This window comes from Amphiprion ocellaris, chromosome 18 (assembly GCF_022539595.1).
Source record: "Amphiprion ocellaris isolate individual 3 ecotype Okinawa chromosome 18, ASM2253959v1, whole genome shotgun sequence".
Classification (NCBI taxonomy): domain Eukaryota; kingdom Metazoa; phylum Chordata; class Actinopteri; family Pomacentridae; genus Amphiprion; species Amphiprion ocellaris.
Window position 1 is genome coordinate 10,931,024 of NC_072783.1, and position 72,089 is coordinate 11,003,112.

The window sequence follows — 72,089 nt, forward strand, 5'->3', positions numbered from 1 at the left end:
GGCATGTTAAGGAGGAACACATCTGGAATCTCTTTTACTTCAGCTACATTGATCCTGCATCACTAAAGCCATGACACATGGGCAACATTTAAGGTAACTGTTGTTCCTTGTAACCCATTATTTTACCCATATTGATTTTGTCTTGACATTAAAATGCTTCTCATTTTTCTTGTCTGTCTCCAGGCTGTCGCCAGAAAAATACCTCTACCTATCTCTTTTTATTTCAGTCTTTTTGAATCCTTTTAACATGTGTCCATTTTATTTTGCTCTGCGTTTCTTTTATTTTTTGTCATATGTTAGTGAAATGTGCTATGAAAAGAAAAACATTTTTTCTTGTAAAGGGTTTCAAAGATACATAACCATAGATACTGAACTTTATTTTTTTAATGAATCACTGTCCAGTATTTCTTAGTCTTTTATTAGAAAATTTATACTATAGGTCCCCAAGGGTGAAAACCCATATTATTGCGTTTTGTGGTTGTTATAAGCTGGGAGGTGTTTAAAATAAAGAGGCTGATAAGCAGGCCCCTCTCAGTTTTTTAGCCTCCAGCTTTAAAAGCAAGTCAGAATTGGATACAGGTGTATGTAACACCTAACTAACCAATAGTCAACAAGCTCCAACAAACTGTCAATCACAGGCATCACAGCAGCAGCTCGTTAGTTTTCAGTCTATTTATTGTAATACAAGAAAAAATGACATCCAGGGTTATTCTCTGGCCTGGTTTATACCTGGGTGTACTTTGGCCTAATAATAATATTATAATACAAAAATAAGATTATTATAATGTTATACTGAAATCTGTTCTAGAGAAACAATTGAAAGTAACACCAGTCATGTGGATGTCCTTTGATAATGATTTTCTTACAGCATGAATTTTCTTGGCCTGATACACCAGTTCACATCATGTCCTCCCTGCTCACTCCTCTCTGATGTTTCTGTCTCCATCACCTCTCTAGTCTGCTGGAATAATTCCATCGCAAAGTCATTTACACCTTTTACCTGACAAATAACATGGTTAGAATATAATACCAGCACGAACATCCCCAGACCACCAAGAAAACTCCCAAATTTGCCAATAGCCAGTCCATAACTAATCTATGGTAATCTTCTCTTTTGAATTGACCACTCACCAAGGCTAGTCTGTATATACACTTATGTTGTGTGCATAAATTCATCAGAACAAGGAAATGAGTTGTATCTCATGTACACACAATAGCATTTTGAGTGTACAGAGTCTTAAAACATGGCCTTGATAAATATATTTCTTCTCCCTGTGACCACTTGGGGGCTCTGTGCAGGAGTACATATATAAAGCATACCAATAAATGAAACAGAAAAAGAAGAAAGTATTAGACAAAGAATATTGAAGAAATATGTCAAAACAGTGATAATAGCAATAGTAATAATATATTGTTTAATAATACCATGAGAGCCAGTTGTACTGCAGTGTGGGCAGAGTGGGGGTTACTAATGCCTCCATATTAACAGGCATCTGGGTTACACTGGCTGCTCACATGATCATATATGGCTAATGGCAGATATATCTCTGTGATCCCACTCAGAACTTCTCCCTACCTCTAAGGCAGGGGTGTCAAACATGCGGCCCGTGGGCCAAAACCGGCCATCCAGAGGGTCCAATCCGGCCCTCAGGACGACTTTGTAAAGTGTAAAAATTCTAGAGAAGACATTAACTGCAAATTGTAATTTTTTAAAATGATAAATTTGAAATAATTTCTAGACCATGAAAAGTTGTTTTGATCATAAAGTAAAATACTAGATTGCTCATTGTTCTTTTGTCATTTTGTATGTCATTTTTGTCATATTTTGTCTTGCTTTTTGTCTTTTTTGTCTGACTTTTGTCGTTTATCTCATGTTTTTGTTGTTTTGTGTCTCGTTTTTGTCATTTTGTGTTTCCTTTTTGTCCCGCTTGTTTTTGTCTTATTTTTGTCATTTTGTGTTTTACTTTATTCATTGTTTTGTGTGTCATTTTTCACGCTTTTGTCATTTTTTGTCACGTTTGTGTCATGTGTCATTTTTTTGTGTCGTTCGTCCATTTGTTTTGTTGCGTTGTAACTTTTTGTCAGATTTTTTTGAATTTTTTGTTTTGTTTCATGTCGTTTGTCTCATTTCTTGTCATTTTGTTTCTCACTTTTGTCATTTTGTGTTTCATTTTTTGCTGGCTTGCGTCATTTGCCTATTTTTTTGTCGCTTTGTTTTGTCATTTTATGTCTCGTTTTTGTAATATTTTGTCTTCTTTTCGGGGTTTTTTGGTCTTTTTTTGTCATTTTGATCATAAATAATTGTGCCCATATGGTTTTGTGTCTCGTTTTTGTAATATTTTGTCTTGTTTTTGTTGTCTTTTTGTCTGACTTATGTTGTTGTTTGTCATTGTTCAGTTCCAGATGACTAAATGTTTTGCGTCTTTGTAGACACTCTGTGATCTGTCAATTGTAATGTGTAAATGACAAATTGAGGCATAATGTTGTTGAGATTGAACTTCTTTTTCTTTTTCTTAAGAAATATCAGGTTGTTCATAATAGTTTGTATAAAAAAACAAACAAAAAAACACAACACAATTCATTACATGTGAACATTTCCATTGTAATTTTTGGAATAAAACAAAGGCAAACATTTGGAGATGTCATTATTCATGGATTATTTTGCTGTAATTTAACTAGCCCGGCCTATTTGAGATCAAATTGGGCTGAATGTGGCCCCTGAACTAAAAGGAGTTTGACACCCCTGATCTAAGGGGTGAGCCTCGCTCTCAAGGACAACACAGTGTCCTGTCACAACCGAGCCCTGTTGGGATGATGATTTGAAGTAGAGTCTGTGTTTAACTGAGTTATAGATCAACAACTCTATCGACCCAACACATCCGTACAATGAAATATCCCAGCTCCATACTGACCCACAAAAAACCTGACTTCATGTTCTATTTAATGCAAATAAACGGTGGTGTGAGTGAGTTAATGGTGGCTATCAGTGATGCTTAACCGCAGGAACAAAAACGCCAAAGTACAAAATTGCAGCATGAACATCTGAACTGCAAACAGCCCTCTTCAGCGCACACGCACACACATACACACACACATACACACACACATACACACAGACAGATGCACAGAGAGATGAAATGTAGAGCATAATGGTGTTTTGGAAGGTTTCTATGGATTATGACCTAATGCATCACACATAAAGAGGCTCTCCACTTCTTGTCGTGTTTCCGCTCTTTTTTCCTCTCCACTACTCTTTTTCTCATCCTTCATGACATATTTTCTCCTCCTCTCCTCTCCTCTCCTCTCTTCTCCTCTCTTCTCCCTTTCTTCTGCCTTTCAACTCTACCCCTCTCCCTTCATTTGCTCCCGTCCTCCTGTTTTTGTCTCCTTTTAAGATAGGGTTCAACTTTTTTCTCAGTGCCGTATCCCAGCTTGGAAGGAAGCTGAGGTCAGAATGCAGGGTCAGCCATGGCAAAGCTCCCTTCCCTGCAACAGAGAGGGGTTCCCAGTCTTGAAGGGTTTGGACATCCAGCCTTCTGATCAGGAGTCCATAGTGTTAACTGCAGAGCTACGTATGCTACCACTACTTGTGTGTCACCTTTTCTCTACTGTAGCGACCGGAGGGCAAACCTGAGACTCAGATGCAGGAAAAGACACAAGACTAGTCTAGTCAACTTTATAAGATCAAAAATAGAAAACAAGACGCAATCTGTGAGTAAATATGCAGACCAAGATGAACAATGCCACGTATCAAGTGTCAGCGCTCAGCTGCAGTTGAAAACCAGAGAGTACATATGTGTCTTCAGTAGGCACTTGAAGGTATCAAGAGACCGAGTGGTTCTAATCTGGACAGGTAAGCGGTTCCATAGACTGGGAGCAGCTACAGAAAAGGATCGATTGCCTCTGTTTCTGAGCCTGGATCCAAGAGCTTCAAGGACCATCTGATTGGCCAACCTCAGAGACAAAACTGGAGCATGGAGAGTTAAAAACTCTGATAAATAGGAAGGTTCCAACCCATTTAACACCTTAAAAACAGAAATAAAATCTTAAAAACTATTCTAAAATAGACAGGAAGCCAGTGGAGTGAGGCTAAAACTGGAGTGATGTGCTCCCGTGTCTTTGTCTCTGTTAGAAGCCAGGCAGCAGCATTTTGTTCCAGCTACAGCTGAGAAGAGACATCTGGTCCAGACCCATATACAGAGAGTTACAGTAGTCTAACCTAGATGTGATGAAGGCATGTATGACTCTCTCAGTGTCGCCGTGGAAGAGCTAGGGCTTAACACTGGCCAACAGCCTCAACTGAAAAAATCCAGTTTTGACAACAGAGCTAATTTGTTTGCCGAATTTAAAGCGCTGTCAAAAATCACACCCAGATTTTTTGAAGAGGGTCGATTATAGATTCCCAGAGGGCCAAGAGCTCTGATGCAGTCACCTAATTGATCTGGACGGCTAAAAACAACAATCTCTGTTTTGGTTTCATTGAGAGAAAGAAAATTAATGTCTAACTATGATTTTAGATCCTCAAGGCAGTTAAGTAATGGCTGTGATGAACCTGCAATTTTGGGACTAATTGGTAAGTAAATCTGGACATCATCTGCAAAACAGTGAAAGGAAATGCTTCTTAAAAATGGAGCCCAGGGGTAATATGTACAGAGGAAATAGTAAGGGGCCTAAAATAGACCCCTGGGGGACCCCGCAGGAGAGGGAGGCTGTCGAGGAGGAGTATCCACCGAGCTGAACAGAATAACTTCTGTCTGTGAGATTTATTGAACCATTTAAGGGCTGTGACTTTAATGTCCACACACTGTTCAAGACGGGATAGAAGAATAGTGTGGTTAACAGTATCAAAAACAGCAGTCAAATCTAAAAGCACTAAAACAGCTGAACGTCCTGGATCGAGGTTAAAAGAAGATCATGAAAAACTCTTAAAAGGTTGTTTCAGTACTGTGGCGGGGCTTAAAGCCAGACTGAAATTTTTCATAAACACTAAAATCAGCTAAAAATGACTAAGGTGTCATTTACAAACACACGGTCTTTAGTGGAAGTTCACACACTCATGCACAGATATAATCAGTCTGAATCAGGAAAACAATTTTAGGCAGGAAGTAGGCCAGATTTTGAAAAACAATTAAAGCTGAGTCAAGGACAGTCATGGACACTGGGACAAAGAAAATGCTGGAAAACAGCAAACAGACTACAGCAGAAAGCAGGAGGCAGGTGAATACTTCAAAATGATCATGAGTCATCTCCTGTCCTTCCTCTTTAAATTGTATCTCTTCATCTTCACCTGTCCTTTCTGACTTTTGCGTCTGAGCCTCTTTCTCTTCCAGTTTCATCTCCTCTTTCTCCATCCTCCTCTTTAATTCTCTCAACTCCTTTTCCAATTTCCTCTTCTGTCTCTCACCACATCCTCTCCTATTTTTGCATTTTCACCTCTCTTTCTGTCATTCTTAATTGCTCCCAACATGTCAGTTTTTCACTCTTCCCTTTCTTCTTGTCCTGTTGTTTTCTTGGCCTTCAGCCCTTCGCCTATATTCTTCCTCAACTCTCCTACTTTACTACCTTTTGTCTTCCTTTCATCTTTCCTCTTTTTGCACTTCTGGTCTTCCTTTCCTTGGTCTCATATCTTCTCCTCTCCTCACCCTCTCTCGTTTTTCTGTTTTCCTGTTCATTCCTCTCCTGTTTTTCTGCTCCTCCTTTCCATTTGTTTCTTTCATCCCCCATTAGATTATTTTGTCCTTTCTTATGTCTTGTTTCCTTCTTCTTCATCCAGATTTTTCTGCTTCTTTTCCCAATTTTTGTCTTCCCTCTTCTTTCATTCTTCCCCATTGTCTCTTCATACATCCTCTCTTACCTTTACATTTGACTTCTTTTCTTCTTTTTATTTCACATTTCATTTTTTTATCTCCCATCTTTCCTCTTTATTCCCTCCTTTTGTTCCTCACCCCACCCACTCTATGTGTCTGACACCTCACTGTGATAAATGTGTGGCCTCTGACCTCCAATCCTCCTGATGCCCAAGCCTCGAAAAAGTTCAATCTTTAATCACCAGTGCTGCGTTAATATGCAAATGATACACAGCCACATACACACACACAAATATACACAATCACACACAGAAAAAGTCAGAAAAGTTCACTTTTAATAACTGCTGCTGCGCTGAATGTAATATAGGCCTACCAACCCCCTGCCTAGCAGAGACACACAAACACACACATCTCCTTCATGAGTGATTACATTATGCCTGCTCACTAATGATGCTGGTGAGTCTCGTGTTTCTTCTTGGATAAAATTGATAGGAAACCGTACCTGCCCCAACACTTTAATGTTGTTAAAGCAGCGTAGGTGAAGCTCATCCACTCCTTGTTTTCATTTAGCTGGGGATGAGTTTTGGTGGGTGGGGGAGTGGAGGAGGTGGGGTAGACATCATAATCAGACATTATTATCAGATGGCCAATGTGCGTAGTTTAGATAATAGAGGAGCGGGTGGGTTGGGGGGTCTTAATGCTGTGACAACAGAGTAGGAGTGAATTAGATGGGGCCCTAACCTCCAGGCTGATAATAGTGCTCATAATTGAATGCCATTCAGTTGTACAGACACTAGTTAAACAAGCAGCCCAGTCAGAAGAGAAGAGAAGAGAAGAGAAGAGAAGAGAAGAGAAGAGAAGAGAAGAGAAGAGAAGAGGAGAAGAGAAGAGAAGAGAAGAGAATTTGTACATAAATATACATTTAAATCCATACATAGTGTTTCAGCCAACCTTCATTTTCAATCCTTTTCTACATCCCAGTATTTCTGACAACACCAAATATATAGGGCTGGAACTGGAGCATTGTTAGTGGGGACACAAAGCTGTAGAAAGAAATGGTAAAAATATGCTCTGCTGTGTTTGTGAATATGAAGATCATTAATTCAAATGACTGAGTTCATGACTGTACTAGGAAAAAGTACTGAAGTGGTTTTCCATTGCCTTCTTCAGCTGCAATGTCCATCCTGAAATTGTAACCATTGATCTATGGAGTCCTCTGCCCAGTGTTAAGATTATACAATATTCACTTTAAACGGAATCTGCTTATACAATCATCCATCCACCTGCAAGTCATGGTGTCACGTAACCCTGGCCGGGAGGCTAAGCAGGTGCTACACCATGCCCAAGGGTGACCTGTAGGCCATCGGAGGGAAGGAACGCCTTACACCTCCTTTTGCTGTATTAGTGCAGGGCAGTCGTACAGCACCAACACCAAAGAGGACGAGACAGATAGAGAATGAAAATGATAGACGGACTGACATCATGGCTTCACATGGAATGGGCAACAGTCACAATTCAAAGAGCAAAAGATCGGAGGAGCCAGAGAGAAACGATCGCCTACGCTGAATGGCATGGCACTTGATTGATTGAATTCAAATGCCTGAATTCCTTCTTTATATATTCCTGGCTTCTGTCCTTACATCACTGTTTCCTTGTTCAAACAGTGTTTGGTAATGAACAAACTGCACCCTAGCTTTCATGTGTCTTAGCTCTACTGTGTTACTTCCCCATGTCAAGCCTGAATAAACCGAAATGAAGCTCTGAACATCAGGCCATGAACACTTTGCTACATTCACTCATTGTTTACATGTTAAAGTGCACTAAAATCATATTGGGTTTACTTAGTCTTTTATGTGCTGAAGTGCCTTTGCACACTTGTGTTCATATACTGATGTACATGCTGAAAAGCCTATAAATGAACCAAATGATGGGAATCAGCAGTGAATACACAGGCCTAAATCTAAAAATACTATACCACATTTACAGAAATGCAGCATGCAATTCAGTATCTTTTACTTCCAGCTTCAGATTATGATGCCAAGGGATAGGCCTTTTGCTTTGAATGTGGTATTTTAGGTAAACATGTTCAATATTTGCATCTGGAAAGCCACAAAAGGCTGCTTTTGTTCATATATTAGCTGCTGCATCTTGAAACATCCACACATTAGTATCACATTATTGGCTTTTTCTATGTCAATTAAGCAACTTTTTTTTTTTGTCTCGTGTAAATCTTATCCTGCACGCCAAATCAAGAAAAACAAATCACCCTGCACCTGCGTCTTGTCATTAAGGAACCATGATTATAGCATTTATTAGATTTCAGTGCCACCGGAGGACGGATGCAAAACCACAACACTGGCATTAAGCAGAACTTGATCCAGCTGTCGGTATGCTCTTTAGCAGGTTTTAATTGGTGGGGACCAGGAGAGAGAAACGCAGCAAAAACATCATTACAGGCTTAAACTACCACAACAGGGTATTGCTGAGATTTAATTACACCTGACTATTGTTTAATTTGCCTCTCAATGCTTCAATTAAGAAAAAAGGGAATGTGAGGGTTCAGGTTTCAGGCTCATCTGGGCAGGAAAGGAGAGAGTTTCCCCAGTGAAGTTCATATAACATCATACAGCGGAGATCAAATGGATTTGTCATCGTTTGACTAATGACAGGAAAGAGGAATAAACCCTATTAGAAAATCATCAAGAATCCCTCTGTCTCTGCTGATTGTCTTTGTGTGTGCTGTGTTTCTGCTGTAGAGAGGCCTCCAAGCTGATGCTGATGCGTTTACTGCTATATTGAATGGTGAGGATGATGTGATCTGAGGTTGATGAGAGCCAAATATAGCTAAATCTCTCCCTGTCTTCAGAAGGAATGTACAGAAACTCCTAGAACCATTTCCCTTATTAGTTTTGTAGTTATTCAATCTGTATCCCCCTTTCTTGCAAATAATATCCTTAATCTGTATCCAAGGAAATGTTTAGGCTGTAAATTCACTGAGGGAGTAACAGAGAAACTTTTTCCTCAGCGATGTGGAAGTCAATCTCCGGGAGAAGACGGAGGGTGCAAGACTCCAGCTTTCATTTCCACTTCCAGATCCTCAGGTCACTTCACAGTTTTTCTAGTCAAATGTTTGTTCTACTCAGAGAGTGCTTTGTTTTGTCATTTTTTAGAGACTGACGAGCCAAAACATTGTGACCACTTTGGTCTAATATCTTGTGGGCATCTGTGCTTGCCACCAAAACAGCTCATTCAGACATGGGTTCTACAAGACCTCTTCATGTCCCCTGTGGTATCTGGTACCATTAGCAGCACTCCTCTAAGTGCTGTAGTTCAGAGACAAACTTGTACCAGCACACCCTCCAGGACCCTGTCACCAGTTCATGTTTCGTCAATGATTAAACCACTGCGAGTACAGGGTGGGCCATAAATTTCCATACATAGGAAAAATAAACATTTTATGTTGGGCAACTGTTGTTATTTATATAATGTGCTCTATATGACTACCATTGTTTTAAAAACACATTAACACATCTTCTAGGGTATCTGAAACATAAAAGCATATACATTATACATTTTCCTTTGTATGGAAACTTATGGCCCACCCTGTAGCTACTCACTACTGTTGGCACTGCCATCGCCACAAGCCTCGCATTCTGTAGATGTTCCGACTCATCAAAGTGGCTCCAGCCTACATCTGACAGTTCCCCCCATGTCCAATACACTGACTACAATAAACATGCAGTTTGTGTTTATGTAGAAGCTTTAAAGCAAGGCACCAAGCTTGCAGTACAATAGACACGGATGCCCACTTGACCTATTCGACAATCTGGCGCAACCCAACACACAATTAATTAGCCTGTAGATTAGGAGACATGAGCAGGAGTTTACAGTCTATGGGTTAGGTACTGAAAATTTAATGGAATTTATTGCATAATGTAAAGACAGCAGGAGTTTCGCTGGAGGGAGGTGATGTTGAGGTGAGGCAGGACCAGTATGACTGAAGTGCTGAGCGAACTGACAGATGAAGGCAGGGAGAGCTTGGTAGAGCAGAAAGCATAGCTGGCTGGTTGCTTTGTGCTGGTTGTGGTGTTGGGTAGAGGCCTGGACATGCTCACTGGGTAACAGAAGCTTCATTCCAGAATTGGAGGATATTTTACGTCCCACCCATCAAATTTCAAACAATCCATGTACTATATACTAAAACATGCAATTGTTGTGTAAATGTACTTGTCCTGAGACCAAATCTAAAAAAAAATGGAAGAAAAGAATGTTTCAAAATAGTCTGGAGTTCCCATTAAAATCTCATTTTTCTCTTGTCCCACCTCCCTGATGACCAAATTGAATCTAAAATAAAACAGTTCAAATTAAATTTAAAACTCCTTTTTTGGTGTTTTTTTTCATTGATGTCTCTTGTAATTGTGGGGACATTTTTTAATGAACAGAATATTCAATATAGTAATCATTACGCATGGAACATTATCTCCCACATGTTAGCATAACCTTTTCAGCTGGGTAGAGCAAAGCTATGTCCTCTCTTCTATTTTTTTAGATTTTCACAACATTGTCAGCCTTGATTGAATGTCTCACTTTACCTCACATTATCGGGATCAGACTAATTCTTTGGACTGTTTTCCATTAGTAAGTTTGTCCTCTTGGTCAGCAGTAACAGCTAGCTACATATCTAGCTTCTATTCCTGAGAAAAAGCTAGCATTATTTGGATGATGTTCATTTTGTCGTTGACTATCATAAGATAACGTTATTTCTTTTACACCGACAAATCAAAGATAAGATGGTTTTACCTTAGCTGACATGTTTCAACTGCAACTGCAGTCTTCTTCAGAGCGTCATCTGACGTGTGCTGACGTGTCCTTTTTAATCAGGTGACCGGTCTGACAGAGCTGTCAGAATCTGTCAGATAGGCCACGCCCCCCGCCGTCCTACCTACCGGGCGAGGCCATCGAGATCAGGAAGCGGGCGAGCTGCTCCATGAACCGGGATGAGGGGGACTACACCCTCTCGCACACCTGGGACTCCATCCTCCAGAGACCACCGGACGGCGGGGGGCGTGGCCTATCTGACAGATTCTGACAGATCTGTCAGACTGGTCACATGATAAAAAGGACACGTCAGCACACGTCAGATGACGCTCTGAAGAAGACTGCAGTTGAAGTTGAAACATGTCAGCAAGGTAAAACCATGTTATCTTTGATTTGTCGGTAAAATAAATAACGTTATCCTAAGCTAACATTAGCATGAATTAGCAACCCTGTGATTAGAGTAGGGTTAGCAAACAACAAATAAAACATGGAATAAAAATGATACCACTGATGTGTAAGCTGAGCCAATCAAGTCTTTGGTAGTTTATTACCTATTATCGATGAATATGGAGCAGAAAATTGTAAAAGAAAAAGTCTATTTTTCAAAAATTTTGAGGGCCAAATGTCCTCCAATTCTGGAATGACTCAGAAGAAGAGCTGAGCGAGGCTGGCAGGTTGCAGGCAGCAGGTTTGTGGCAGAAGAACAGCTCAAACAACAAGAGAAGACGTAACTGAGGTGGAGGTTGACTGCTGTGTTGGTACCATGTTGGTGAAATGAATGATATGGCAGAGAAAGGAGCAGACAGAGTATGGAGGCAGCAGGATTGGGACTGGTGGATGAGATTCAGGTGTACAGGAAACACTACAAACACTGTGCACTGCTGTCTGTGTTTACTATATGTCAATGAAACAGACCACATAATAGTTACATTTCTTTGAAAATGTTTGATTTACTCTAATGATATAAGATAGACATTCTCTGGAGGGATATCTGCACCTTCATGAGACTGTCTTTTCAGGGGACGTATGTCAATAGGCCCTTATAACCCTTAGTCACTTAACACGTCCAGATACAATCCATCAGTGACTTTCTGTTGTTCCAAATTGCTCTCTTATTAAGCTTCTATTATCTTCAGGCAGTGTGTTGACATCTTTATGACTGCAGCGACAACGTGAATGCATTAGATTAAAATTCACGTCCTCCTTGACACATCAAGCAAGGATGACAATACATTATCTCCTTGTAATTTAAGAAGTCGAGAGCAAGAATATATTCAGTTTTTCTATTGCTATTGTTGCCTCATCTCTTTTATGTTTCATTTATGCTGATGGAAAGTATGATGTTATCTAAGTGTTCTAAAATCAAAAAACACAAAATACTTTCAAGAATTTATTGCTATTAAAGACTGTTCATATGTTTTAGAAGCTAATGCTCACAAACTTGTGACTTCCAATGAATATTTCATGCTTTGTTAGTTTTTCTTTTTGTTGTTGTTTTTTATTTGAGCGGTTTTAGGGACAACATTTTGGCTTCTTTGTTCTGTCCTAAAATATTCATAGTCAGGGCTGCGGTGTGTCTGCTTGTCTCTCTGCTGTGGCTAAATGTCCTGCCAGATCAATACACTGTGCTCGTAACTTATCAGCAGTCAATATCTTGTGGCTTTGCAACAAAGCTTTTGTTAACCTTTATTTATACTTAGGAAAAATGTCATGTTATGTCTGTCATATATTTGACTCTTACACGCTCATAAACGGGTGAAAGCAACTAGACGGCCTAATGAGAGATGAGGATAAAAAAACAGTAAATCCCCTCACACTCGCTAATTAGCATGTTCTCTCATGTTTTTTTGAGCACGAGATCATCCAACTAACACATCTTAGGTGGTGTTTGCAGGTGTACTTTTATTTCTGCTAATATGCTGTCATACTATGATGACTACATATCTGAATCACACACATGAAACTGATAACTGATGACTCAGACAAAGCAGGCTAACAAGCACATTTTCTGTAATTCTGATTCTTCCTTCACCATTTTTTAACAGTTTCTTTTTGTTCAATTTGCAACTTTTTCCTCTTGCAAGCTCAGCATGATTTTGGTTGCCAGTAATTTCTGACTTTTTTGGGTCTGCCACCTTCATATTTCCTTTTTTCTGCAGTTTCCTACCTCAGTAGACTACAGAAAAAAAACTACAGACGTGGAGATTATGGTTGATGTGTTGTTGCCCATCCAAAAACCAAAGACGCCCACAGATGAGTGACTGCAGTGTATCCGAGAAGAGACACATACTACACTGTAAAAAATATTTGTAAATTTTACAGTGAAAAACTGTCAAACCTTGACAGTAAAAATCTGTAACCTCAAAAACAGTTTGATACTGTTTGTATAACACTGACTCACCATAAATAAGGTTAATAAATAAGGTTTTTCTCTTGAAAAAATACATTTCTCTACCCTTGCATAGTTATTTACAAGGAATTTGCAAATCAATACTGCAATTGATTTACAATTTGGAAAAATTACAGTTTGTATTGGTCAAAATGATGTACTTTTATGTTAATAACAGACATATGGTTTAATATTTATGACAGCTTTAACAGCTTTAATATACGACACTTATTATCTCTTATTATTCAAATCTTTGCTTTACTTTGTGAGGGGTTTAAAGAATTTAAGCTGTTTGATTCCAATTTCTTGAAAAATCACTGCTTTTCTGTTTTGTTTCTGAATTAAGATCCTCTGTTTGCTTTTGCAAGGCAGCAGCTATTCTTCTTGGAGGCTTCATCATTTAATTTATGACAACACCAAAATGCAGCAGGCACACATAATGCATACAAATCAGAATTACAGAGTACATAAACAATACATACAAGAATACACATATACAATACAAATGACATACATGTACACAACTCATGCTGAACCAAAAAGCATGAAACACACAGTACTCCCACACTGAATCATCATAAAAATAGATTTTGTTCTTCTTCAAAGATGCCATGACCCAACAATAATAATGATCAAAGAATGATCTACCCCTAAAACTAACCATGATATCAATCTTCTGAACAATGAAACACCAAACCTTGCATCCTTACTATTAATTACATTCACAATATATACAGTATAACTGGAATCTGTCTTGCTGTTGTAACATTGCAGCCACTACATTTAGTTTATGATTTATATTTATTTAATTATTGTATTTTACCAGCTTCTGCTCCCCAGAGCAACACATGGATATTAATAACTGAAATTTTGTGCTGCGTACTAATCTTTTAGTTTTATTTTAAAGTTTACTATGGTCCTCTGTTGAGTTACATAACTGGGGAGTGAATTCCATTCTTTCATTGCTCTGTATATTACTGTATATTGAGTAAATGACTTAGATTTAGATATGGCAAAACGATTTCCAGCAGCATGTCTATTTCTGTCCTAAAGGACATCTGCCATTTTTATTAAGTATAAAATAAGACTTTGTAGGTTCAAAGTGTCAAGTTAAGTCATTCAACAGGCTAAACATGAAGAAGCACTAGAATGATCCTGGTGGTTTAAACCTACACTGTCACACAGCAGAGCAGACAACGAGCTGCTCGATTAAAAAGTGCTTGAATGCTCAGCGCCATGCTTTGCGTCCACCTCCCTGCTTCCTGTGCTTCCGTCTCTGCCGGCTGCTGACTGTGTTCCTGCTGAAAACTCCAGAGCAGGCCGTTAGAGCTGACGCCTCGTCATCCCTGTCTTGTCGCGTCCAGACAAACAAAGACAGAGGATACTGTTGAACAGCTCAGTGGTGATGAGACGCTGGCAGTCCCCTGTCTGTCTCAGCAGGAGCTCAGGATGCAGCAGAGAGCGGGAGCTATATTCACTCCTATTCGCAGTGGCGGCCAGTTGATGGAGGGCCTGTTAATGTTCAACCACAAACAGGAACTGATGCAGTGCTTCTGCCAGGAAATAAACACCCCTCCATCCCTCATTTAATGTGTTTATTCATCGTCATTCACAAGATTTCAGCATGTACCAATATCCAAAGGAGCATTCAATCAATACTCTCCATTAAAATACACACATTTCATTATTAAGAGTGTTTTATATACAATGTCACTGTTAAAGCAGATACCTGTTTTATGTTTTCAAGTGCTAAGTGGAAAGATGAGCTAAACTAATTCAGGAATTATTTAACCAAAAATGAGAGTCATCTCTGTGGCAACTTAATGTTGACTGATGTATAAAACTGGTGGCAAAAAACATTTATCTATGTTGAGGAGGTCATAGATAAATGTTTGAAAAAGAGTTAAAATTCAAAAATGGCTCTAATGGTTTAGCTAAAAAAAAATTAGCTAAGAGTAGGGCATTTACTTGTTAAAAGTAATGAAAAGTCACTGAAAGTAAACAGCTGCAGTGTTAATTTCATCAGTGGAAGCTACAATAAAAATGTGTCGACAACCCATTTTACACCATGAAACTAAAACTAAATGAGAAATGGTATTGTCATGACAGGCACTATGATAAAATGTTTTACATTTTCTGTCAACAAATCAGAACTAAACAACAAATGAAAGCGGGGCGACAGGATTCATGAACCGATCACTTAGACCAGAGGTATCAAACTCATTCTAGTTCAGGGGACAGATTCAGCCCAATTTGATCTCCAGTGGGTCGGACCAGTTAAATCAGAGCATAACAGCCTATAAATAACAACAACTTCAAATCTTTCCTGTGTTCTAGGGCAAAAAGGTATGTTCTGAAAATGTTCAAATTTTAGGAATTATCTTTCTACAAAACATCATGAACAACCTGAAGTTTCTTAAGAAAAATAAATTCAATTTCAGCAACATCAGAGTTCAGTTTATCATTTAAACATTACAACTTACAGATCACAGTGTATGTACAAAAAGGCATAAAACTTTTATTCAGAGGTGTCTGAAACTGAACGATCTGGTATTTTACTTTATGATCAAAACAACAAAAAAGACCAAAAAAAATTACAAAAACTAGACACAAAACGACAAAAGAGAGAAACAAAATGATAAAAGATGAGCCGAACGACACGAAACAAAACAGGCAAAAAATTAGACAAAAAAGTTACAAAGCGACAAAAATAGACAAACGACAAAAACGAGACAAAAAAAATTCCACTGAGACAAAAAATGACAAAAGCGAGACATAAAAACGCAAAACAACAAAAACAGTACACAAAACAACGAATGAAGCAAACACAAAATGACAAAAATAGGACAAAAAACAAAAGCAAGACAAAAAGGAAGCACAAAATGACAAAAATGAGAAACAAAACGAGAAAAACATGAGACAAACGTCAAAAGTCAGACAAAAAAAGCCAAAAAAACACAACAAAAACAAGACAAAGTATTACAAAAACAGGACACAAAATGACAAAAGAACAATGAACAATCTAGTATTTTACTTTATGATCAAAACAACTTGTCAAGATCTAGAAATTATTTTAAATTTACCACTTTACAAATTTTTGCACTTAATGTCTTCTTTGTCATTTTTACACTTTATGAAGTCATCCTGCGGGCCAGACTGGACCTTCTGACGGGCTGGTTCTTTTTTACCAAACAGGCATAAACACAGACGTTCAATCACATGAAACAATGTTGTAGAAAATGCCTTGATGCATCCATATGTAATTAGTCAGTCGGGTTAAATGGGTGGTGAACAGGAAGCATGTCTCAATGAGAAAAGTTGTGATCAGTAAAATTCCTGTAAGTACTGTGGATGTATAAAAAGTACGTATGTCGTGCCTCATGTATAGAAGCTGAACTGACTGAGTGCACTTTCAGCACACCCCTGTACTCCCACTGCCCCATGCATGAGCCTGCTGGTGGAACAGAGAGACATCCATCTCCCAGCTGACAGTCAGTACTACTCTACCCAGCCTCCTCCCAGCTGGCAGCTCCACATGTTCTGTTACCCCTCACCGCTGTCCATCCAGCCCACTGACCTACACTTTGATCTACTGCCAGATTTCTCAAGACATCTGGATGCTCATAGCTCCTAGAGGATGCATTGTATGTTACGTTTCACCATCTAAATTTGTGTATTGGTGCATGATCATCCTCCCCAGAGGATAAAAATTGCTTGCTGTTAGCCTCACAGCAGGGCTGTGAATTTGGTAGCATTGACTTCTTCAGTCCACAATGAAGTATTTCAGCAATTGCTATGACATTTTCTTTAAATGTGTTATGAACCCATCGCCAGAGTCGGCTGGGTGTAACAAAAACTACCAGTTATCCTTGGTTTAGGTAAAGCAATTTATTGCACAGTAACAAATTAAACATAGAAAGCAAAGAAAAGCAAGGCTGGTGGATGTTCCAAAGCCAAAGAACGAAATAAAACCAAACAAAGGCTAACAGAGTTTGTGAACTAGCTAAACAAAAGCAAAACAACTAAACTCCTTAGCCAAACTTAAGCACAGTGGCAACACCCACCATAAACAACAGAAACTAATACGATATAAATATGCCAAGTGCGCAATTAACTAACTAAAATTGGTGCCTCAAAACACATATTTCTTAACAAGACACAACACGCGAAGACTCAAGTCAACTCAAGCAGCTTCTCACTAAATTAGCAGGCTGCTAACAGGAGCTGCTAGGAAAATTCTTCAGTGGATTCCTGACTTCTCCAAATTAACTCAGTCGTCTCTTAAGTCAAAGCAAAGTTTTACTTGCACAAGGAATTACTAGAACGGAACACGGTCTAAACGAGTGACTGACAATACAAAGAAACCGCCTTGCTTTATACAGGCACATAAGCAAGTCACAGTGCTATTATCAGGTTCTGAGCAGCCAGTTTCAACCGGCTGCTTGCAAGACCAACTTGTTATATTTTCATGGCTAAAGTTAAATCATGGAAGTTTACTTAGTACATCGGGTTATATGAGTTCACAGTCACACAGTTATACAGTAGTTTGAAATCATGAAGAGCATTTAAATATAACGTTATTATAATTTTATAACAGAAGCTATGTTCCAGATAGACACTCATCAGTGGCTACGGAACCTACAGAACCTACGGAACCTACGGAACACAAAGACTCAAGCGGCACCAGGGCGAACTGGTCCTATCGAATCCCAGCCGCCCTGACTGAAAGTTTGGTTGTAGATTTATCCTCTCCAGGTGTGCTGATGGCTGCGACCGGTTGGCTGAAGATAGAAGGAACTGGATGGTGGCCCAATCAGGAGGCGGGGAGAACAAAGGCCGGAGTGCAGGTCTTCAGCTCCAGGCTCGTTAGCTGAGATGACTGACAGCTGGGGTTCTGGAGAGGATCTCAAACCAACCACGGCTGGACCTACTCAGACCATCTCCCCATACAAAGGCCCAAAAAATCCACCCCAGATACAAGACAGCACACAATCACCTGTGGCTGTAACAGAATGTATTTACTTTACTGAAGTTGATTACAACAAAGTCAAACTTAATGCCCCCACACCCTCAGTTAGAGGTCTGCATCCTCTGAGTTTAGCTCACTTAATAGTACACAGGTTATCAAAAATGATGTGCCTGTAAATGTTTGTGAATGTGTAGACTGACTAAAATCCCAAAGCAGTGCCAGGAACAGTATGATGTACTCCTCATCCCTAAACGTAGAAAGATACTGTCAGTGTGGCATCATATCGTCCATCTCGCTGTGTCTTTGTGCCGTTGACAGGACAAGACAGGAATGACGACACAGCAGCAGTGAGGAAGTCATTCAGGCTGCTACAACAACCTCTGATTGTAAAGTCCTGAGAGAACAATGTTACGCTGTGTTGTAAAGACAATTTCTTGGCTGTAGTAATCTTTGTGTTTCGCTCAATAATGTTAAAACATAAAGCCTTGAAAATCTTAGATGAAGTGCCCTGAGATGACTTCTTGTTGTAAGTTGGTGCTCATTAGACTAAGCTGAATTTAAAATCGAATTGAATTGACAAAGATTAGACCCTGTCAGGTCAACATCACAAAGAACAATATAGACAGCAATTCAGTTACATCATAGCCTCATTCCAATCACAGTTCATAGCAAAACAGTTTATCAAATCAGTGCCTGAGAAAAGGCAGTATAAAATACTTCAATCAATTAAACTTAAGCTCAAACTGTCAAGAAAGGAAAAAAGGTGACAACTATATCTTATCAACTGTACAGCCAGATGACAGTTTTTAAAAGCATTGCAAATTTTCATTAATTCATTTAAAATCACTTAAATCTAAATAGTTTAATAACTGATGCTTCAAATGTTAATTTAAAAGTATTATTTGTTTTGGTGCCTTGAGTCAGGGGCTATAGGGGACCAGCTCAGAACAATTTTACAGTAAAAGCTTTGCACCAAATTAATCGACCAAGTTTTCAATTACTGGAAACAAAGATACATTTTCATTATCACTGTGTCTCAGAGAGCTGCATGTTAAAATAAGCAGCTGTGTGTCTTTTATTATAGTTGCATAAGGTTGATTACATGATGCATGTTTTCAGTTCAATTAGTTTATTCCTCTACTTTTTACTTTTTGATCTCACTGACTCTCTTGTCCTGCGCCTGACATATGTTCCAGGATGTTCCAGGAAGTCTTTTGTGCTCTCATTTACCCTGAAAGGAAAGTATGTGTTGAAACTAAGTGCCGTAGTTTCAGATTTTCAGGGGATTTGTTGCCAGTAAGGTATCTTACTGAAAGCAGGTCCAAATGTCAGCTGATGGGCTTCAGGTTAAGAATAACAACATTTCTTATCATACTTTCTCCTCGAAAGCAGGAAAAGAAGAGGGAAAATAAATGACCAGTCCTTGATACGATGCGGTCAACAACTGAATACCTCTAACAAGGAAATCCTCTTTGTGGAAAGTGGAATCCCTCCTGAGTGTGTGGGGAAGGTGTGTGGGAGTGATGTGTGGGCTTTTTCCATACAGAGGGACTCTAAAGAGCAGCCTACACACTCAGGATCCCACCTCTCTCCCAGCCATGACATCCAGCTGGAGTCCGTCAGCAAAACAGCCAGCAAGGCAGAAACCATAGAGGAAAAGCACAACAAGAAGATGTCAGGAAAACAAAGGCTGCGGGAGAGTGTGAAGAAAGGATATGTGTGAAAGAGAAAGCTTGAGGTGGACGAGGATACAGAAAATGTGTGTGAGTGTGACCATCCTGGTGTGCAGAATAGGCCCACTCCTACACTCACATTCCTCTGTATTAAATGGAAGTCTGCATGAATGACAGTATGGACACACACATTCCTGACAGCTGCACAGTGAACAGGAAGCACAGAGCTACCTGAAGATGTGTGTAGGAGGCGATGCTCTTTCCCGGGAAACCTCCAAAACGGCAGCTTGTTGGACAGATGTTTACCTCCTCTTTAACTCTACAAATTATATGACCTATATTCATGTACATGCACATTAAATGGAGTTAAAAGTGAGAAAAGTCTTGCAAACTGACTTTTGCCAGTGGTGATAAAGTACCTTGTATTTAACTTTTGTGCTGTTTGATGCTTTTTTAAATTAGATTTATTTCACTCAATTTTCTCTGCATTAATTTTAACAGCTTTAGTTACAAGTTTCTGTTATGATTGCGTTGATATATAATTTGCGGGACTTTTTGTAACATAGTTAATAGGTATCATAGTTGACATTTTTGCTGTTTTTGGCCTAAAATCAACATGGCTGCCTATAACCAAACACCACATGGTATTTTTAGGGAAAGATTCTTCTAAATATTGTATATACAACTGAGTAAAATTGAAATTGAAAGTTATTTCTAAAGATATTGTAGTAAACCTGCTGACGTGATAAATCCACACTTGACTCACACACTACTTTATATTATATAATTCAGAAAGTCTTGGAGTCTTGCCAGGCTTTTCTTCAGGAGGAAATGACATCATGTGGAGCAGGTCATGTGATCTGGAAGTGATTTCTCACACACAGATACAATTTGCTATTTTCCATATAAAATATGATATATCGCCAGAAAAGAAATATCTGTCATGATTATCTCAACTCAAACAATTTCTCAAAACAATTTTTGAATAAGCTCATTTTATTATTGTTCAGCTAATTAGAAGGTGGTTGTTATTAAATTCAGACAGTTATTTAGTTGACATTTTAGTGACATCCAGTCATTTTTTATTAATAAATGATTGTTTCCATAGTAAATAATTATGGAATTTGTAAAGACATGATCATAATGAACATTAAAAAAAATTACTTTTTTTTTAACTTTAAAAAAAAATGTATGCAAGATTTATCCCATGGACTAAAAAAGTCCCTCCATTATATATATTGACCCGATTAACATTTTCCTTCCCATTTTATTGAAATTGCAAAAACAGAAACCTACCTGGATCCAGTATGTACAATACTGTTCAAAAGTTCGGGGTCACCCAGACAATTTCATGTTTTCCATGAAAACTCACACTCTTATTCATGTGCTAACATATTTGCACAAGTGTTTGTAATCATCAATGAGCCTTTCAACACCATTAGCTAACACAATGTAGCATTAGAACACAGGAGTGATGGTTGCTGGAAATGTTCCTCTGTACCCCTATGGAGATATTCCATTAAAAATCAGCTGTTTCCAGCTAGAATAGTCCGTTACCACATTAACAATGTCTAGACTGGATTTATCATTCATTTAATGTTATTGTCATTGAAATAAAATTTTTCTTTTCAAAAATAAGGACATTTCTAAGTGACCCCAAACTTTTGAACTGTAGTGTTCAGTTGATACAGTACATTAGATTACTTAACAATAATTATGCTTGCATGAGTAGCAGAAAAAGCATCTATGAATAACGCATCACAACATCTATATTATTACAGCACACAAAATAAAGACACATTGATTTAACGTTAACACACGCCACCAGAATTAATTAAGAAATATGACTTGGAAAGTTAAATAGTCAGGAAAATATTAACCACCTCACAAATGAAGATATGCTAAGAACCAAGACAGACACATGTCCTGATGGATTATTTTGGGTTTAATAATACGGTTGACCAACTATGCAGACTAATTTAAAGACTTGTATTTTTAGTGAAACTTGCTACAACTGCTGGCTTAACAGGAAACCAGCCCCTGTGACTGAAACATTATAATATAAGATATTGTTGGAGTGTTTAAACTGATACACCTGTGCTTCATTTCACCGTTGGAGCTGCTCAAGGTGGCAGTACTTTTAAAACAACTGTTGAAAGCTTAAGGACATCTGAAAATGACAAGGAGCCTCTGCCAGACATAATGCTCATGTTCACAGGACAGAAAACAAACAGGTCTAGACAGATTCTGTTTAAAGGATGGAAGTAATCAAAGAAGAAGCTAATAACTGGGTAGAAAACATGAGTTTTGATCTTAGATTTCAAGATCTCAGCAGATGTTTTTCCAGAAGAAGTGTGATTAGTGAAGACCCTGTGGGTTTTGTGCTGCAAACAGGACATTATGCATGTGGGGTATGAGACAAAGACAAAAGAACGCAAAGAAAGTCTGCAAAAATGAACCTCACCTGGGCTCTTAACATCCTCATGCCTCCATCACATGACCTACAGAGATAAAACCATGAGTGTGGGGCGTCTTGAAAGCACTTTCTGAACATGTTAGAGAGAAATACGTCCTATTATCAGACAGTGTACAGTCAAATGCAGAATTCTGGGCATCACCACAGTCAGAAGAGTCCAAATCTCTCTATGCTCCTCCATCTATCCATTATCTATACACCGCTTAATCCTCATTAGAGTCTGTCCCAGCTGACTCAGGGTGAAGGCAGGGGACACCCTGGACAGGTCACCAGACTATCACAGGGCTACATATAGAGACAAACAATCACACTCACTTTCCCACCTATGGACAAGTTAGAGTTACCAGTTAACCTCAAGATGTTATTGGCCTTTGGGAGGAAGTTGGAGAACCTGGAGAGAACCCACGCATGCACAGGTAGAACATACAGACTCCATGTAGAAAGATCCTGGGAGGGCCAGGATGCGAACCGGGGATCTTCTAGCTGCAAGGCGAAAGTGCTAACCACCAAGCCTCACTGCTCCTCGCTTCTTTTATTTAATGGTTCCTTTGCCAAGAGTATCACAACAGTACAACAGGAAATGGACTCAATATGCACAACTTGGGAGGCTCACAAACAGTTCAGTGGCTTTATTATACAAAAAGGAGCCCAGTATTCAGGCAGAAGTATCAAAAATCTCTGGGCAGAGCTCAGTGGTCAGAAACAGCCAGAGTCAGAAAAACAGACAGGTAAAGGAGGATGATCACAAGGAGAAAAAAAGGAGGAAAAGGGTGAGTACATGGACACACAGATGGATCACATTAGGACAGGTGATCACAGACAGGAAAGTAAAGACGGGAGTATAAAGTCATCTACAATGAGACAAGAGTGAGCACAAAACACAACATGAAATGTCAAAATAAAACAGGAAGAAACCAGAACATGGGCTTAAAAGTGTGAGCTGGATGTGACAGAGGCCACGACAGCCCCATGACAATGACTCCACTGTGTTGTTAAGCTTTGTGCTGTATTATATTCATCTGTTCCCCCTTCATCTCCCTTTCCATCTGACCCCATTACCCCTCACACACTGCCTTCCTCCTCCCTTCTTGCTATAGATCCCCTCTTTCTTCCTCAAGCCCTCCTGTCTCTCTTTGCTCTTTCTCTCCATCTCTTTCCAGTTCTTTTATTCAACGAGCCATGACTCAATTCACATTTGTCTGTTGTTTTCATGGACGCCTACAGAGTTCCTCTTATAGGGAGAGTGAAAACAGAGTGATATGGGTTGAAGGCAGCGCTTCACAAGAACACAGGCCTGGCTGACATTTTCAAAGCTAACCACTAAAGTATCTGTGACGATTGTAATGATCAGTTGACGGTTCAGTGGATAAAATGTAGAGTGAAGCAATGAAATCAACACTGTGAAGGTGGAGCTGAAGTTAACACATTGTCAACATATAAACTGCTTTATTTTACTGTCCAATGAATACTGGTACATGTTCACATCTGAGAAGCTGCTACCAAAGAAATTTCGACAATTTTGCTCGAAATGACTTACAGAGTTAATGAAATATCAGTTATTGCCATGTGAGCTTTAGAGGTGGGGTTGGTGTGTGGTGGACTGAGAATATAATGACTAATCATGTAGCAGGGTAAGAGGGGCCACAATTATAAATTTCAATCCAGAGGTTAATCTGACCATGATCCACTTCAGCTGCATGGTCAAAATAAATAAACAACATTTTAGTGAGAACAGCTGATCCTGTTTGTGCAGTTAGAATAACATTTTTGAAAATCTAAATACCACTTGAATGACAGACCGTGTTCACCTGTAATTAAACTGTGCATAACTGGGTGCTGCAGTAGCTTAACTGGTTGAGTGGGCGACCCATGAACAGGGACTGTAGGGCCCGATGCAGCCTCCGTGGTTTGAGTCTGACCCACGGAAATTAGCTGCATGTCCTTCCCCCATTCTTCTCCCCATATTTCCTGTCTCTCTCTCTCCACTGTCCTCTACGAAAAAGGCCCAAAAAATAGCTATAAAAAAAAAACTGCAGATAATTGCCGTATACCTCTTAGATATGTTTGATCTGTGGTTACAGCGAAACTCAAACTAGCTGACATTGTTTACTGCTACACCGGTTACTCTAATCGAGATGCAGTCGTGAGTAAATATACAACGTTAATCAAGAAAATTGTAATTCATGGTCATGTATGTCTTCATTGGAGCGTATGAGCAGCAATGATGTGCTAACTGTGTTAACTGAGCTCCACCTAGTGGTGTGACAGAGGCCCAATGTGACAACCCACAACAGTAAAAGGCCTATGAACATCTGCAGTAACAGCAGTTTTCCTTGAGCTGGATGGACTCTACCAGTTTGTTCAGATATGGTGAGACATGTTATCCGCCATAATGGGACACTATGCCAAAGATCCTGTTGTCATGTCAGGAAAGTTTGGCTTTCTTAGGCTGGATAAAAGAAAGGATGAGCTATGAAGGTGTGGATGACCTACAATCTCCTTGTACAGTCTCTCCTCATGCAAAAACACTTGTTTAAGCTCTGATTGTCTCTTGGCACATGTGTAGAATAGGCCACAATTGAATTACAGGCCAATTCTAGCATTAAATTGGTCTTTAAAGCCTTAAGTTAAAGGCTAGAATACACCCCAGGGGAATTTAGCCTCTACAAGGACATTTTCTGTCATCCACAGCTTTATAATTCAGCATTAAAAGAGTTTTAATTAAAGTAGTCACTGCTGGACTTTGGAGGAACTCTGTGTGTACCACAGACTGTACAAAGGACAATTCATTGAGCAGATTGACTCCAACAGTATGTGTCTGCACTTCCACAGGCTGCACTTTCAGGACTGCACTGGTAGGGCCACACTTCTAGGGTTGCACGTCTAGACCCCTTCATTTCAAGATTAAATGACCGCTAAAATGCATGACTTCTGATTCTCAGGGCTGATTCCACCTGAACAGCTACTTAGAATGATTTATTCAAGAAATATTCTACACAAAGTACCACTTGATATCCGAGTACATCTGATTTTAAATGCTGGTATCACCCAAAATACTGCTTGCATTTTTTAACGGTTATTTCACCGAAAGAAATATTTTCTAATAGGTTATGGATTTTTTCAAAACAAGTCCACCTATACATTTTTATAATTTTGAAGGTTTATTCCACCCTAAATAGTAGTTTCTCACTAACAAGTTAAATCTGTATTTCACAAGGAAAGGGGAACTTGAGGTAAACTCTCTCTGGGCCAAAAAAGAATGTTTTTTGTGACAAATACCCCTTTTCCACCAAAAAGTGCCAGTTGCTAGTTCGGTGCTACTTCAGTGCTGGTGCTTAGTTGGTTCAAATCTTGTGTCTGGTTTGCTTTTCCATTGGCAAGGAGCCAAGGTAGAGCCACGTCATTGCATCACCGTAAAGCATCAGTACGTCACTGCATGTGTAGCCATTCAACTCCAACACAGCTGTGGTAGAGTTCAGAGCCTGAGTTGGAATCGTGGAATACCGCAGGTCAAAATGGAGATTCTTTTGGCCGACCACTGCCACTGTGTTCCAGCTGCTTTTTCTGGTCCTTCAAGTCCTTTTTGAATTTTCTAAGTTTGTTGAAGAGTCGGTCAAGGCTTGGCTCGTACCGGGCTGCAGCCATCTCCTGCTGGATTTTTTTTCCTGAGAGGCTCCCTGTAACTTCGACTGAATTTCATATGAAGACCACAGTGCTAGGAAGCATTGGGTCTGCTCCTCAGACCACTGCTGCTTGGATTTGACGTCCATATTTACCAGTTTTCAAAACACTAACACTAAACACTACTACTACTACTACTACTACTACTACTCACATGGCTGTTTAAAAATGGCAGTTCTGTGTTTCCGGCGTTGATCCTTGGTCGCCGTAACCCTGCCCCTAGCCCATGACGTACTTGGTCCTTAGCTCTGGCCCAGCAAAGAGTTGGTGCTTGCTAAGCACCAGTTTTTGGAGCCTGGAGCCACTGCTTCAACTCAACTCAACTTTATTATTTGTCCCTTGAAGGGTGATTTGTTTTGCAGCAGTTTACACCAGCATTCCAGTAAGCAAACAATAAAAACAAATTTTAAAAAAGGTAAAAACCTCATAAAACAGTAAAAACGTGGTAAAAAACTGTAAAAATTCAATAAAAACCACAAATAAAATAAATGAAAACAATAAATATCACACGAAACATAAGATTGACATGGACACCAGCAGCAATCTTGGTCATTCATGCAGTCAAGTATAATTCAGTGCCAACAGTTGGCAGCAGCAAGCCAGAATAAAGTCAAGTAAAACAGGATAAAGTGTATCGGAGGACATGATAAAGTACAGCACCAAAAAAAACCCACAGTTTATTACCTCCTCTTCTCGGCGTTTATAACTCGGATGGAGGTAAGAACAAAGGAGAACTGCTTAGTTTGTGGAAACACAAAGACTAGGTGCTAAGTTAAACTCTGGCTCTGAACTAGCACTGGAACCAGCCTGGTCGAAAAGGGGCCAAAGAGGCATGTTTGGGCACTTTTGTTTACCTATATCTGGTTTGAAAGAGGACCGAAGGAAGCAGGAACAGCCATGTCAGCCAGAGCTAAGATCTCTCCCCAGGAGGTTTCACCATCGGTAACATCTTGAGTCACTCCTGACATTACAGATTCACATCATTTGTTGTGTCAACTGGCAGCTCCACAACCGTTATTACTGTCGTTGCTGTTGAACTACTTGGTTTCACAACCATGTGAGCTGAAGTGACCAGAAACATCTGAAACTCTCCATCAGTCAGTTAGAACTGAAGCGGCTTCTTGGATGAAAGTGAAACGTCTTGAAGAACATCAAAAAGAAGTCCAGCTGCTTTCTACTGAAGCTCCTAGGATTACCATGACCTAGATGACAGAATCTACAGACACATTCATGTTATTTCTCATTGTGCTATTGATTCAGAATTGCCAATATCAGACATGTCCAGGCTGTGAAAAGTTTCCCCTGTTGCCATTTGTTTTTGCAGATTTCTCACACTTAAATGTTCCAGATCATCAAACTAATATTCATATTTAATATTACACAGAGATAACCCACAAAAAACAAAATGCAGTTTTGAAATTATGAATTATTGAAGAATTATTGAAACCCTGTATCACCTCTGTGAAAAAGTCATTGCCCCCCTGATCTTAATAACTGGTTGGTCCACTCTTGGCAGCAACAACTGCAGTTAATTGTTTGTTACAGCTTGTGATCAGTCTTTTCCATCACCATGGAGGAATGTTGGTCCACTCTTCTCTACAGAATAGTTTTAATTCAGCCACATTAGATGGTTTATGAGCACAAACTGCCCTTTAAAGGCCTTATCACAGAGTGGACAGGTTCTATTGAAGTGATGAGTAGATTCAACAAACCTGGCAATTCATGAGCGAGTGTGGCTTGTAAAACTGAACCCAATTCTCAAATGAAGGGGGGCAATTACTTTTTCTCATAGAACAAGGTGGGCTGGACAGCATTGTTCCTTCAATAAATGAAATCATCATGTAAAAACAGCATTTTGTGTTTTCTGGGGTAATATGTGTCTTATATTAAAATGTACTTGGTAATTTGAAACATTGAAGTGTGACAAATACGGAAAAACAGAAGATTTATGTGGGGGGGGCAATACTGTCTCACAGTAGCGTAGATCAAATTTTGTCTGCTTATCAAAATTCTGATGATGCAGAAGTCAGCTTGTGATATTTTCTGAACCATATGCATGTCACACTACGACAAAAAAAACCCCAAACATATAGACTATTTTTATTATGAAATATTTGGTCACAAAAATGAAAAAGGAAGTATTTTTCAACAAACTTCCATAACTGATCAAGCAGGTATAACAAGCTATACCACAAAAACAAAAATATTGCCAGGCAACATAATCCAATTACAACAGAGTTCTAATGTTGGAAAATGGCACTCAAAATGTAACCATCCATCCATCCATCCATCCATCCATCCATCCATCACAGGGCTACACATAGACACAAACAGTCACACTCACATTCACATCTACGGACAATTTAGAATCACCAATTAACCTCAGCATGTTTTTGGACTGTGGAAGTTGAGTCGTAGGGCAACACATTGAGCTGAATGTGTGATGAAAGTGACTGAAACAAAGTTATATGCTTCTATTGAAAGTATTTTCTTAGTGTAATTTGGAGACCCATTTTCAAATTCCAGAACTCTGTTCTATATGGATTGGGCACAAAAGAAACCCATTTCTCACAGTAGCATTTATCTTAAAACACAAGAATCATAGTGCAAGACAGTAATAATATTACTGAGAGTAAATATATACATCTGCTTTGTCAAAATCATTTTTCATAAAGAGTAATTCACATTCATAGAACATACAGTGTGCAAAACAATTCAGTTGTAGCCTTTTACATGTGTGTAATCATACACCAAAAGCTGAACCAGCAAAAAAGTAAAGAAAGGAAACACTTCTGCGCCAGAGAGGCTCTGATCTGTTCAAGTAGCCAACGAATGCTGGGAAACATACAATTGGCACACAAAAACAAAGAGACGATTAAAAAAGTGACCAGAACTAGTAGCAGAAATTTCCATTTGCTTGAAAAGAGTAACTTACAGATGTCCCGTTCAGTGATCCCAAAACATTTAACTGATGCTTAAAGTTGAATTCTGCTGAACATTAACACAGTTTAAAGCAGTACATGCTTCGCTAACAGAAACCCTGCCTCAAAAAGATTACATTTATCTACAACTAATTTGAAACTGTAGAGACAAAAACCTTTAAGAGATGGTCGTCAGAGGCTACATTAGATATGTTATTAGGAGGGCTTCACCATACTCTGTTTTGTTCCTTTCTGCATTACAGTATTGCAGATTATATTATAATCCATAGGAACATTTTGGTAGATTTTAAGTAAGTGGTAATGCGTATGATTGGCATAGTTTTTGCTTTTTCTATTCTTCAGTTAAAGCCTGACATAGCTCTATAGAAAATTCCCACCCAGACTGAAGGGGGTAAATTTCTGTGCCTGTTGAGCTCCAATTTCCGCCACATATAGAGCCCCAGTCTTCAGGTCCAGGTCCACTAGGTGGGGCTTCACCTCATCGGCCAGCTGAATCACGCTGACCACCCTGCACTGGCCGATCATACCCACTGGCGGTGCATCCAGCAGCGAAATCTGATTGGTGTTGAGCTGGACAACAACAAAGTACTTCTTGTCTGGGGTCAGGCGGACAGAGTAGGGTGCGTCCTCGGTGAAGCAGCTCCCCCATGTCCCCAGCCAGTCCCCGGTGATGGAGTTAAACACCTGGATCCTCTTGTTGCCCCGGTCAGCCACCCACACTCTCTGAGCACTGTCCACGGTCACACTGTGGGGGATATAGAACTGAGCCATGCCGTGTCCCTTCTCCCCATGCACCCACAACACCTCCTGGTCTTTGGACAGCTTGATGAGCCGGTTGTTCATCCCACCATCACCATCCACGACGTACATCTCCCCAGAGTCGTGAACAAAGATTTCAGCTGGCTGGTCGAATTGCAGAGGGTCCAGCCCGGAGCCTGCTTTCCCAGGTGTACCAAGCACCTGACACACACGAGAACATATTCAACAACAAGCAACACGCTGTTTTCAAATCCTAGGTATCACACTAAATGTGTCAATGGAATCCTAGCTTGTAGAACCCACCACTGCTACCAAATCTAATCCCAGATGAAGCACTCACCTGCAGAAGTTTCCCTGACGGTGAGTACTGTTTGATGCAGTGGCCGTTGGGGCCGTTTCCCACATCTGTGATCCACACAGTGGGGTTTAATGAGGCCGCATCTGCTAAAAATATCCCATGAGGCATCTCCAGGGTGGTTGTGTTCCAAGGCATAAGGAAATCTCCATCTGTGGTGAACAGCAGGACCTTGGGCACATTGTCACCTGGCAAGCAAAGGCAGGCACTGATAAAATACACTATTATATAACACAAATGACACGTGGAGATATGAGTCAACATCAGGCAACACACCCTAGAACTATTTTATTTTCAGTTGTTGAAAGTAATGTAACTCTTAATATATCTGATACAGTGAGGTATAAATAAGAGGATATTAAAAGAAAGCAGAATTTAGCCCACAAAAGAAAAAAAATACCAAAAGGAGTTTCTTGACAAATAGCTTCTGGCCTGTTGTAATCTCCTTTCAAATTCTGGATATTTTTGGCTCACTATGTAAATGTTTGGAACACCAAACATTTGTACAGTTTCTCAGAGTGGCTGGAGCATCAATATGCACCACAAAAAAACATGATGGAGACTGGATACATATTCAACATGACGTAAAGGATGCAGACAAACCTGACATGCTGTTCACTTTTCTGAGTTCATTAGAGATCTAATTGGTGACTTCGCTGCTGTCACTTAATTCATAGCAAAGAGACAAAAGATACATAAAATATATATGTGTCTCTAAACACATACAGAAATGTATGTTCTATATGTTCTGTCCTGTTTTAATGAAGCATTTAACAGCACATTTTTGCATATCTTCCACCTGTACCTTCCACCTGCTCTTTTTCTTTTCTTGCACTATTTCTTGTATTCACTGCTGCAACATCGAAAATTTCCCCACTGCGGGATCAATAAAGGTATAATCTATCTATCTATCTATCTATCTATCTATCTATCTATCTATCTATCTATCTATCTATCTATCTATCTATCTATCTATCTAGCTAGCTATAATAATGGCCTAAGTCATTTTTTTGACAAAAGTTATTGTTTTGCCTAAATCATCTCCTCATGATGCTGGCCATGTCTGGTAAAATCACTTTCATCCTCAGTTGAACAGATCATGCGATTCCACCCCTGTAGTATAACGGCCTAGATCAAGGTTCAGTGTGGTGTGGTTCAGTTTATTGAAAAAACTGAAAAAATGATTTAGGTCAATATTTTAACCCTGTAAGACTCAAATTTAGAAAAAAATGAGTAAAAGAATATATATATATATATATATATATATATATATATATATATATATATATATATATATATATATATATATATATATATATCCAAATATAGAAAACAATGTTAAAAAAATAAACAAAAAAATGCATATATATATATATATATATATATATATATATATATATATATATATATATATATATATATATATATATATATATAAAAAACCCAAATATAGAAAAAAAATTGCAAAACAATATATATAAAAAATAAAACTGATGGATTTTTGCAACAGTGGGTTTTACAGGGTTGAGCGGGTATCGATATGCAAGAAGAACTTCTCCCACAATAAAGCTGTTATGAATGTGAATATATTCTGTACCAGTCTTTATAACAACAGGTGCATAGAGGCTTAAGAATTTTCAACATAAAAATAATAGAATTCCACTAATTTGCACAGAAGCGGATGTTTCAAGGACCTGTAAAGAGCTGTGCCCTCAACGCATGCGCATTTACCAGGAACTACAAAACAATTATGACACGAACGAAACAAAGCGTAAATGCAGATTTGCCCCAGGTCGAGGTCATGTATTTACCTCTCTGAGCCACATAGACCACACCAGCGTACTGGTTGACAGCTACTCCGAACACCAGTCCGCTGAACAGCTCCGGGTTCTTGGGCCAGCTCAGGTCCAGCTTGTACAGCGGTCTGCCCAGCAGCTGGTAGTCATGTCTGATGCTGGAGCTGCCCGGCTGCTGGCTGCCGATGGTGCCGTACAGCAGCATCATGAGCACGGCTAGAGACACCATGCTGGAAGCTATCAACCACGTATGTCCTCTCTTTTTCAGGAGCATCAGTGTTCAGGTTCCTGCTGCGCGTTCTCTGCTGGTTCACTGACGTCAGAGTGTTTCTACCGCCGAGGACGGACGGAAGTCATGTACCGTCTGTAGCACAGCCAGCTAACGAACAGACAGGTTTATATGCTGTCTTTAGAGCTGTAGTGAGGTGAAAAGCCCGTGATTATAATATGCAATTGAAAGCCATTGGATACATACAATTCCAAGTCACTTCCTCTTCCTGGACGAAAACCAAATAATGCAGCAAGTTGGAGAGAACGTAAACGCGCAGCATTTCCGTTAAAATATGGCAATAAAACAATGACTAAAACAAAGTCCACATATCTGACGCGTACATATTGTTTAATGAAAACTTTGTGCAGCAAAACTTTTAATGCTGTTATTTTTTTTGTTAAATATAGTTTTTAGTTAAGCAATAGAGCAGGGGTGTCAAACATGCGGCCCGCGGGCCAAAACCGGCCCTGGAAGACTTTGTAAAGTGTAAAAATTACAGAGGATTATGTGCAAATTGTAAATTTATATAACTATGAATGTAAAATAATTTCTAGACCATGGCAAGTTGTTTTGATCATAAAGTAAAACACTAGACTGCTCATTGCTCTTTTGTAATTTTGTGTCTCATTTTTGTAATAATTTGTTGTGTTTTTGTTGTTGACTTTTTCTGTCTGACTTGTCATTTGTCGCATGTTTTTGTTGTTTTGTATTTATTTTTTGTCACACTTATGCTTTTGTCTATTTTTTGTCATTTTCTTCCTTTTTTAAATCATTTTTTGTCTCGTTTCTTGTCTGTTGTCGCTTTGTAATTTTCTTGTCAAAATTTTTGTCTCTTCTTTTGTTTTCTTTCATGTCGTTTGTCTCATTTTTGTCATTTTGTGTCTCATTTTTAAAATATTTTGTCTTGTTTTTGTTGTTTGTTGTCTTTTTTTGTCTTACTTTTGTCATTTTTCGCATGTTTTTTTGTTTTGTGTTTATTTTTTGTCTCACCTGTGTTTTTGTTTATTTTTTGTCATTTTGTTCCTTTTTTAATTTTTGTTTCATTTTTTTGTCCATTTGTTGTCGCTTTGTAACTTTCTTGTCTAACTTTTTGTTTCTTCTTTTGTTTTGTTTCATGTCGTTTGTCTCATTTTTGTCATTTTGTGTCTCATTTTTTTAATATTTTGTCTTGTTTTTGTTGTTTGTTGTCTTTTTTTGTTTTGTGTTTATTTTTTGTCTCACTTGTGTTTTTGTTTATTTTTTGTCATTTTGTTCTTTTTTAATTTTTGTCTCATTTTTTGTCCATTTGTTGTCGCTTTGTAACTTTCTTGTCTAACTTTTTGTTTCTTCTTTTGTTTTGTTTCATGTCGTTTGTCTCATTTTTGTCATTTTGTGTCTCATTTTTAAAATATTTTGTGTTGTTTTTGTTGTCTTTTTTGTCTGTCTTGTCGTTTGTTTTTCTTGTTTTGTGTTTTCTTTTTGTCTCACGTGTTTTTGTCTGTTTTTTGTTGTTTTGTTCCTTTTTTGTCATTTTTTTGTCTCGTTTCTGTCCATTTGTTGTCACTTTGTAACTTTCTTGTCCGATTTTTTGTCTCTTCTTTTGTTTTGTTTCATGTCGTTTGGCTCATGTTTGTCATTTTGTCTCATTTATGTAATATTTTGGTCTTGTTTTTGTTGTTTTTTTGGTCTTTTTTGTTTTGATCAGAAAGTAAAATAGTATATTGTTTAGTTCCAGATACCTGTGACTAAAAGTTTGGTGCCTTTGTAGATATACTGTGATCTGTAAGTTGGAATGTCTAAATGATAAAGTGAGACATTTTAATTCAGGGACAACATTCAGCCCATTTTGATCTGAAGTGGGCCAAACCAGGTAAATTGTAACATAATAACCTATAAATAACTACAACTCCAAATTTTTCCTTTTGTGTTAGTGCAAAAAAGTACATTCTTAAAATATGAACTATCCTTTTTACAAAACATTATGAACAACCTGAATTTTTAAAAGAAAAATCCGTGCAATTTCAACAATATTATGAGTTGGACACCCCTGCTGTAGGTAAGTGGCAGCTGGATATATGGATGTAGAAATTTCTACTTCCGGTTACTTGACGCTCCAAGAGCGGACTCCAGAGCGGCTGTGACGTCACGACGTGTTGACGCCGCTTTGGCCGTGTAGTCGAGGCGTCGGTAATTTTCTTGTAAATATATTTGTCAAGATATTTTTTCCTCACAGTGCGAATGACAGTCCGCGAGGGACAGCGACACATTTCATGTAGTGTAAGTCATCGAAGAATCCACTCCATGGAGGTCGTAGACAGCCCGCTCAACCTCGTAAGTTTGCTTCTTGGTGTTGCAATAGCAAGCTAACGTTACTGTAGCTAGGAGGCTGCATAGGTGAGCTACATTAGCTAGCCTCCTCTGGGAGTTAGCCTCTAACCGCTGTGTTTGCTCTGGTAGCCTGGCACGCTACACAACTGTTTGGTTGTGTCCTCGACAGAATGTACATGAAGACGTTTTGTTATGCTGTTTTAACTATTGTTAAGACAGATAGTAAACAGTGAAGGTGAATGTGTTAACGTTACGAGTTGGGTTGGCTCAGAAGCCACATAATAAGCTGTCAGCAGATTATTGTAAAATGCCTTTAGCGACCCTTCTCCCTGCCTGGCTCACACAGGCTAACAATGGCACAAAATGCCACCTCTGTATTATTTAACCTCAGTGTGTCGTTAAGGACAACAGTGACATTCTCCCTTAATGAACTACTCTTTTGAAGTACAGGAAATGAATCTGCAACCTAACAAACTCCCAATTTAGTTGTAACGAGATTTTTACACAGAAACTGTAACCAATGAAAACCAACAGAAAGTGCTTCACTTAGCTAACAGCTTCAGTGCTCATTGTTTTGTTCTCAAAGTGAGTGGAACTGTACTACACGAGGGCAGATTTTAGTATTGTTCTATTAGATTTGGCTTTTTCATAATGGTGGTAGGTTCCCTAATAAAACTGTTAAACTTCATTTGCAGAGCACTTTTTAAATCGCACATTACTAAGTGCTTTGCATAGGGCATCTCACTGATACAGACAAATCTTTAGTTTGCCAAATGGACAAAAGAATCTAGAAAACACTTAAGTAAAATCAGGAAAGGCCCTTAAAATAAAGTAGATTTGCTAAAAAGATTTAAAAGAAGTCAGTGACCAAATTGATTTTCTCAGGCTATTTATTCCAACTTTTGTGTGATTGAAGAAGTCAGAAATATGGGGAGAAATGGCACTCAGAGACTCGCAAGTAATTAAAAGTAATTAATAATTAATAAGGTCTTAAAATCAATTGTAAAACTACTGGGAGTCAGTGTAAAGATCTGAAAACAGGAGTCAATGGATTCTAGTTAAAAGCCTGGTGGTTGAGGCCTGTGCTATCTGGAGACAATCAATAGGTTTTTAGTTTAGACTTGTAAAATAACTGTTGTAACAAGCATGATGTATTAAGATTAAGGCGTGTAAAATTGTCTCTGTGTCTTTGAAAGCTAAACCAGATAGAAAGATGTTAAAAGGACAAGTTCACGGTGTGTTGCCTAAAACTGAAAGCCAACCAGCATGATTCCTTGCAACAGGCTCATGGTAATATGTTTCAATCGAAAGCATACGGAACCAAAAACTCAGAGCAAGGGTGTCAAACTCATTTTAATTCAGGAGCCACATTCAGCGCAATTTAATCTCAAGTGGGCCAGACCAGTTAAATTACAGAGTAATAACCTATGAATAACGACAACTCCAAATTTTTTCCCTTTCTTTTAGTGCAAAAACCTTTTTTTTTTACCAGACCAAAAGTAAGAAAAACAAGACAAAATATTCCACAAATGAGACACAAAACGACAAAAGCAATAGAAAATAACTAAGCGAAGCTAAGCGATAAAAAAATAAGACAGACAACGCAAGCAAGACAAAAAAGAAACATAAAACGACAAAAATGAGAAACAAAGCAACAAAAGCATGACACAAGCAACAAAAGTCAGACAAAAAAGACAATAAACAACAAAAACAAGACAAAATATTCCAAAAATGAGACACAAAATGACAAAAGGACAATGATGCATGATCAAAATGACAAAAAAACAACCAAAAAGAAGACAAAATATTCCAAAAATGAGACACAAAATGACAAAAGAACAATGATGCATGATCAAAATGACAAAAAACAACCAAAAAGAAAAAATATTACAAGAATGAGACACAAAATGACAAAAGAACAATGATGTATGATCAAAATAACAAAAAACAACAAAAACAAGACAAAGTATGACAAAAATGAGACACAAAACGACAAAAGAACAATGTTTTATGATCAAAATAACAAAAAGCAACCAAAAAGACAAAATATTACAAGAATGAGACACAAAATGACAAAAGAACAATGATGTATGATCAAAATAACAAAAAACAACAAAAACAAGACGAAGTATGACAAAAATGAGACACAAAACGACAAAAGAACAATGTTTTATGATCAAAATGACAAAAAGCAACCAAAAACAAGACAAAATATTACAAAAATGAGACACAAAACGACAAAGCAACAATAAAATAGACAAATGACACAAGCAAGGCAAGAAAGAAACACAAAACGACAAAAATGAGAAACAAAGCAACAAAAGCATGAGACAAGCAACAAAAATCAGACAAAAAGACAATAAACAACAAAAACAAGACAAAATGTTCCAAAAATGAGACACAAAATGACAAAAGGACAATGATGCATGATCAAAATGACAAAAAACTATCAAAAACAAGACAAAATATGACAAAAATGAGACACAAAATGACAAAAGAACAATGAACAATTTTACTTTATGATCAAAACAACTTGTCATGGTCCAGATTTTTTTTTAAAATTTATGGTTTTACAAATTTGCAATTTGCTTCTCTATAATTTTTGCACTTTACAAAGTCGTCCTGTGGACCGGATTGAACCCTCTGAAGGGGCGGTTTTGGCCTGCGGGCCACATGTTTGATACCCCTGCTCTAGAGCATTGAGACGTCCCCAAAGATTCGTCCTTATATAAACCAGAGGATTGGAAGGATACATCTTGACAGGTTACCAATATGAGGTGAACAAGCAGATGGAGCAAAAGACAGGATGGAAAGAGAAATGCTGAGGTTCTCCTTTACCTAACCCAGCAGTGTCAAACTCATTTTAGTTCAGGGGCCACATTCAGCCCAATTTAATCTTAAGTGGGCCAAACCAGGTAAATTGTAACATAATAATCTATAAATAACAGCAACTGCAAAGTTGTCCCTTTGTTTTAGTGCAAAAAAGTATATTCTGAAAATGTGAACTATCAATTTTACAAAACATTATGAACAACCTGAATTTTTTTTCAAGAAAAATCCGTGCAGTTTCAACAGTATTATGCCTCAGTTTATCATTTACACATCACAACTTACAGATCACAGTTTATCTACGAAGGCACCAAACTTTTAGTCACAGGTATCTGTAACTGAATGATGTAGTATTTTACTTTCAAAACGACAAAAGTCAGACAAAAAAAGGCAACGAACAACAAAAACAAGACAAAATATTCCAAAAATGAGACAATTGACACGAAACAACAAAACAAGAGACAAAAAAAAGTTACAAAGTGACAACAAATGGACAGAAAAGAGACAAAAAATGACAAAAAAAAGGAACAAAACTACAAAAAATTCACAGAAACGCGTGAGGCAGAAAGGAAACAAAAGAACAAAAACATGAGACCATCGACAAAAGTCAGACAAAAAACAAATAGAGCAAACAACAAAACAAGACAAAATATTTCAAAAATGAGACAGAAAATTACAAAAGAGCAATGAGCAATCCAGTATTTTACTTTATGATCAAAACAACTTGTCATGGTCTAGAAATTATTTTAGATTTATAGTTGTATAAACTTACAATTTGCAGTTCATGTCTTCACTGTAATTTTTACACTTTACAAAGTCTTCCAGGACCGGATTGGACCCTCTGGAGGGCCGGTTTGTCCCGCAGGCTGCATGTTTCACACCCCTGATCTAACCTTTTACACACAAACACACTCTCTCCACATTTCTACCTCTTTTCAGGCTCACCAGCAGTGCAGGAAGGCGGACCGTTTGGTAGCCGCTGGGAAGTATAAAGAGGCCATCTCCTGCCATGGAAAAGCAGCAGGTAGCCTGTGTGACACTACTGCTACACTCACCCCATGTTTGGCCATCTAGCGTATGATGGGGATTTATTCATCACAAATACATGTACACCTGCTTATTCAAGCAATTGCTTAATGAAATAATAAGGTTGCAGTAATGTAGTGCCTAACATCTGGCAGATATAGGCAGTAATTCCAGTTACGTTTTCAACAAGTGATCTCAGTAACTTTGAACATGGAATGATTGTTGCTGGCGTCCAAGCTGTTTTTGATGTACTGGCTGACTGGTTGTAGCTGACAAAAAGACTACACTAACTCAGAGAACCACTCTGAGTGCTGACTGCTGTGTTGAACAGAAATACCAGCCAAACTGACAACACTTCCAATGGAGAATGAGATACAACCACCCTGGGTTCCACTCCTGTCAGACAGGAACAGAAATGTGAGGCTGCAGAGGGCATATAAAGTGTAGCCTGCTCTGATTAGTCTCCATGTATGCTCAGACTGCAGATGGTAGGCTCACAGTTTGGCATCAACAGCATGAATCCATGGATCCAACCTGCTATGTGTCACCAGTCCAGACTGCTGCTAGTACGATGGTGTGGCGAGTCCTTCAGTATCAATCTGCCAGTGTTGCAATACCCCACCCTGTCTGACAATGTGCATCCCTTTGTGGTCACAGATTACTAAATGCTGCTTTTAGAAGGATAATGCACCATGTCAGCAAGAAAAAGTTGTTTCACACTAATTTCATGAAGTTGACCATGAGTTCAGAGGCTTCCCCTGTCAGCCGATGGGAATCCAGAAGAACGACTTTTGGGACGTGGTAGAATGAGACTCTGGCAGTGTGAATGTGATGCTGACAAATCTGCAGAAATGGTGCAATGCAAATACGTCAACATGGAGACAAATCTACAACAAATGCTTTAACCCTTTCAAGGGCACTCATTGAAATACTTTAAAAATTCAAAATTTGTTGGAGGATATAAGACTTCTTTACTTTTGTGACATTCTTCAAAATTTTTAATTTGCATGTTGGAATTCAACGTCAATGAAGTTACCATATATGGTTCCTTGCCCATTAGAAAAAAAAAACATTCCAAGAAATGTATATATCATTTAGCACAACTACTCAACCATAAAATGTGCGAGTTTTGTCAACTATCTGTGGTTAGTTTTGACATTTCAACAAAAAATATGGAAGAGAACTGAGCCGCAAGTCCGTCTTTTTCAATCTTCGGAGAAAAGAGAAAGTTTGATACGTTCCAAGCATCTGCTGATTGGTCAAATGCCACGATGTCGTGTTCTGTAATGTAGAGTGATCTTCGAGAATTGTCTGGGTGAAAACCACATGCTTCTCGCCCTCACTGAGAGGCAGATATTTAATGTGTGTGGAAGTTACCAAATATGATCACTTTCCCCATAAAGAGTTAAACAATTAGTGAAGGTTTGCAGGACTGAATGTTTGACTCCACATGTTCATCAAATTTCAGCTGCTAGCCAAAGATCATATGTAGGTTTTTACCAAAAAATGTTTATTTATAGTTAAGGGGCCAAGATTTTGAAGATGCTATTAGAGACTTGATATTGATTGAAGGCTGAACTTCAGTTTGACTGCTGTTGTTTGAAGGAAATTCTAAGCATCTGGTTAATAGTATCAGCCAGACATTTGTGCATAGTCTTTAATTTGAGAGGTATAGTTGTGTTTCATCAGCATAGCAATGATGAAACACACCAAAATTTCAATTAAAAGAGAATCATAATCATTACTTTTAAAGACTACAGACTATTCTAAAAGAATTCCAGTAAATGGCACCATTGTCTACTCATGTCATTCATAACCGAGAAGACAGCCGAGCGCTGTGTCTGACAAAAGTCTGATTAGTATACATCGAATGTCTGTTTCTTCAACCAGTCCCAGAAGTTGTGGACATTTTTCCATATCGTACCTTGTTTAAGGTAACTGGGATCTCAGTAGTTTATTGGTACACTTTAGAATAGGTTGAACTGAGGCCACTTTACATTATAATGACAAGTAGAGATGATCTAATATGCTAAAGGATTCTTCTCTATTTTGAGAGGTACAATGTCAAGGGGACACATGAAAGAACAAGTGTAGGGAATAGCATCAGTGAAATCACAGAGAGATGGCAAACGGGATCTAGTTTACTGGACAGATGTGTGGAAGAAAGCATGTGTTCTACAGCTGTTATCACCTCTCCTTCTGCTGTCCTTTTCCCAGAGCTTCTGACCGATGCAATGAAGACAACAGACTGTGAGCAGGTGAGACATAAATAGAAATGGAACAAACATTTTTGTTGTTTAAGTTCACCTATATGTCTGTTCATCCATTCAGTCATCAACCAAAATTTTGCTTATTGTGTCAAATATTGCTATTTGGCAAAATTGCGATTAATTACAAAGCCTGTAATTACTTAGAGTCATTTTTTTAATTGCGTCCCACCACTAATTATAATGTAATAAAAAAATGAATTTATTCTAAGAGCAGCCGATCAAAAAGTCCATTTACCCAAACATGACAGCTTATTTCTGACTCAACCTGAGGATGGCTGAGATGTCACAAAATATGTAGCCACAGCTGATAAAATGTAAGCTCACCTGTCTGAGGTGAACAGAAGTGCACGGTGCAGGCATGCGTATACGCACGGAGCAACAACAGTAACTTCATTAAGTAGGTATTAATTAGGGCTGGGCACGTTAACGCGTTATTGTCGCGTTTATGTATAAATTCATTAACGTCGACAATCATTTTATCGTGCGTTAACGCAGTTTTTTTAAATTATTATTGTAACGGACTGATGTTGTTGTTGATGTTGAGGTTTCAATGTTTATTGTTCAGTTCCAGATTTGCCTAATGTCAGTGAACATGCCATGTTTAGTTAGCTCACCTGTGATTGGCTGAGAGTCAGCAGTAGTGTGTGTGTTACTCCATGCCGGTGTGTGTGTCGAGCGACAGAGAGCTGGGAACGGCGGCTAATTCTGGAGCTAAGTTATGGGGTTTTTCTAGTTATTCTGGCGTTGGCTACGGCCCACAGTAGCCTGTGTGAAGGTTCAATAAACCAGCAGAGAACCAGATAAAGTGTCACTCATTCATCACAGAGGGACGTCATCACGTCTCACCCAAACTAACAGTGGAGGGAGGCTTCGGCAGACTGACTGCATTCAGCGTATGGGAGAAATAGAGATAAACTAAAACAAGACAAGCTAACAGCCGCAGAGAAGTAGTTAGCTATAGACTGCATTCTGATTAGTATTGTTGAAGATGTCGGTCGGAGAACCACCGAATTTGAATTCTGGAAGGCTTTCTGTGTGATGACATAAACCAGGATGAGAGTCCCCGATGCAGAGTTCGAGTCCAACCCACGGCCATTTGAGCTTCTTCCCATGATTCCTGTCACTGTCCTATATAATAAAGCCTAAAAAGGCCAAAAAAAGAAGTCCAAACATGGATTTCACAGACAGAAACCTTCTGCAGTCAGTCCCAGCTGTGGACTTTTTCACCTCACTAACAGGACAGTTGCTACTGAACATAGACTGTTTCTGCTGCTCCCTGATGAAAGAAAAATGTTTCTGCTGGTACCAGAGAAAAAATAAGAATACAGATGTATAAATGTTAACTTGCTGTTGCTGGGAAGGTTCCTGTTATAATGTTATGATCTTGGCTCTGGACTCTGAGGGTAACTTGTTTTTCTATTATATATAACAAACCAGATAAAACGTTGATGCCACTGCAGTGACAAATAGCTCTGGCCTGATTTAATTACATTAATGTTTAAGATGAGATTTACAAGAAATGTTTTAACTGTTGCTGTATGAAGGGAATACTGCTGTTAAAAAGCACTTTATTTGTTTAAAGTGTTTGCAAACCAAATGTTACAGTATTTTTGTTTATATAACAATACTTTAAAAAATAAACACGCAGAATACACTACTTTTGAACTCATTATTTAATTGTATGCATAACAGTGCATTAATCACAATTAATTGCAGAATTTTTAAAAAAATATTTTAATCGTTGCCCAGCACTAGTAATAATTAAATGATCCTGACATAGAGAAAGGTCCAATCAGAATCTGACAATAGGTCTCACTGAACTTGTTCTCACCTCAGACAGGTGACATTTGAACAATTTGATCAGCTGCTATTAATTTAGTTTTAGTCTGTTATTACATTATTATGTTTTATACATCACTTGGTGTGTTGTCTAGTCTCATGTGAGTGACAAATATCATGTGTGTACAGGCTCTCCAGGATTGTGGTTGCTATGATGCTAGCAGTGTCTGATGTGTGACGGGGCTTCTGTGAGTGTTGTAGTTTAGAGTGATAGCTGCAGTTGATGCTCTGTCTGTAGGCTCGTCTGTCCATGGAGCTGCAGAGGGACAGTCATATCAAACAGCAGCAGCTGATCCAAGAGCGCTGGAAGAGGGAAGCTCGACGTGAGGCAACAAAGGCCCGATCTGCTGCGATGCAGCCCCCCGCTGTCCCGGGGCTCCTGGTCCCAACTCAGTCCACCGGCCACCCGGGCCTCTCAGCTGCAGAGTGTGGAGGCATCAGGGAGAGAGAGTACGACACCTTACTCTACCAGCTTCAGACTCGGCAGACTGGAGGCTGCCAGCCTTTGACTCCCCAGTACCCTGGATCAAAGACCACCAAAGATGACAAAACTCGCTTGGAAGAGCAACAGACCACCATCGAGGACCTGCGGCGCCTGGTCGATCACCTGATGAACGAAAATCAGCAGCTGGTAGCCGAGAACGAGCGGCTACGGTCGGAAAATGCCAGGCTGCACTCCGAGGCGGCGGACTTTGTGGAGCGCTCGGAGCTCTGGGTGCTCCCGCAGGCGGGTGCTGCCATGGCAACGGGGGGTGGGCAGGAGAGGAAGAGCACAGGGAAGGGGAAGGAGATCGCAATCCCTCAGCTGCCACCACTGGAAATGCCAGCTCAGGAAGATCTGTGTCTAGATGACCTGCCTCCTCTGGAGCTGCCAGAGGACATCCAGAATGAACTACAGGAGCTACTGGACAGGGATAAACTGTGATTAGACAGATAGTACCACACGCACACACACACACACACACACACACACACACACACACACACACACACACACACACACACACACACACACACACACACACACACGCACACACACACACACACACACGCACACACAAAATAATAATATGGCTTTTGAGTTGAGCTGCCATGACTGATGAGACTTCAGCTCAGGTTGTAGGTGGACAGACCTATCACCCCCAAACTCTGTGCACTAGTTAGAATCAGTCCACCAGACAGTTCTGCTTCAAATGGTGCAATAAACTGACAGGAGGGAGAGAAGAGATCTGATCAGGCAGATTACCACTAATGCAAGACAGTCGAGGAATAGTTCATTCAGAAATGATGTCAGTTGAGACATCAGTGAAGTCAGATGTTAGCAGTGCTTACAGTGAGCTCTGTATCAGCTGTCAGGAACGTGTTCCTCTTTCAAAGTCCACTTATCTGGGTTTTCAGGAGCTTTTAACCACGTCTTATGGTCTTCCGTGGTATTTCCAAATCGCCGAAATACCCTGTTTGGCTCTTTTATGTCCACAAAAACTGAGCAGAAACCACCAGGTCCAGTTCATGACTAGTAGGTGGATGTTGAAGTTTGCCTTTTGTGTGTTTGTATTTTACTGTTTGGACACAGATAACTGTGTCCAGATGTAAGCGAATAACTCTAGCAGCATCATTTCAGTGTTCTGAAGCTCGATAATAGTGCGTTTGTGTCTTTGTCAACACAGTAGTAGACAAAAGTAAATGTGATGTATGACACAGAAAGATAGCATCATGTGGCGGTCAGCCAGTACGGGGAAAAAAAATCACTTTTCTCTGTTCAATTTATGAGAAATTATGTCCCATTATCTTTATGTAAATCATCAGATTTTTGATCATTTGTGTTATTCTAAAAGGGATTTTGTGCTATGTCTTGTACTGGAACAGTGCCTGGAAATTCAGAGCATTTCTGAATGAAATCCACTGAAGATGCCTCTTGTGGTAGTAGGTTGGAATAATCATGGACTTTTAGTCGACTAGTTCAGCTTCAAAACACTCGATATGCTGCATGAGCTGTTCACAAATCAATTCAAGTTATCTCCTGTGAGTTGTGCCTGATTTGGTGCTCTGCTAGAACATGTTCCCCGTGTCCCCTGCTTCCCCAGAGAACGCATAAATGTAACCGACCTGTTGTTCCACTGATGTATAGACCGAAGCGATGCTTGACTGTGGCTGGTTCATGACTGAATGCTGACTTTTTGGATGAACTGCTCCTTTAAAGTCTGCATCAACTAGACCATGTCCCAGTAGTGATGGAGGTACTGGTCTAACACTACCACCCACACACACACACACACACACACACACACACACACACACACACACACACAGATCTGGATCATGTCAGTGGAATTCAGTCACACGAGAGCATATTGCTGTTGTTGAGGAAAAACTACATTGCTGCATTTTTTTTATTTTCTCATAGCTGACTTAAATTAAAGGCTTTAATGATCATTTGTGCGTGTAGTAAATTTTTAGGAGCAGTTCTTTGAAAGGTATCTAGAAGGACCAATTCACAGTTTACTGGACTATACACTAGGGCTGGACCCCAATATCCGAATCTCCGAATATTCGGTCGTTACGGTGGTATCCGAATATTTATTTTGAGATCCCCCCCCCTGCCTGCCCGTTGGACAATGTCGCACAATCGGTATTCGACTCATCAGTTCGTCTCTTCCCCCCGTTGGGCTTTACGAACCGATCCAAATATTCGGATATTCGTCATTAATCGGGGCCGAATATCCAGAGCCCAGAAATTGCTATTCCGGCCAGCCCTAGTATTCAGTATACTAGAAGAAACTACTGGCGACTAGGAGTGTGTTTTGGTGTGAGTTAGCCTGTGATAGACAGAGGGGTTCATCCAATCACCTGCCAAGTATCTTTTGAAAGTGCCTGCCCCTTTTCCAAACAGTTTCCAAGGACAACGTCCCCCATGTTCTTGCAGGTTGGTGTTTTTATCCAGCAACAGCAATATCCAGTTCCACACACGCTTCCACACAGAACAGGAAGTGAAACGAATAAGAGTGAGGCTGATGGAGCCACGCAGATACATCCAGCCACTGCTTGTTCACGCTGCAACCAACTAGTTGAATAAGTTGACGTATCTCAATGGCTTGCACCAGTCGTGGGAGGTGTCCACATGGTGTCTTTCTCTCCAGAGATGATGTAGATACGATGGTAATGGAGCACTGATTTTCCTTTGCTCGCTGTTTTAAAAGTCAAGTCTAATCTTCTACAGATGCTGTAGAGACTCCAAACTTTCTTGTAGAACTGAAGCAATCTGTCAGTTAAACTATGGTGGGAGTTTAGCAACCATTTTGGACAACAGTTACAGTCACCATGGTGACATATCAAGCATTTTCATTGTCACATGTTCTGGTAGTGAATGGAAGAAGCAACAGCACAATGAGATCTCCAGATCACTGATGTTTGAAGCTGGTGGTGGTCTTAAAATATTGATCTAGATCAGGGGTGTCAAACATGAGGCCTGCGGGCCAAAACCGTCCCGCCAGGGGGTCCAATCTGGCCCACTGGATGACTTTGTAAAGTGTAAAAACTACAGAGAAGACATTAATTGCAAGTGAAAAAATTGGAAGACTGTAAATTTAAAACAATTTCTAGACAATGAAAAGTTGATTTGATGATAAAGTAATGTAAATACTAGATTGCTCATTGTTCTTTTGTCGTTTTGTGTCTCATTTTTGTAATATTTTGTCTTGTTTTTGTTGTTTTTTGTCTGACTTGTCGTTTCTCATGTTTTTGTCGTTTTGTGTTTCTCTTTTGTCTCGCTTGTGTTTTTTGTCTTAATTTTGTAATTTTGCGTTTTGCTTTATTAGTTGTTTTGTGTATCGTTTTTGTCATTTTGCGTTTTTTTTGTCTCGCTTGTGTTGTTAGTCCATTTTTTTGGTCGTTTTCTTTCTCGCTTTTGTCATTTTTTTGTCTCATTTTTGTCATTTGTGTAGTTCTTTGTCTTGTTTTTGTCGTTTGACCATTTTTTTGTCAATTTGTAACCATTTTGTCGATTTTTTTTGTCTCTTTTCTGTTTTGTGTCTTGTCGTGTGTCTCATTCTTTGTCATTTTGTGTCTTTTGACATTTTTTGTCTCGTTTTTTAATTCCTGAAATGTGAACATTTTCACAACGTACTCTTTTTGCACTAAAACAAAGGAAAACATTTGGAGTTTTCGTAATTTATCGATTATTATGCTGTGATTTGCTGGTCACTTGAGATCAAATAGGGCTGAATGTGGCCCCTGAACTAGAACGAGTTTGACACCCCAGATCTAGATCTTCTAAAGCTGCATTCATCGCTTTCATTCCTTTTCAGTCAGTCGGACAGAAAAGGCCTGGAATAGTGACCAATTTATTAAGCTGTTGCAATAGAATGCAACTCTGCTAGCTCTTGGCTCACCTCCTCAGAAAAATGAGTTTGATGATGATTTTCTGTAGGGTTGTCTTAACTTTTGCAGCGTTTCCTGAACTGAGCAACCGTCTGTAGCATTCTGGAACTGTGAAACTAGCACCTATGAAGACGTGATTAGCTATTGAAGGACATGAGGCAACTTATTTCCTGTGTTGCTTGCAGTCTTGGCATGTGTGGCATGTGCATGTGTTGGACTTCCAACAGTCTGTTTCCTGATTGGAACAGTAATGATGAGCAGAAGTGGCTGCTGACAGGACGGGTATGCTGTGTTCACGACCTATGCAAACATGAGAAATCCACAAGAAAATACTCCTACCATGTTTACCTTTAGCTTCTAGGTGTTCTCTGATTGACACAAAGACTGTATAAAACAATGTTTTCTTAATGAATAAAGCTGAGTTTATGATTTCTATCATAATATCGCACTTTGTGATCAAAGCTCTTGGAATCTTTGGCGTGACGTCATGTCTTGCTGCATGTTTGTTTTATTGTTGACATGATGTCTGATTTGCTCTGGAATATTTAACATAGTTACAGAAAGGAAAATGAGGAGTCACTGATGGTTACATTCATGGACTGTTGACCAGACATCAGGTTGGTTTTAGTGTGACTCACATAGGGCGTGAATGCAGCATTACCATACAGACACACTTCACACTGCTAAAGGAGTCACTTCTCACCTGACAAAATAAAGCTGAATCTAGTGACTGGCCAGCTATCGTAAAGCACAGCAACTAAAGCAGCTTCTAGAACCCTCCAATAATCTACCTACACCGTGCCTTGGACAGCATTCTGCACTGTGGTGGCAGTCTCAGCTCCGGATCTTCAGATGGACAGAAGCAGTCGTCTGCCAACTCCTGTCTGACAGGACGCTTATGAACACTCACCTACTGAAAACAACAGCTCTAAAATCATCTCAGGTCTTCAGAGTGCTGCTCCCCTCTGGCTCCTGTGACAAACCTTCTGTCAGGAGAAGCATCTAATGCCGTTTCACCCGCCATAGTTTGCTCCGTGATCATCCGCCGTGGCCTCGCAGCTGCTTTGCCATCCTGCTTTGTAGCAGAAGTGACCAGGCCAACCTGTGACGGTTTCTCCCCTCAAATCAAAGCTGTGTGTTGTGTTTTAACAGATATCAAGCTCGCTGTTTACAGATTGCTTCACTGAGATGCTTTATGTGAAGATTAGGAGGAGAAATTCTTCAGTTGGTGCCGTTTACCTGCAGCAGAAGAAGACATGGTGTCATTAAAGAGCTGCAGCTGAAGCTCGAGCAAAAACTAGAAAAGAGTTTGTCACCTCTCCAGGTGGACGTCGCCATTTTTCTGCTCAGTCTTTTCCCAGTGCTCTCTGTCACAGTTTGTTTTTTTATTTATATGTTTTGTACTATTTTGTGATTTTTTTTTTGGACATTTCACTTTGCCTGTATTCACACATACAGACTAATCACTGGCAGTGCAACAGAGTATCACTGATTGTGGATGAAACCTCCACATAGCGTCAACTATGATTTAAGACTGAGAAGAAAATCCCATCATCCCAGTCAGCAGGTTTCCACTGCTTCACTAGCGCCTCTTTATTCATTGCTTTTATATTAGAGCACCGCTGTCCCTAAAAAACTGGACAGGAGTCGCTACAATTCCGGTTATTCTGAGCCAACAGTCTGACATGTTTCTGGTTGATGTTACGGTAATCTGACTCATCTAGTGCAGGTTACAGAAACTCATTTCAGCTGGGATTCTTCCCCTCTTCCACTATCTGTGTGCTACTGTGCTTTTTGGGAACACTGAAGCTTCGATTGGTTTAAAGTAGGGCTGGCCCGAATAGCAGTTTCTGGGCTCCAGATATTTGGCCCCGATTAATGACGAATAGGATCGTAATGTCCGACGGGGACGCCGACTATTCGGATCTCAGAATAAATATTCGGATACCACCGCAGTGACCGAATATTTGGATATTCGGGTCCAGCCCTAGTTTAAAGACATGCATACAAGCCAGAATGTTTTTCCTCCTATAGCATGATGACAGTGAAGTCCAGCAAAGCAAGACTAATGTAACAGAGTCTCTCTCATAGCATTTCTTGAGTCAAACACACTGAACAAAGTGTCTTTGTCAGTGACACAGCAAAACTGCATGAGGCGTTCATGGACACCAGGATACTGCAGTTTGTTTAATGGCGGCAGCACTCAAGTTCAGCATTCACTTTGCTCTCGGAGCTCAGATGGTTTTAGACCTTCCCTCCCCTACCTGTTCCTGTTCTCTCTCTTCTCAGATAAAGGCTTGTTTGATGACTTTATGATTTTATGTGATTTGAAGTAATCATTTGGAGACTGGTGTGTTTTTATTCCACCGCCTGGAAGACGGAATACTGTGCTGTGTTCTCTGTGTATTACTGAACATGTGTGTTGTATGAGTGAGAAGTGACAGGGGTTTGACTGATACGGCGTTAAAAAGGCCAGTTCAGGTACCGTTACCTGCCTCCTGTAACTCATATTTACCTACTGTATGTTTTAGATCACTTAATGCTACCATTCATTGGTATCTTATGGAATAATAAAACGTGATGGCCTCAAAATCACAAGCAGTTTGTGTTTTTAATCAAGATCTTAAATCGGCAGGGTTGGGTAAGCTCTTACATTTTTTTTTTTGTTCAGTCCACTCACCCGTTTATCTACAGCAGGGATGTCAAACATGTGGCCCACGGGCCAAATCCGACCCTCCAAGGGTCCAATCCGGCCCACAGGATGACTTTGTAAAGTGTAAAAATTACAGAGAAGACATGAACTGCAAATTTAAAATAATTTCTAGACCATGACAAGTTGTTTTGATGATATGGTAAAATAGTGTGTTGCTCATTGCTCTTTTGAGTCTCATTTTTGTAATATTTTGTCTTGTTTTTTTGTTTCTTTTTGTCTCTTATGATACAACCTCTAGGGTTGGCTGGATGCAACATAAAAACCAGATGTTATTGGTTCAGGTTAATTAATTTGTTGCTCAGTAGCTAATTTAACAGAAAAGTGATCACACAAAGAACACAAGACTGCTGGATGCTGCCAAATCAAAGAACAGAATATAACAAAAGAAGGCTAACAGAGTTCGTAACTAAGCTAAACACAAAGAAAACAACTAAACTCCCAAGCCAAACTTACATACAGGAACAACACCCACCACTAGTAACAGAAATGAATACAAGCGTGCACAAAAACGAACTAAACACAACTGCTGCCTCTGAACATACACACATTGTACACACAGTACACGACAACTTGGGACTCCACACCAAATCAGCAGCCACCAACAGAAGCTCTAAATTTGTCTGTAGCACCCACCACAAGCACTTCTGGACCGAAGGACCACACAGGAATACAAACAATACACAGAGGCATCGGGGTGGACGGGTCACAAATACCAGCCACCCTGGCTGGGAGTTTGGCTGCAGTATTTAAGCTCTTCAGGTGTGGCTTGTGGGAGGAGGCATCATGGTGGCAGACCAATCTGATGGGGCGGGAGGCGTGGAGCTCCAGGCTTAATCAGTCCTGTTGAATCCCAGGTGGAAACTGGAGCTCAGTCGTCAACCAGCTGTAATCAGTAAGGTGCCCACATGCCATCCACACATGCAGAGGCTGTATAAAGTCCATCACCAACCACCAATAGCACAGGACGTAACAGTCTCACTTGTGTTTTTGTCTATTTTTTCCGCTTTGTTCCTTTGTTGGTCATTTATGTCTGGTTTCTGTCCATTTGTTGTCGCTTTGTAACTTTTTTTGTCTCTTGTTTAGTGTTGTTTGTCTTATTTTTGTCATTTTGTGTCTCATTTTTGTAATATTTTGTCCTGTTTTTGTTGGAGTTTTTTTTGTCTGACTTGTCATTTTGATTAGAAAGTAAAATACTATATCATTCAGTTCTAGATGCCTGTGACTAAATGTTTTGTTCCTTTGTAGACACTCTGCGATCTGGAAGTTGTAATGTGTAAACGATAAACTGAGGCATAATGTTGCTGAAATTGAACTTACTTAAGAAATTTCAGGTTTCTCATAATGTTTTGTAAAAACATTCATTCAATTAAATGTGAACATTTTCAAAATTTGCTTTTTTTTGCACTAAAACAAAGGGAAAACTTGGAATTGTGGTTATTTATAGGTTACTGTGCTATGATTTTACTAGTCCGGACCACTTCAGATCAAATTGGGCTGAATGTGGAACCTGAACTAAAATGAGTTGACACCTGTGATCTACAGCTTTCAGCCACATCACAGACTCCAGCAGCACACAGATTTCTATTTAAAAAAAACTAACCAACACTGGTAAGTGATAAATATTGACAAAACACAGCTGTGTAAAACAGGCTACATTTTCCTACTTTCAGTAAAGAACAGTGTGATCAGAGATGAAGTGAACAGTTTTACAAGTCATATCAGATGTCAAGTGTCAAAGTTCTGCTTTGGACTTGATGTTATGAGGTGTTAGACCAACAGCCCGATGTCAGAGAGCAGACATTTAAGTTTATTTGAAACATTTATAAAAGTTTTGCTGATGAAATTTTCTACTAGAATCCATTTCTAAAGCCAGCAGTCTTCTTCAGGAACACAGAAAAGCGTTGGCCTCATATCAGCCTTATCTTTCTACACTCTTGTCTTTTCCACACTTATTCCCCTGATGGAAAAATACAACTTGCTGAATGTGGTGAAGACCTGATCTCTTCCTCATGAACTTGTCTGTCGCAGATGCAGATTTGAATGTGTGTAGCAGGCAGATTGTCACCCAAACCGATCTGAACTGGTTTGTGTTATCTACTATCCTCCAGCCATAGGATGTCCCCTACTTCCCTGTATCTATAAAGGAGCAGTATGCTGAGAGAAGCTGCTACTCTCTAATAGCCTTTGTTGCTGTGAGGACACCTCCTTTCTGTGTTTTCCTCTCATTTTCCTGTCAGACTGGGATGGGGTTTTATTTTGTTAATTTGAATGAAAATACACATTAGATGTATTTGTTTGTTCCACAATATTATTTGTTATCAGTTTACAGAAAACTGGGTTGTTAATAATATGGACATCTTTTGCCTTATAGAGGAGGAAGCTGAGACATAAGCTTGAATATTCTCATTGGTTCTATTGTCCACAGCTGGATTTAGTCGTCGTACACATCATCTGCAAGTCCAGAGGTCACTTCTTCCATTTGATCATGTTGCAGCTTAGAACATACATGATGTAGTAATATGAGATGTCTTTGGGTCTGAAACACTTCTAGAGGGACAGAAGAAGTTTTATTATCACAGGTTCTGTCTGAAAACAGGTGGCATCATTTTAAACAGTGAAATCAATCTAACAAAATGTAATGACCAACCAGTGAGCAATACTGGATTCTGCAAAAACATAAACTACTTTTTAAAAAATCTAAATCTTATCTTAACACAGTTAATGTATTCACTTATTTTTGTGTGTATGCATGTATTTATTGATTTATTTAGTACTGTTAACATATCAGAGTTCTGAGTGAATTTTTCTTAAGATAGGCAAAGGCCATTTATTGATTACATATAGGCTGTTAAATGTTTATTAAAAACTGAAAAGCATTAAAAAAAAACAACTTAGGCATTTATTGAGTCACTAAAATAGTGTAGAGTACAGACCACATCAGCATGATTATAAGCATCCTCTGGTAAATGAACAACCAGATACTGATGTCTCTCACCATATGGACTTCAGGAGATGACTGGGGGATGATAAACTGTGACCTACTGGTTGGGTTCTCTCTGTTCTCATGTTTCTTACATGTTTGTCCCCTGACAGCCAGGTCATAATGTTTTTTGAGCAACACACCATACTATGACGTTTTTACAATGATGGTTCTACTATGGAACCAGTTTGACATGTTCAGGCGTTCTTTGTGTGAAAACTCAGAGATTTCAGGGATCAGAAGGTGGTTTTCAACTTTCTTTGTTAACTTTCTGCTTCAACTTTAAACTAAATTTCCTTCACTAAGCCAGCCCTCTGGACTTCCAGTAAGCTGTGTTCCTATTGGCTGTCCAGGTGGCTGCTTGGTGTTATCAGGAACACCTGAGCAGCTCAGTGTCTTCCTGCTTTATTTAGCTGCAGACAAACATTTCCTCTGTTTCTCTTCACCACTGAACCGGGTTTGGCTTCATTGCTTTAGTTTGTTCTTTAGGCGTTGGCTTGCAGCTTCCAGCAGTAAAATCGTCTTTAATGTGTTTCTTGGTGTGTTTTAGGGCTTTGTACTGGATAGTTGTCTTGGTAAATGAGGTTCTTTAGCCACAGTTAGCACATGGTGCTAATGTGTGTAGTGATTAGTGGATTTGGTGCAGCTGAGTTGTGTCTTTATCTTGGCTGTAGTGAGTCTTTAGAGGTTTTTGGTCAGACACATTCTGTATTCTTGTTTGTGAACCAACGTTGGTTGTCCAGAAGGTAAGAGTTCCTGTCCTGATTCTCTGTTCTCAGAGGTTCTCTGGTAGGCTGCAGGAGACTTTAGTGTTTGGGTTGTGCTAGTTTGGTTTTTGTACGGTTTCATTTGGACGACTATCTTGAGGCCCCTCCATGTGGTTTAGTGAGGTTTTCTGCAACAGTTCTACAAAGCAACCTGCAGCAGAAGAGACTTTGAGAGTTTTTAGGAAGTCTGGAGACCAGACTTTAGAGCAGCAGAAACATTTGTCAGCAGTTTGAGCAGGAGAAGGTGAGCTTCAGAGTAGAAATGAGACAGAAACCTTCTTGACCCGTGTGGTGAGGTCCTGTACCAAGAGTTTGAGCAGGTTGTGAAGAGTCTGTAGTTCTTTGGTCTGAAACACAAGGAGAGTCGACTCATTAAAGGAGAAAACAGGAGATATTGTTGCTTCTTCTGTCGCTCTGCAGTTTCCTTAGACTGAATATCAAGTTTATATTTTAAATGATTTCCCATGTGAGCCCAAGAAGACTTCAATAAACTCCCTCCATCCCCTGGACACAGCGCATTTTATTATGATGTTAAATCTTTTGTTTTTTTGGGTTTTTTTTTTTAGTTTTAATCATAGTTTTTTTCTCTTTGCTTGTTTAGTTTTGTAATCTGTGTGAAAGGTGCTAAAAAAATAAAGTTGAATTGATAAACTGAATAATTGATTAACTCGTGATTGTGACAACAGAAGTATTTTCAGTGTGATTTAAGGGTTTATTTCATTTGTAAGGTTGGGGTTAAAATCTTGACAGAAGAAGAAGATTAAATAAATAAACTACATAACAAAAAGCAATGTATGTATTTTTTAAATGTGTAGTTGTCGAAAATATTTTATCTGTAATTTTGAATATTTGTATTTTAAAAATTTTGTTTAATTTCATACTTACATGTATTGTATCTTGTTTAATTATCTAATTCAATATTTTGTCTGTTTAATATCATTTAATTGTATTTGTATGGTGTATATGTTTAACTATATTAAACAGACAAAATATTGAATTAGATAATTAAACAAGATACAATACATGTAAGTATGAAATTAAACAAAATTTTTAAAATACAAATATTCAAAATTACACATAAAATATTTTCGATAATTACACATTTAAAAAATACAATTAAACAAGAAGAATATTAAACATTTAAAAAATACAATTAAACAAGAAGAATATTAAACATGTAAAAAAATACAAAACATTTCATTAGACTATTAAACCTTTAAAAAGACAAAACATTTAATTAAGAAATTAAATGTTTAATTAGAAAATTACATCTTAAAGACAATAAAACTTCAAATAGGAATGAAACAAAATACAATGAAGCATTTAAAAAGAAAATTAAACATTAAAAGGTGGTAAAACATTTAAAAAGAAAAACCTTAAAGATTTAATCGAAAAATTAAATATTGGGAAAGAAAAAAATTCAAACAAGACGATAAAACATTTGAAAAAACAAACATTAAAAAGACAAAACATTTCGAAATCAAATCATACATTAGAAAAGAATAAAAGGTGAGAAAAGAGCAAAACTAAATGTTTAAGAAGAATCAAACTAAAGACAAAACATTTGAAAAGACACCAGTTAGACTTTAGAAGATCAAATTAAACAGAAGAGACAATAAAACGATCAAAAAGAGCAAAAACACATAAAAGTCTTAAAGCGTTTTCTAGTCTGAAATGAAAACATCAAGTTGTTTCTTCAAAAATTTCCTCTTTCTATGTTCTTGGTTTGATTGTGGACAGATTTACTAAGAACTCATTTCAGAAAACTGCTTTCCAGATAAAGTCTACTAGTAGTTGAAGGCATTTATCAAACTATGTTACCTTCTGATCTCCACAAACTTTACTGTTCAGTGAAGAGAATCAAAGTTTGTTGAGGATTTCTAAAAAACCCACAGGTGAAGGTCTGAGAAGAACTCAGATGGATTGTCTAAATGTGAAATCAAGACTCATGGTCACAAGTTTTAAGGCTTCTGTTAACTAGAAAGTTCAAACTAACAGAGAAGTACTGAGAAACTTTTAAAATTTCAGTCCTCAGACTGTCTGAAGGTTCAAACTAACAGAGAACTACTAAGGAACTTAGAAGATATCAGTCCTTGGACTGTCTGAAGGTTCAAACTAACAGAGAACTACTCAGGTACTTAGAAGATTTCAGTCCTCAGACTGTCTGAAGGTTCAAACTAACAGAAGTACTGTGGGACTTAGAAAATTTCAGTCCTCAGACTGTCTGAAGGTTCAAACTAACAGAGAACTACTGTGGGACTTAGAAAATTTCAGCCCTCAGACTGTGTGAAAGCTCAGGTCCTGAGGACTCAGGAGGTGTGGAGGCTTTGGAAAGTCTTGGAACTGAGGGTTCAGCCCTCCAGCACAAAGGCTGAAGTCCAACCTCCTGAGAAAAACGGTCGAGTCGAGACTCAAGTTAAAAAAAACCTCAAAAACGAAAAAAAATAGACGATAAATGCGCAAAAAAAAGTAAAATTAGTATCTGAGCGAGTAGCTCAGGGGGATAAGAAGATAGACTACCAACTGGAAGGTCGCAGGTTCAAGACCCACCACTGGCCTTTTTCTTTCTTTGTCTTAGTCAGTATTTTGAGAAAATTTAAGAAGGGTCTGGTCTTGAACCAGCAACCTGCAGCTCCATAGGCAAATCCTTAACTCACTGAGCTACAGATCAGATGAAAAGAAATAAATTCGTCGTCCCTTTGGCATCGTAGTTCCTGAAGTGACCACATAGGTGGAGCCAAGGCGGAGTCTGGGTGGAGTCAGGGCGGAGAGTAGGCGGGGAGGTGGGTGGCGGCCTCCCCCCTCTACTCCCCCACCGCCCCCCACCGCCCACCACACCTTCCCCCACCCGACGAGTTCTTCGAGTCTCCACGAGTTCCTCGAGTCTCGACAGGTTTTCCCGAGTTTCTTGAGTTTCCACAGGGTCGGAGGCAGAACAAGCTGTCATGAAGAGATGTTGAAGTTGGCCAGGATGGACTGACTTTTTACAGCGACTAGAAGGAAGACGACTAGAAGAGCAGGTCTTTAACCACCATCCATAAAATCCATGGAGTCGGCTCCAGAGAAAAGAAATGAGAAATGAAGGGAGGTCAACTTTTATCAACCTCCATCCAGATGTTCAACTTGATATCTTTACTTTGACATTTTTAGCACCACAAACCTTTAGTATCACACTTTTTTATCATTTATTAGGATTTTAATGGAATCCACCAGCAGATTTTGTTTTTGTTGACAAACTTTATTCTTGTCGTCGTGGGACTGCAGTATTTAAAACTGTTCCTTCTATTTGACCTCATGTTTATTAGTTTTAGTGGAGAAAGTTTTAATTTTCAATTAGTCTCTTAAAAACTAAATAATAAATTGGATTAGTCAAGAGGTTTAAATTTCTTACTTTGTCGTATCTTAAATATGACAAAAAAAATATAAAGTCCTGAGACAATTTGACCTGTAATTAGCGTTATATAAATAAAACTGAATTAAAATTGTATGTATCTTGTAATGTTGGAGTAATTCAGCCATATATGTTAGAAAACACATTTTCTTTGTCCATTAATCTGTCGTTTTCTCCAGTAATTCATTTCTTGTTTTGGTTTATAAAATGTCAAGCCCAAATACATCCAGTTTACTGTCATAAAAACCAAAAAGATTTACATTCATGATGCAGGAATCAGGCAGTTTTTCTCTTTTTATCTTAGTTTAGTCAGAAAGATGGTTGATAATGTGTGAATTGTTGCAGCTTGTGAGCCGTAGAAGGTTTTAATCTTTGGGGCCGAGTCTCAAAAAACATTTAGAAACCAACATCAACAAAACACTCAACAAAAATTTGAACATCATTAAAGGGAAATCCAACATTTGCATGACAATGTCTCATTAAAGGACATTAATTTCCAACGTAAATGTGTGATATTCATCCTCTGGAGCTTTCTCTTCACATCGTCTTCCACCTGGACTGGTTTGGTCGGGAGCATGTGCAACAAACATTTGAAAAACTGCACTTTAACATCAATGAATGACACTGAAGTTTAATCTCTACATAAATGAGAGTGAGTCTGGATGTGCTGCTCTGTCATTAACTCCTAAGTTTAGGGAAAGTTCAAACAAAAGAGGACAGTTCAGATAAGACTTGAGAATGAGCTTATTTTGAACAAACATCTCAGACTTTCTGAGCTTCAGCACCTCTAGCAAGATATTTTAACAACAAGCAACTGAAGAGATACAGAAGTTGGAGAGAGTTAGCTTTAGCTGAGCCAAAGAACATGTGGGACGCTAACCTAGCAAACATTTCAGACTTTTCTCTGTGAATTCTGAGAAATAATTTACTATTTAATGACAGAGCTACACATCTTAACTCAGTCTCATTAAAACAGACTCTCATTCAGTGTCATCCATCCATATTAAAGTGCAGTTACCCAAAATGTTTGTTGCATGAGCTCCAACAAAACCTGTCCAGGTAGAAAGCCACTTTGAGAAACAGGAAGTGGACGATTCCAAGCAGATTGATAGAAGAGGGAACCGGACTGTACTAAGAGTATAGAGGGGTGTTTTGTTGTTTTTTAAGGCTGATAATGATTATTAGTGAGACATTTGGAGTAGATATTCATTTGCAGTAAATGAAAGTATTTAAAATCTTGGAGTTAAACTTAGAAGAACACAAACTCTAACAGGAAACTTTGTTGATACGTTTTTGTTTTGTTTACAGATGTTAAGTTGAAGGAGTTTTATTCGTGACGTATAACCAATCAAATCACTCCAGAAGACAGAGCGACCACAGGTAGATAAAGGTTCAGAGCCAAATGAAAAGCCCGCCAAAGAAAGAAAAAGAACTCCTTGCATTCCAAGAGGGTTCTCGCACCATTCTGTGGAGCTCAGACCCTAATAAGACAACAGACCACTTTATTCGACAGCCTTTATTTCATTGCTTTCACAATTCAGCAATCCACACATCAGACTTTCCCCACACAGATCAAACAAGCCCATCCACGCAGCTCTGGGTGGGTACATGAAGCTTTGGTATCATTAGTCAGTTATGAAAATGAACATTGGACATGTGCAAGTTTGGCTTGTTGTGTTGACGTGCCTTTTACCCAGACCTCTGATCAAAGTCACTACGCTGCTGAATCAGAAACACACCGACACATTAGGAGTTTCTGCCAGAGAAACAACACAAATGGACCCTTTGATTCTCTTTCAAGGGAACTTTCTGCAGCCTGTGAGCAGTGTAGCGCTGTACAACATGTTACACTCCAAAATGCAATAAGTAGCTGTTAATATTAGCATCCAGAATGGTTCGGCCCATCCCGTGTGCTCCATCCTCCGACAGAAAAGTACATTATAAAATGAGATGACAAGCAACAACAGCATTGATAAAAAGGTCTGGGAGGAGGTATATGTGCAAAACAGGTGGTTATGATACAAAAGACTAAAGACTACACACAAAAACAACATTTAAAAAAAAGCTCATCTTCACCAAGTAAGAAATACAGAGAGAAATTTACAACCAGAGCGCAATCAGGACACACAGTCGTATAAAAATGCATGAGTAAAAAGCAGAAAATTAAGAAATTCTCATTAATAGTGAGTAAGTGTTGACGGCCTTCACAAAGGCTGAAGCAGTTTCTCATAGAAACCGGAAAGAATCCTTTTTCTTTCATTCATTTGGTTTCCATTTCCCTTTCTCTCTCTCATCTGTAGATGCCAGAGTAAGGTGTAGTGTTCATCTGCTGCTGGTTGTGAGAGTGAGACTGTTTCTCTTTGAAAGAAGGCAGCTTTCATCATCCATTTAAAAAACCACGTTAGTTTATCTGCTGCAGCCACCATTACTTGAAGAGAGCAGAATAACCTGCTGTCTCAAGGCTCATTTCCACATGCGATTCATTCAACTCAGCTCTTCCGTAAGGTACAATTGTTCAGTTCTTCTCTCTTACTGTTATTGCTGGGGCAGGGAATGTTATGAGTGTCTGGACCGACATGTAACCCTCAAGCTAAAAATAATCTCCATGTATACGTTAACAGACTCAACACTACTGTGAGACATCCGACTAGGAACGAAAATACCTGAACAGCAACAGACGCAACTGTGCCGTATTTGAAAAAGGTCAATGCTATAAAGGAGTTTTAAGCTAAAAGAAAACAACTAAACGAATAAAAACATCTGCTCACTTAGACACCATTCATAAAGCAAATTTTGGTTTGTCAAGTTATGTGAAGTTTGCAGCTCCAAATGCTTGTAAATCCTTAAAACCAATGAAGCTCAACATTTGATATTCCACTTTTAGCCCGTGCATAGAAACTTTATGGAGTCAGCTGTCTGCTGCTGAAACGCTGGGCTGAAATTCAGTTCACTATGAAGCTCAATCCAGCTGAGGGAAACTATGGAGCTGTGATTCTTTGAAAGATCTTTTAATATTACCCATAGTTATTTGATCCACTTTTAAACTGCCCCTTCAAAGTAAGACTGTGTACATTTTTCTAAACAGCAGCCACTGTGTAGTCACAGGAGGCACTGATTTTCCTTGAGCTGTATTGGCAACATGCTAAAGCACAGCATGCAACATTAACTAACTCAACACTGTGTTTCAGCCTGTTTTTAGCCAAAGTTTGCTAACTGTAGCCACTATGAGCCAGTCAGACCAGCAGGAACAAGGGTACAGCTGTAAAATCTACTGTAAACTGTGTTGCTCACGCTGCCATCAAATTCTCCAGAATGACTTCATGAAGCATGTTTAACACACAAACATCTGAGCTTTAATGAAGAGTTGTGGTTCTAACTCTTCATTAAAGCCAAGGCATTAAAAAGTCAAGAAACGATCTATCAAGCGTGTTTTTGTACTAGTTCTCCATACGGTAAACCTACTGGGACACTTTAGATGAGGCTAAACAGACAAAGCGAAGAGTCACATTGGAAGAGGATGAAGAAGAACTACAGGGATTTTTCACAACCTGGCAACACAAAAGTTGTTCTTATTAATGGTGTACAACTGTGCTATAAAGCAGCGGTAAATGAAAGTAACTTGTATGAAATGAAACAAAATGTTGACTACATTTGAAAGACTAAACATATATAAAACATCTACAACTCTAATGAAAGTTAGATGAAACAGACAGACGCTCCAAGCACTATCTTACCAACCCAAAGAAAATGATTCAAGTTCTCCGAGAATAAAATCTCTAAGAACCACTGGTTTTGAAAGAATCAGGTAATAAATATGTCAACAGAAAGGTCGTCATCAAAAAGTTCAACGGAGTGAAAAGTCAGAGCTGGAAAACAAGCTGACAATACCATCCACCAGTGTGTGTGTGTGTGTGTGTGTGTGTGTGTGTGTGTGTGTGTGTGTGTGTGTGTGTGTGTGTGTGTGTGTGTGTGTGTGTGTGTGTCAGCAGTAGTCTCTTCACAGTCCGTAGTTGACAGAGCTCAGTGCTGGTCTCTTCTTGCCTTTAATCTTCAGTGATCCATAACGAGCCTGGTGACAAAATCAAACAATACACTCATAAGTGTGTCCAGAGTATGGACGTACCTTCCTGTCTATATTTAAAAGTTTGAGATCAGTAAACGCTCATTCTATGTTCAGATTTTGTGAGGCTTTTCCTTTAACCCTCCTGTCGTCCTGCGGGTCACATTGACCCGTTTTAAAGTTTGAAAATGTTGAAAAAAATATATATTTTCACAGTGAGAACTTCTACATTTTCAACATTTTGGGAAATTTTTGGTGCAAAAAAAGAAATGCTAAAAAAATGTTTCTTTAAGAACATTTGGAAAAAAAATCAACCAAAATCCAGCGAAATTTGCTGGATTTTTTCCCAAATGTTCTTAAAGAAAATGTTAGAACTTTTACTGATATATATGGAATCACTTTAGATATTTTTAGGATTTTTTTTGGAAGATTTTTATTCATTTCTTGAAAATATTTACTTTTATAAAATTTTATTTGTAAAAATTTTTTTCTTGCCAAATTTGGGGATTTTTTTAAAAAACAAAATTTTTAAGGAATTTTTGGAATTTTCTTCCTGAAGATTTTGCAAATTTTTATAAATTTGGGGAACTTGTTGGATTTTTTTCAGACAAGGGAACAACTTTTTTTGGTGCCCGTAAATGAAGAAAACAGGAGGGTTAAAACTCCGGCTCTTGCTTTCAGATTTGAGTGAAAGAACTTCGCCAAAAGTCCCCAACCAATAGAACGCCAGCTATGACAGCCAATGAAACTGTCACTGCCTCACTTCCTGTACTTCCCACAGCATCCCTGTGTAGAGAGAGTAGCACAAGAGTCAGATTTTACTGTCTATAGATACAGTTGCATGCAAGATTATTCAACCCCCCATGAGGCTGTATCTTTGGTACTTGGTGCAGCATCTTTTTGCAGCAATGACCTGCTGTAGACGGGAGGTATTGCCTCTAACAAGCTTCTGGCAGCGCTACTTGGGAATTTTAGCCCATTCCACGTGGGATATGGTTGTAGGTCTACGAGCCACAACAGCTTTCTGCAGATCCCACCACAGATTCTCTATTGGGTTTAAGTCTGGAGATTGTGATGGCCACTCAAGAACCTTCCAGGCTTTTTTCTCTAACCAAGCCTTTGTTGATTTTGATGTGTGTTTGTGGTCATTGTCTTGCTGGAATGTACAATTACGCCCAAGCTTTATCTTTTTCATGGACTGAGTGACATTCTTGGCCAGAATATCCTGGTACTTCCTGAATCCATGGTGCCTTTAATACGTTGGAGATTCCCAGTTCCATTAGAAGCAGAACACCTCCATAGCATCACAGATCCACCACCATGCTTCACAGTTGGCAAGGCGTTCTTCTCATTCTTCCTGCGTCAGGCATACCTCTGATCCATAGGACCAAAGAGCTCTAGTTTTGTCTCATCAGTCCATAGAACAGTGTCCCAGAACTTCTGTGGGTTTGACAGGTTGGTTTTAGGATACCGGAGATGATTTTTCTTGTGGCGTGTCTTCAGAAGCGGTGCCGTCTCTGGGATCTGGCATTAAGCCCTTCAGCATGGAGTGTGTGGCGTACTGTGTCCACAGAAACATCGCTTCCTCTTTCAGCCAAATCTTCCTGCAGGTCCTTGGCAGTAAACCTAGGGTTCTTGTCCATCTGTCTCCGCACGAATCTTGATGTGCTCGCCGACAGCTTCTTTTTTCGACCACGACCATGTAGTGTAGCCACAGTACCGGTGGCTTCGAACTTACGAATGATGCTTCCAACAGTGTCTCTGGGAACATTCAAGAGCTTGGATATCATCTTGTATCCATTTTCTTTCTTGTGCAAAGCAACTATCTCCCCTCTAAATTTCAGGAACATCTCTCTGGTCTTAACCATGTTGCTTGCAAGAGGCGTATGGGGAGCACTGACACAAAGTGTACCCATTTTATAGACATGAGTATTACTCAATGTTTAGCGTGTCACTGTTGAATTCACCTCAAAATGTATACATACAGGTGGATGGCATTTGAGCTGTACTGCAATTATCTGTATCTTCTGTATCTACCTAGCATTGTTCATAGGGGGTTGAATAATTTTGAAACCTGCTTTTTCTAAAAAAAAAGTTGAAATTTTGGATGGATTATGAATTAAATGTTGATTTTTGCTATGGTATTACATTTCAATCAATTAACTGTTCACCTCCTATATGATTTAGTAATCGCCTGCAATTGTAATGTTGCTCATCTTGCCAGAATGTCAAAAATGTCAGGGGGGGTTGAATAATTTTGCATGCAACTGTACACAGACATTTGTGCCGTCAGCAGTATGGAACAGATCACCTACATCTTTGCGGACCCTGGATCGTGAGATCTTGACACTTTGCGATCGCCTCAGTCCTTTCTGAGTGACAGCCTCGTCTTCAGAGAAGGTTGGCTCAGCCTCTTCATCTGTCCTTTCCTCCTGCTCATAAAAGTATTCTAAAACACAGAAAAAACATACAATAAAATATATAAATATACAGTCATGGAGAAAAATTATTAGACCACTCTTGTTTTCTTCAATTTCTTGTTCATTTTAATGCCTGGTACCACTAAAGGTACATTACCTGAAGAATACAATGGACACGACAAAAAATGCAGCTGATCACATAATACTTTATGTCCTATTTGACATGCTTCAGCTTAATTGTATTCCCAGAGTATATAAGAGGCCACAAGAGGGCAAATGCAATTGTGTGAAGGGCGAATGAACCAGGTCATGTACAGGGCTACTCTTGAAAACAGTCTTCTTCCATCAGCTGGAAAACTCTTTCCTGCCTCCAATGACTGGATTTTCCAACAAGACAATGCCCCTTGCCACACGGCAAGGTCAGTTAAAGCCTGGATGGAGAACCGGCACATTGGAGCCATGCCTTGGGATGCTCAATCACCAGATCTAAATCCCACTGAAAACCTGTGGAAAATCATCAAGCATAAAATGGAGAACCACAAGCCCAAAAACAAAGCAAATTTGTTTGAATTAGTGCAACAGGAATGGGCTGCTGTGACAGCAGAACAATGTCAGAAGCTGGTGGAGAGCAGCCAAGACGCATGGCTGCAGTCATCAGAAACAATGGTTATAAATCAAGTACTAACTCCTGTGTGCATCATGTGACTAAAACAGACATAAAAGAAAACATGGAATCCTAAAAGCTGTTTTTGGCAGCACAATGCCATAGCTATTGATGGAAGAACTGATTTTGGTTATTATCAAGAAAACCATGGAAAATGTCTAGGTATCAGCTCTTAAATTAAACACTTATGAGCTGAACAGTTGTGCCCTGACAATATGAGCATTTCGTCTTATCACCTGTTACAGTTACTAAACTCTGATGATCTCTTGGGACCTCTAATGACTGCACACTGACTGCAGACCTGTGCTGCTTTTAAATGAAGGCAGCAGAATTCTGTGGTTGAACTGCAGGAATGTAAACTGAGTGTGAGGGGCTGGATGTCCAGCAGAGGTCAGCAGACACCAGCTGCTTCTAGCTCAGCTCTCTCCTCACAGAAACACAACAGTTACACACATTATCATTATTATAGCTCTAAAGAATCAGCACAATGACTCTACCACTGTGGCTGAGACATCAAGAATTTGGCTTGGCGTTTTTGCTAGGACAAAAACCTTATTTATCTCAAGTGTTTTGCAAATAAGTTGCAGTCTTCCATCTCATTCCACCTGGTGGAGTAGCCCAGCAAATCCACGACAAATTTCCCCTTGTATCAATAAATATATTGCCAATCAGTTAAATTATTAATGGTAATTAATCGACTAATGATTTATGATTAACAAATGTATTTCTGCAGGTTGACCTTTCTGATAAGCTCAGGGTTAAAAGGAATATCCGGCACTATATTTGCTGTATATAACATTAAAACAAGGTCATACTGACTAATGTGTGTAAATGATGACAGATATTTTAAGTGTCCTTACACATGGCTTTCTGTTTATAAGTGTCTGTGGTATAAACTGGATAATACTTGACAAGCGTCCACATTTCATGCTTGTAAAAATAACACAAAAACATCACAGAACATACAGGTTATTTAGGAATGATCCCTTACACAAAGCCAAGCACGCAGTTCGTATGTGAGCAGCGGTGTGGTTTCTATTTATTCTGGTTCTAGCTCCTTCTGCTGCTGTTGTCACATCTGGAGTCTATAAGGGGCCCCTTTCTCTCTCCACCTTTCCTCTTCCAGAACAAAGGGGCTGGACTGAGACGGCTTCATGTGAGACTTTAAATTCCCACACGAGATCAAAAAGACTATCTGCACACTGTATGTGTTGGTTGGATAGAAACCAGCGCTTGTAACAAAAGAGAAAAACACTCCAGAACTGTAGCTCTGCAGCCAGCTCCAGTGCCTGTTTCTGGATGTCTAAGTCTGCTTGGCTCACAGACTATACTGAGGAAACACAGCAGCTCTCAGTGCGCAGCCCAAATCACATTCATGGCAACAACGAACAACAATGAACTGACTCTGAACTACTGAGATCTCCTGCGCCGAACATTTTTGAAAAAGTAATTTGCACAGAGCAGCTCATCTAATCAAGATTTGGGAATCGTTCTAAATTGTTCTGGAAAAGGCCCTGCTTGGTACTAAGACTACACATGATTTGGCCTTTACATTGTCTTTACAGGATGTTCGTTGTGAGTTCTGCTGTCATCCTCAAGTCTCTGTTCAACTACTCCGAGTATTCTGGCAAAACAAGCAGAACAAAAAGCAGCAAAATGCATCCCATAACTGTGTTCTTGGGCTGTATCCTTTAAAGAAGCACTTTACGGCAGTTTATCTATTCAGATATACAGTCATGGAAGCGGACAAGTGAAGAAGAAAGTTCCCACGTGTTTCTGAACGCATTAAGAGGAACATATGCGTGACACACCGCCACTCCATCCATTGTGCTCTCTGCTCATGTTCCTCCTGCACCTCTAGATCCACTGAGAATCAACCAATGAGATCTCTTCTCATACTGTCTCAAATGAATGACAGATACAGAAGTGCTTATATAGCAGTAAGAACAATGATTATAAGCTTTGGATGACTTTTATGTTGGACAAAGCTGGAACTGGGAGTGATCTAACAATTACTAGTTATTAGGATGGTCAAAAGCTTGAATGTTCCAAATATATCAGAATCAGAAAAGCCTTTATTGCCAAGTGAGTACACACAAAGAATTTGACTTGGTGTATAGAGAGCAGTGCCTCGCAACAACAACAGAGAGTAAAAGAATAAATAAAAAAATCTAAATCGGAGAATTCTAAATAAGAAATGCTACAAGTATAAGAAGTATAAGAAGTACTGTGTAAAAGTAAGTGTAAACAAATTACTGTGTTAAAAAAAAAAAAAAGGACATATGTTTGCTTAAACCAGGGTAATAAATTAGAATGTTATTTAAATTACAATACTGCACATAAAGTTATTGCACATGAGGTTGAATACTGTATATGTATTGGATATTGCACTGGTAGTGATGAGTCCTTAGTGATTTTCTGGTTTATTGTTTATGAGGGATATGGCCTGAGGGAAGAAGCTGCTCCGGTTCTGGGATGTTCTGGTGCTTAGAGTCCTGAAGCGCCAGCCGGAGGGCAACGGGTCAAAAAGATCTACACTACCATTCCAAAGTTTGGGGTCACCCAGACAATTTCATGTTTTCCATGAAAACTCACACTTTTATTCATGTGTTAACATAACTGCACAAGGATTTTCTAATCATCAATTAGCCTTTCAACACCATTAGCTAACACAATGTAGCATTAGAACACAGGAGTGATGGTTGCTGGAAATGTTCCTCTGTACCTCTATGTAGATATTCCATTAAAAATCAGCTGTTTCCAGCTAGAATAGTCATTTACCACATTAGCAATGTCTAGACTGTATTTCTGATTCATTAAATGTTATCTTCATTGAACAAAACTGATTTTCTTTCAAAAATAAGGACATTTCTAAGTGATCCCAGACTTTTGAACGGTAGTGTATAATAATGTGGCAGTGCACAAAGTTGGTGCAACAATATTTATGTATCCCCATGACACTGGTTTCATCTGTAAGAGTTATGGCTGCCTGGATTCCTGTACAGATATGGAGACTAGAGATGGAAGTACTGCAGACTCTGATCAGAGCTTGTGATGCAGCACAGAAGTATAATTACTTGCAGCCCAAGAAATGTTCATTTTTAAATATTTACTACAAGTTAGTGTTTTACAGTAAAGCCAGGCAGTTCATGTTCCCTCAGCTCAAAGCCCACTGGTTCCTACTGATGATGTAAATCTTTAAAATAAGCAAAGAGGGGCTTTGGTATCCACAGATACATTTGTTGCTGGTTAGAACACTACCAGTTGTCTGTTAGATCCATTAGGAACAGAGGGCCTCCGACATGCCCACCAGAGAGTGTTTAATATCATATGAACAACCTATTGGACAATGAGAAGCATACAAAACAGAGCAGTTGGAGGGTGAAAACATCCTTCTTCCTTTGCCGCTCTTCCTCCCTTCATCTCTCTATATCTCTGCTGGCTGGCTGAGCTGCATACATAATACACTCTCTCCTCTCTCAGTATGCTAATGTGTCTTCCAGCATTTTCTCCCTCCGTCCATTGACCTCTTCCTTCCAATTTGCTCCTCTTCCATCCATCCTTTACATTTCCATTCTCCTCTTATACATTCATCTTTGTCCTCTTCTCCTTCTCCTCCATCCCCACCCCCTGCTCACTCTCTCTGCATCACTGACTGGCTGTGTGTGAGTGTGAGAGAGAGAGAGAGAAATAGAGAGAAGGAATACAGATAGAGGGAGTATGTGTTTGACATTCCACTGGCATCCTAGTCAACCTCATCTCATCCCCTCTGTCTGCTGGGAAGTCATCTTTCACACACTCTCTCTCTCTCTCTCTCTCACACAGCTGCAGAGTGCTTTCATTGAAATGCCAGCCAACCTGCAGTTCTCATCAAGCAGAAAAGGGAAGAAGAAAGGGGGGAAAAAAATAGAGATAATAAGTTGATGAGGCTGTCTGACAAAACCATGTTGGAAATGGTGATAGAAATGGTAGCCCTGTCTGTGCGCTTATTGGTACGACAAATATTTCACACAATTTGACAGTGGCAGCTCTGACTCTGCGGGTGATTTACGAAAAAAATGTGGAAATTTGTGCTGCTTCCAAACCATAGACTGTATGAAATAAGTGGATGTGGCCACTATTGGTTTGTGGACAGTCATTTTGAAGCTCTGAGTTTAGCATATTAGCCAGAAGTGACCATATTTAGATAAGAGGCTGGAGCTACAAAGGAGATGTGGCAGAAACACAAAACGAAATGCTGTTAGCTTAACGTTAGCTAAATTGATTTTTGAATAAATAGTTACCATTGCATTAATGAAGAGGATACAAACCCACAGCCTGTGGCTAACACAGATTACCAGCCCGCTAGGTTGGCTAGCCACTGTCCATATAGCAAATGCTAAGTTGTCAGGAAATGCTAGTACTAGCTAGATAGCTTGGTAAGCCAGGTGTCAATCACAATGTAGCCCCGCCCTGAAGCACACCCACCTATTTTACTGAAATGGGACCAAAACTTACTAAATGAACACCATGCTGTGCTGACGGAGCGAGCAAATGAGACCAAAAACTGACTATGAAAAAGTTCACTGTAACAAAGGAGACAAAAGCTGCTTTTCCACTAGCACCTACTCGGCTTGACTCGACTCGGTTTAGGTCGTTTTCCATTACAATTGAGTACCACCTCATCGTGGGTGGAGTCCTCATAGCACGGCGGCCCAGAAGTCCCTTAACGTCATTTGTGTGCGACACAAACGCAACACAACAATGGAGTAAATAGACATTGAGGCAATGGGTCTACCTGCTGCTCGGTCTATGGCTTTTTGTCAGATTCAAAGCAGAAGAAGAGCAATGCACACCGTTGCTGCTGCCAGTTTGTTTTTTTGTTTTTTTTTAAATGCAGGTTTGGTTTTCGTGAAGGAGTCGCTCTCGTATGTCGTCATTCCCTGCCCAGTCAGTGGCCTTCTCTCTGTAGGCGGCTCGACTCAGCTCGGTTGGAACCCTGGCCGAGTAGGTACTAAAATAGTACCTGGTACCAGGTACTACGTCCCAATAGAAAACCTCACAAACTGCGTGGAGTCAAGCCGAATCGAGCTGAGTAGGTGCTAGTGGAAAAGTGCCAAAAGTTAGGAAAAATGGAATGTACAGCTATTTTCTAAGAGATTTGTGTACAATTTGACTTTTACTTGCAACCAATGGAGTCGGCCCCTGCTGTTGTTGCTCTAAACCTACGTTTAAGAACCAAAAATGTTTTCTTGATCCAGCTGCATATGATGGGTTAAAATAATTCCTCTAAGACTGTGATACAGCCTTTTGCCTACAAAAGGAACATTCTGTTAAGTGCATCTTGATCTCATCATCAGTGGTGTTCTTTTTGAATTACCTTTTGTTTTTTAAATTCATAAGATAGTGTTGAGTGTAGCATTAGTAGAAAACAGGAAGTTTAGTGTTGTGGTGTCAATGAAATCAGTGTGGACTACAACAGTGCAACATTAGTGCTATTTTTGGGCCTAAATTTGGTTTGGTTTAGAGGAGAGACATGCACCAAAAACTTGCACTAAAAATATCATTGCAAGTTAGACAGTGTGCGGGAGTCTGATCAAAACTTTTTTCATTTACCTCCCATATTGTATATATGTGGACTCCTTTGCATGTGTTGGCATTTTTAATATTGTCCTGCTATATATGTACATTTGACTTTATTATTTAATGTTGACATTTTATTTGTTATTGCTCGTTATCAATGCACCGTCCAGCAGAAGCTATTTATATTTTCGTCATGCCCCCATGTATAAAGACAATAAAGCCATTCTATTCTATTCTCTCCTACAAGACTTGAAAGGAATACCGTTACCTGGACTCTACATGACTACATAACAAGAAAGCCAGTTTTTGACACATTTGTTGCACATGTACCTGTGTTTGTTTGCATCTGTACGTACCAGCTCCGTCTGCAGCGTCACTGCTCTGAGACCTCCTGACAGCAGGGTTGGCTGAGTGGGAGCTGTACTGGTACAGCTGGTTTCCTCCGTCGTCCTGCTGGCTTATCTGAGTCAGGTCGTGCATACTCAAGCTACGCAGCTTCTCTGTGATGGCCCCCTGACCCTGCAGCACACACAACAGTCAATGTTACATCGTGAGCAAGCTCTTAAGGATCAACAGCACAAAATCCAACACACTGAGGTCTGTCTCCAAAACCAAAGTCTGGGGCTGATATGAATGAAACTGAAACGGATTCTCTTGCTGTAATCAATCTTTATGTTCATACTGGCCATTTAAACATCCCTTCCTAATGAGGTTTCAGTGGAAGTGATTCTGAAAGCATATAGCTTTAATAGCACAAAGTTTCAGCTGCCAAAGCTAGACAAATAACAAGGGTAAATTTTAAAGTTTATGTCTGTTTAGCTTCAGAAGATATTCATTTCATCTGTCCAACACATTAACTACAGACAATGTTTTGAAAGCAGTTTTACACAGAACAAGGACGGTGACTGTTCCCTTAACTGCATAATGATACAGTTGTTATTCTGGTAAATCTACACTGATTCTATACTAAACCTATGATGGCATGTCTCTAAGTTTACAGGCAGTCTACACACACTCGTACAAAAACCAGCAATCAGAATCAGTCATCAATTTACTTTACAAATGGCATTGGTCATAAAACTAGCATATTATAAGACCTCGCTTAGATCTCAGTTTCTGTTAGGCCACAGGTCACAGTGAGCAGAAACAAGTAACAATTTAGGAGGTTTTAGAACAAAAGTGAGCCTTTAGACTAAGCTAAAAAGGAACCAGATCAATAGTGTCAACAGCAAACAGGATTTTGACTCCTGATGGGCATTTTATCAGGAGTGCCAGGCATAAAAATATCAATTGCTAATACTTTCAAGCCACTCTACCTTTAATTAGAGACATGCAGTGAAGAGAGAGAGGCCTGTCCTGTACACTGGAGCCCAGAATGTAACATAATATACAGGGAAATATACACCAATCAGCAACAATGTTTAGGTGTCAGACTAACATCCATCTGAATAACCAAATGGACCCAAGGTTCCCCAACAGAACACTGGATTGTAACAAGATGGTCATAATCACTAAGGTCACCTGACTCCGGTTGTACTGTTGTGGCTGATTGATGCACTTAGTGTAGTGACAGTAATTCATAGAAACATAACACTGGTAATACTCAAACTTCATCACTAATGTTTAGGTTTTAAAGGTTTAAGAATAGGAATAGATCAACCCGCATCAGACTCAACCTTAAATCAGTTCAATGAATGTTACATTAAAAAGCCTGGACATGTTGTCCACTATACACATCTTAACATTTTCAACTAAGATACAGTGAATGTGACAAGACAGGAAGTACAGAAAACATCATGATTATTATGGATAATGTCAACGCTAATACAGAAATCTATACTGTGATGGAAACATTAGACAAAATGAGCAAAGGAAACTACTACCTGAAAGACTTAAATGAAACACAAAGCAAGTGAAAAAGAAAACAAGAACATGTCAAGGGTTACAATGAAATTAATGTTTGAACACGTAAAACAAAAAAAAAAATCTTCCATACAAGAAGGAAAATATTGGAAATGAAGCAGAATTAGGTTGTAAGTGACGACCTAAATTTAAAGTCATTGTCGACTCTGTTGCTACAAAAACAAGATTGAAATCAACACGCATGATTCCAGCTAGCGGGTCTGGTAAAAGAACCGACACTGAAAATGAAAGGGTGTGGAGCGAGGTGGCAAGGGACACAGTGCTGTATGAAATGAAACAGGAACATTCTGTCCATGCTGCTTACACTGACTGATTTTTACCTCCCAAAGAAGCCTGGTGGAGCATAGACACCCTGAAGAAAGAAGGATGTCAGTGAAGGCAGAGAAAGAGAAACAAAAGTCACAAGAGAGTTAGCTAGCATGGAAGTTGACCAAAACATGCTGAAACAAAGTGGTTTTCTGTCACTCTAAAAGTCACCTAGCAGAAGTGCTGCGGCATTCCCACAGAATTTTGCTTTATTTACAAAGATCTGAAGCACTAAGTCATGAAATCTTTCGTATTCCAAGCTGTATTAGAGCAGAAATCTGCCTTTTGCTAACCTAAAATCCACTCAAAGAAAATACCGGAACCATTTGAGGACCTGATAAAGAATGTTAGCAATATATGGGTCAATATGTAATTGCGGGAATTTTTGTAACATAGTTCACTTTTTGTATCAAAGTTGACATTTTTGCTATTTTCAGGCCTAAAATCAACATGGCTGCCTAAAACCAAACACCACATAGCATTTTTACAGAAAGATTCTTCTAAATATTATACATACAATTCATTAAAATTTAAATTGAAAGTGTTTTTATAAAGATATTGTAGTAAACCTGTTGACGTGATAAATTCACACTTGACTCACACACTACTTTATATTAAATAACTAAGAAAGCCTTGGAGTCTTTTCTTCAGGAGGAAATGACATCATGTGGAGCAGGTCATGTGATCTGGGATTAACACACTTCCTTGAGAGGTGTTTT

At 39.1% G+C, this 72,089-nt stretch overlaps 3 protein-coding genes across 3 annotated transcripts in view; 1 reads left to right on the forward strand and 2 right to left on the reverse strand.

The window, feature by feature from the left end:
• Positions 1-27,893: 27,893 nt before the first annotated feature.
• Positions 27,894-32,182, reverse strand: LOC111571022 (NHL repeat-containing protein 3). Its single transcript, XM_023274074.3, has 3 exons — positions 31,681-32,182; positions 29,855-30,057; positions 27,894-29,715 (listed from the first exon to the last, which is right to left on the reverse strand). The coding sequence occupies exons 1-3, from the start codon at positions 31,937-31,939 to the stop codon at positions 29,116-29,118; spliced, it is 1,062 nt and encodes a 353-aa protein (XP_023129842.1). The 5' UTR covers positions 31,940-32,182; the 3' UTR covers positions 27,894-29,115.
• A 1,868-nt stretch (positions 32,183-34,050) lies between these two features.
• nrbf2b (nuclear receptor binding factor 2b) lies at positions 34,051-47,032 on the forward strand. Its single transcript, XM_055004641.1, has 4 exons — positions 34,051-34,246; positions 38,012-38,096; positions 40,316-40,356; positions 42,446-47,032. Exons 1-4 carry the CDS (start codon positions 34,154-34,156, stop codon positions 43,130-43,132), a joined length of 906 nt encoding a protein of 301 aa, XP_054860616.1. The 5' UTR covers positions 34,051-34,153; the 3' UTR covers positions 43,133-47,032.
• A 10,904-nt stretch (positions 47,033-57,936) lies between these two features.
• The window catches only part of reep3b (receptor accessory protein 3b), a 54,401-nt gene continuing 40,248 nt past the window's right edge, over positions 57,937-72,089 (reverse strand). The window contains exons 6-8 of the mRNA XM_055004663.1: positions 69,498-69,660; positions 62,811-62,944; positions 57,937-60,504 (exon numbers count right to left, since the gene is read on the reverse strand). Coding sequence (XP_054860638.1) covers positions 60,433-60,504; positions 62,811-62,944; positions 69,498-69,660 — 369 coding nt within the window. The 3' untranslated portion in view covers positions 57,937-60,432. The remainder of the gene's footprint in view (positions 60,505-62,810; positions 62,945-69,497; positions 69,661-72,089) is intronic.

Coding starts and splice junctions, on each gene's coding strand:
- LOC111571022 (XM_023274074.3), bottom strand. CDS start 31,939: ATGCTCCTGAAAAAGAGAGGACATACGTGGTTGATAGCTTCCAGCATG. Junction 30,058..31,680: donor GGTCTATGTGGCTCAGAGAG/GTAAATACATGA, acceptor TTTGCTTGCCAG/GTGACAATGTGCCCAAGGTC. Junction 29,716..29,854: donor CGTCAGGGAAACTTCTGCAG/GTGAGTGCTTCA, acceptor CGTGTGTGTCAG/GTGCTTGGTACACCTGGGAA.
- nrbf2b (XM_055004641.1), top strand. CDS start 34,154: ATGACAGTCCGCGAGGGACAGCGACACATTTCATGTAGTGTAAGTCAT. Junction 34,247..38,011: donor TAGACAGCCCGCTCAACCTC/GTAAGTTTGCTT, acceptor ACCTCTTTTCAG/GCTCACCAGCAGTGCAGGAA. Junction 38,097..40,315: donor CTGCCATGGAAAAGCAGCAG/GTAGCCTGTGTG, acceptor TCCTTTTCCCAG/AGCTTCTGACCGATGCAATG.